This window comes from Quercus robur, chromosome 3, assembly GCF_932294415.1.
Source record: "Quercus robur chromosome 3, dhQueRobu3.1, whole genome shotgun sequence".
NCBI classification, from domain to species: Eukaryota; Viridiplantae; Streptophyta; class Magnoliopsida; order Fagales; family Fagaceae; genus Quercus; species Quercus robur.
The window spans coordinates 54,447,126-54,515,704 of NC_065536.1; the positions used below are offsets into that span (position 1 = coordinate 54,447,126).

At 36.4% G+C, this 68,579-nt stretch overlaps 3 protein-coding genes across 3 annotated transcripts; 1 reads left to right on the plus strand and 2 right to left on the minus strand.

Moving 5' to 3' along the window:
• Positions 1-5,764: 5,764 nt before the first annotated feature.
• On the minus strand, positions 5,765-9,391 carry LOC126719790 (uncharacterized). Its single transcript, XM_050422307.1, has 4 exons — positions 8,436-9,391; positions 7,877-8,302; positions 6,626-7,829; positions 5,765-6,448 (listed from the first exon to the last, which is right to left on the minus strand). The coding sequence occupies exons 1-4, from the start codon at positions 9,389-9,391 to the stop codon at positions 5,765-5,767; spliced, it is 3,270 nt and encodes a 1,089-aa protein (XP_050278264.1).
• Positions 9,392-31,884: 22,493 nt separating this feature from the next.
• Positions 31,885-35,336, minus strand: LOC126718399 (protein DMR6-LIKE OXYGENASE 1-like). Its single transcript, XM_050420553.1, has 3 exons — positions 34,733-35,336; positions 34,271-34,598; positions 31,885-32,535 (listed from the first exon to the last, which is right to left on the minus strand). The coding sequence occupies exons 1-3, from the start codon at positions 35,206-35,208 to the stop codon at positions 32,287-32,289; spliced, it is 1,053 nt and encodes a 350-aa protein (XP_050276510.1). The 5' UTR covers positions 35,209-35,336; the 3' UTR covers positions 31,885-32,286.
• Positions 35,337-52,239: 16,903 nt separating this feature from the next.
• On the plus strand, positions 52,240-52,779 carry LOC126719791 (uncharacterized). The gene has a single exon (XM_050422308.1). It carries the CDS (start codon positions 52,240-52,242, stop codon positions 52,777-52,779), a length of 540 nt encoding a protein of 179 aa, XP_050278265.1.
• Positions 52,780-68,579: the final 15,800 nt, after the last annotated feature.

Below are 68,579 nucleotides of genomic sequence, written 5' to 3' on the forward strand. Positions count from 1 at the left end.
GACCACCTGCCTTCAACGCTAAAATGATAAGGCCTTGTTTGGTTTAAAAAAAATGGTCACTCATCACTCATCACTCAGTATTCATCACTCATCACTCATCACTCATCACTCATCACTCATCACTCAAAATATCCCAATTTCCTACCCACCTGTTTGGCACATATTTTCAGTTTCTCATCACTCAATTTTTTCTACTTTTTGTGGGACCCATACTTGAGCACTATGTCATAAATTCTGTTAGCCTACCCGCCTTCCCCCTCACTCTCTTCATTTCATTCTCTTCCCCCTTCAGTCACCATTGCCCTGTTACTCTCACTGAAGCTATCCTCTTTCTCTTTCATTTCTCATGTACACACACATCAACAAGAACAATCCTATCCCAAACCTATGGCCAAACCATCATAAACATACAAACAAAAATGAATACAAACATAAACTCACAGGTACCCACAGATGTTCAAATCAAAACCCACAAATACCCAAATCAAAAATCACAAATACAGACCTTATGCCCAAATCAAATCCGAATCCAAACCACAAATCTGAACCCATAACAGCCACCCACATCTCAGATCTAAACCCACCACAGCCACACCACAAATCTGAACCACACACACACACACCCACACCCATGTCTCAAAAATCAAAACCCTATAACCACATCTCAAATCCGAACTCTGCACCCATAAGATAGAGCGAGAAATTTTTTTTTAATCGCCTGGGTATTGTTGTTCGCCTGGGTTTCGGTCTTCGCCTGGGTTTCAGTCATGAAAAAGAGTTTCTTCGCTCCGGAAGTTCGATCAACGAATGGAAATTTATGGGTTTTTGTTTCTGGGTATAAATTTATACATGTATGAAAATGGTGGAGTGGGTCTAAAGAAGAAAGAAAGAAAGAAAAAGAAAGAAGAAGAAGAACCAAAAAAAAAAAACATTGGAGTGGGTCTGAAGAAGAAGGAAAAAGAAAGAAGAAGAAGAACCAAAAAAAAAAAAACATTGGAGTGGGTTTGAAGAAGAAGGAAAAAGAAAGAAGAAGAAGAACCAAAAAAAAAAAACATCTGAAGAAGGAAAAAGAAAGAAAAAGAAGAACAAAAAAAAAACGTTGGAGTGGGTTTGAAGAAGAAGAACCAAAAAAAAAATCTTGAGAAGGAAAAAGAATGAAGAAGAAGAACCAAAAAAAAAAAAAAAAAATGTTGGAGTGGGTCTGAAGAAGAAGGAAAGAAAGAAGAAGAAGAAGAAGAAGAAGAAGAAAAAAAAAAACGTTGGAGTGGGTCTGAAGAAGAAAGAAAAAGAAAGAAGAAGAAGAAGAAAAAAAAAAAAAAAACGTTGGAGTGGGTCTGAAGAAGAAAGAAATATAAAGAAGAAGATGAGGGGGAAAAAAAAAAAGCCTTGGAGTAAGTCTGAAGAAGAAAGAAAGAAAGAAAAGGAAAGAAGAAGAAGAAGAATAAAGAAAGAAGGAGACAATGCCGTTGGTGATGTGACAATGCACTGGTTGAAGGCCCACTAAGATGGTTTATTTACTGGACTGCCACTGAATCATGGATGATGAGTTTTGAAAACAAGTGAAATGTGTTTTCATTTTCCCCCTTCATCACTCATTTTTTTGAGTAATAGAATCACCAAAATAGGATCACCAAACATGAGTGATGGAGTCCAAACAAAATATTTTCCATGGGCCCCACCAATTTTGGATGATGAGTGATGAAAACGGGATCATATCACTCAAAACCCACTGCATCCAAACAACCTCTAAGCAACTGTTTTTTTTTTTTTTTTTTTTTTGGAAATATGTGCGTACAATTTAACTCTATTTCTAAAAAATACATAAAAATATTATTTAATAGAGTATTAAATACATATTAACCATTGTACTTAAGATGTTTGTTAACAAAGTCAAAAAAGAAAAATTGTTTTTATTTGACATGCTTATCACATAGAACTTGATCATATTATGTATTTTTTCCGGTGGAAACTTTAATATGATTTGTTGTATATACTACCACTTATGTGTGTATTGAATTAAATAAAATAATCTTTTGTATGGCCTCAAAAGAATGGTGTTTGTTTGGTCAGTTATGCCTTTGAAGTTTTTATACCAACAAACCAATGTTCCTTTTGTGAAATCTCTTTGGAATTGGATCTGGAAACTCCAATGCCCCAAAAAATCTAAATTTTCATTTGGAAGTCCATGCGCACTCGGTTACCTACTCGTCAATATCTGGCTTTTTCTCACCCAGAAATCAATAACCAATACCCTAGGTGTAATACTCTTGAAACTACTATCCATATCTTAAGAGATTGCCCTTGGGCTAAGATGGTTTGGTGTCACTCTCTAGATGTGTTGCCCCTATCATTTTTTTCACCTACCACTTCAAACTTGGCTCTATACCATACTCTCATCCTTTGCCATCAACTTCCTTGGAAGATTTACTTCCCCTTCCTCTATTGGCGCTTATGGTTGGTTAGGAATGAGCGTACTTTTAACAGTCAATCTTGCTCCCAATATCGGCTTATACACAAAGTGGTTTAGTTCGCTACAAAATTTTTCTTTTTAGCTTGCCCTGCAAAGACTATTAAAATTGGAATCCCTAGGACTATTAAATGGAATGCTCCATAGAACCTTTTATAAAATTAAATACAGGTGGCAGTTCTTTAGGTAATCTTGGATTGGCTGGTGCATGCAGGTTGTTGCGCAATAGTTCAGGTTGCTTAGATTTCAAGTTTTTCATTACACATGGGTATTACTTCTAATAATATTGTTGAGTTGGGAGCAGTTTGCCAAGATCTCATTTTGGCATATACTTTGGTATTTAAATTTATTCATTTTGAAATTGATTCTATGATAGTTCTTTCCTGGTTAATCACTGATAAAGGTATCTCATCAGATACTATCCCACTACTATGTGATTGCAGGAACCTTATGGAGTGCGATTGGACCGTCTAGGTGTGCCACATATTTCGCGAAGCTAATGACTGCGTAGATGCTCTTGCAAAGAGGGGAAATCAACAACAGTGCCTTTTGGAAATCTATAATACTTGTCCTGCTTTTGTGTATGCGTCTTTTGTATGGGATATGGAACACCTTATGACTAGTATGTTGTGTCCCATAAAGGTTGTAATGTCTGTTGTTGTATGACATTATATATAATTAAATAATACTCCCCCCTTTTTTATTAAAAAAAAATTACAAATAATAAAAATAATAGTATCATACAATCTCTTTAAAAAGAAAAACACATACACATACACAAAAGATAGCATCAAATTAGCATATAAAATCCTCCTTTTTAAAGGAAAAAATCATAGGAAAAATCCAATCAATCTTCTATAATACATTAAAGATTACAACACTCATAGCTTACGTTGTTGAGACAGAATCTCTCTCTCTCTCTCTCACTTTCTACAATTTTTATTTTAGTACGTACGGGTTGGATTATGATTGTTGCTAGTTGCTACATACCTTAAAACATTTTCCCAGTTCTTTAGATTTTAACTTTCAATTATTTTTTTCTCTTCGTAAAATTTCTCCATTTTCTTTGTTCTGTTACTTTGCTTTCATTCTCTTTGTTCTTCATTGAAACCTCTAAAAAAAACCCATCATCACCAACAATGGGTAAGCCTGCCTATGACTAGAAAACCACTTAAGCGAACGCCATTATCAACCAAAGTCATCGTTTCCATCCATCGTTTGCTACTGAATCACTCATTGTAAATCAAATCTATAAGCCATCGCCGCTGATGTTTGTCAGAGAGAGAGAGAGAGAGAGATTTGAAAAAATAAATAAATTAGTGAGCTACATTACTTCTTGGGGGGTACTATAGCTTTCAGGAATATTTAATAACATATCATGTTTTGGCTAATAAAGCTAAATGCTTCGGTTTCATAGTAGTCTAATAGATTTAACAAAAATTCTTACTAGAAACCCAAATTTTCTATTTTAAGTAATTTATTATTCGTATACCATATATATGAGTATCTATTTGTTTCTCTTTATAGTTACGGTAAGTTTTTAGACCCCTAGAAAATACCGTGTTTAACCTAATTTATTAGCCAAACACTCCCTCCGTCTCACTTTGTTTGTCCTCTATTCCATTTTGGAATGTCCCAAAATATTGTCATGTTTTTAAAAATAAAAGTTATTAATTTACTAATGTTCCTATTATACTCCTATTTTATTAATAATTCAATTTTTTAATAAATTTATTTAAAGGTAGTTTTGGAAACTTATGCATTTTTAAAACGTAGATAAGACAATAAATGATATTCTCTTAAAAAGTTTGACTTTTTAAACAGGACAAACAAAGTGGGACGGAGGGAGTAATTATTTAGATCAAGGTTTTTTTTTTTTTTTTTTTTTTTTTTTTGAAAGCAATTATTTAGATCAAGGTTGAACATTCATCACACATAACATGCACAACAAAAAACTAAATAACACAGTTATCAAGGTGAAAAATCTTGGGGGGAATGATCCTAAGAGAACAATTCACTATATCAAATTGAGATTTACAGTAAAAAATATCAATCCATAGTAATTCTAACTACAGTTATCAAACTGAGCTCTAAACCCCTCAGACTTCTTTGATGTGGATTTGTTCCAACATGAACCTCCAATTCAAGTCTTGATCAATGTCTAAAACACTTCATAGACCCTAAGATCTACTCGTAGTCAAGTTTGTATTCTCAGTTTGCCAACATACAAAGTATTTAGTACCTAAACATTTATTTCTAAATATTTATAACCTAACAGTTATATATAAATATATATATATATATATATATAGACACATTATATATTATTTTTTCTCTCCAAAATAAATAAATTTTTATATTTTTTAATCTTTTCTTCCCACCTTTCCTTTCATAGCAACAATTTATAAATTATGGCCAACACACTCAAATACAAAATATAATGTAAGGAATTTTGTAAATCAATTGATACTTCATAGTATTTCAAACGACAACATTTTGGGTTCAAATTCTAGACTGCAACTATCACATTATCCAAAAAAGATAGAAAAAAAAGGTCTCACCAGCAAATTGGTTGAGTTGAGGAGAAAGTAAACCATGCTCTGGCACAAACCTCTACAAGGGTAGGCATTTTCATAACTCATATATAACCATGTGAGATCCACTTTATACAATAGCCAAAGCTAATTTGGAAAGAGCTACTCCCATGTTTCATGCTACTTATGGTGGCAAAGTAAGAATATTAGGTTTCCTGAATCGAATTCGATATCCTTTCATTCATGCCCTTAGATTTCCAATTAAGAGGAAATTTGTTCACATGTCTTTTTTTTTTTTTTTTTTTTTTGAGAATGAAGCTTGCTACTATTATTATTCAAAATTGGCTAAATCAGCCTGCAGAATATGGTGAATGTCTAGTGGTATATCTTCCATCCAGACAGTTAGATTTGGCTCTCTCAAAGCTCTTTTTGCCAATGCGTGTGTTACATTATTCCCTTGACGGTAAACATGAGAATATCTAACAAATTGGAGAGCATTTGACAAACATTTAACATCCTGGAGAATATGCCCATGTAAAGCTAGGGACGAACTTGGATCTTGGAGTTCCCTGCAAATTACTTCTGAATCGCCCTCCATTATCACTTTAGTTAGACCAAGTTCCAGCGCAAATTCAACGGCTTTCCTCGCAGCTAAGGCTTCGACCATGGCCACTGTTGTTGGAAGTGGTAGTTGTTGCAACATCGATGCCATTACAGCTCCATCTTCATTTCTGATCGCCATGCTAGTACCAGCCCTTACTTGCTAGACAGAAATGGCCCCATCATAGTTAACTTTGTACGTCCCTTGATCTGGTGGCTTCCATCTAACATGGTTCCTGTGTTGTAATGTCCCGACCGTTTGGTGCAGAAGTTGAAACTCGTGCTTCCTATCTTTTGACATGGCATGAATCTGATCAAGTGGGCACGCCGTTTCCTTGAGCCGAATTTGATTTCGCCTATTCCACACAGCCCAGCTCGTATAAGCCAACAGAGCTACGTCCAGCTCTTCTTCAAAAGCTCGTTTGAGGATATCTTTGATGCTTCGTCCTGTCATCTTGGAGAGCCACCGCCACTGAGGAGCTGCATTCCACATTACCTGCACATCAGAGCAAAAGAAAATAGAGTGAGAGCAATCTTCATCCCCTGTTCTGCAAATTTCGCATTGGCCCTTTGGAGTGATCCGTCTACGGCATAAATTCGCTTTCACTAGCAATGCTTCTCTGCTAGCTCTCCACAGAAAATTTTTGATCTTGCTTGGCACCTCCAAACCCCACAGTTTCTTCCAAAAAGCTGAATCATGATCTATTCTTTGGGGTTGTACAAAGTTCTCAAATAAAAACCGGTATCCCAATTTGACTGAGTAGTTGCCGGAAGGCGTAAACGGCCAAACCAGTACATCCGTTTGGTTTGTGGAGCTCAAGGGGATACTTTTAATTGCTTCTGCTTCCTGTGCATTGAAAACATGATCAATAACCTCATCCCTCCATCTCTTGGTCACTGGATTAATTAGCACCTCCACATTTGAGTTCTCTTGTCCAAAAAGAACCGGTGTTGTTATTTTGGTTGAAGGTTGAAGTGGCAATCAATTGTCCCCCCATATCTTTATCTGCTTCCCGTCTCCCACTCTCCAAAGAGCTCCTTTTCGAATGACGTCCCTTCCTTTAAGAATACTTTTCCATGCGTAAGAAGCCGAGGAAGAATCTTTTGCTTCTAGGATGGAACTTCTAGGAAAAAATCTAGCCTTGAAAACTTTGTAGAACAAGGAATTATCATCATGAAGGAGTCTCCAAGCTAACTTAGCAAGCATTGCCTCATTAAACATTGTCAAATCTTTAAATCCCATTCCCCCTTGATCTTTGTGTTGGCACATGTCTTCCCATCTAACCCAATGTATCTTCCTTCTATCTTCCCTTTGCCCCCACCAAAACTTCCTTATTAGGGTCTCGATCTCATGACACAAAGTGCTAGGGAGTTTAAAACAACTCATCGTGTAAGTGGGTATTACTTGGATAACTGATTTGATGAGTACTTCCCTACCCGCTTGTGACAAGAGCTTACCCTCCCAACCTTGTAATCTCTTCCAGACTTTTTGCTTCAATTGATCAAAACTTGCTCTTTTGTTCCTCCCTACCATAGCCGGCAAGCCCAAGTAATCTTCGTATTGCTTCAACTCACTAACTCCAAGAGCTTCCATAATCTGTCTTTGCACTGCATTTGGGGTAGACTTGCTAAAAAAGAGAGATGTTTTATCTCTATTTAATTTCTGCCCCGATACCTTTTCATAAGATGAAAGAATATCCATCACCTTTTCATATTCATGAATATTAGCCTTGCAAAACAAAAGACTATCGTCTGCAAAAAATAGGTGTGTTAGTTTAGGACCGTTACGGCAAATAGATACACCCTGAATATCACCTTTCTCCGTTGCTTTTTGAATCATTCGGTGTAGGCCCTCTGAGCATAGCAAGAATAAGTAGGGTGACAATGGATCACCTTGGCAGATACCCCGGCTTGGTTTAATTTCTCCACTAGGTTCCCCATTCACCAAGATGGAATAGGTGACTGTAGTGATACACTCCATGACTAGGCCTATCCACCGATCCTGAAACCCCATCTGAGACATTACCACTTTCAAGAAAGACCACTCAACTCGGTCATAAGCCTTGCTCATATCAAGTTTGAGAGCCATGAGGCCCGAATTTCTAGAGCTGTGATTTTTCATATAATGCAGTGTTTCAAAAGCAACTAGGATATTATCTGTGATTAAGCGCCCTTTAAGAAAAGCACTTTGATGCTCTGAGATAATATTGGGGAGAACTCTCTTTAACCTGTTAGCAAGAACTTTGGAAAAAATCTTATAAAGCACGTTACATACTCTGGATTTTTTTTCTTTGGAATCAAAGTGATGAATGTATGATTTAGAGAGTTTGGTATGGAACCTGAATTTAAAAAGCTAAGCACATCATGAATTACATCACCTCTTACCAATTCCCAAAAGTTCTGATAAAATAATGGCGGCATTCCATCCGGTCCCGGTGCTTTAAGTGGTGCCATTTGCTTCAAAGCCAACTCAACTTCCCATGCCTGAAAGTTTTCAATCAAATTCTCATTCATTTCAGCTGTGACAATCCGCGGTATGGAGTCCAAATCTGCCTCTGTAATTTCTGGATTGGAGGACGAGAATAGCTGTTGAAAATATGTCATGAACATGTCCGAAACTTCTTCTGGTTTTGTGCACCAGTTATTAGACTGATTTTTGATCCCAGTGATGAGGTTCTTGCGCCTTCTTTGAGTTGCCCGACTGTGGAAAAAACGGGTATTACGGTCACTATCTTTAAGGTACAAAGTACGCGACCTTTTTCGGCACATACGCTCTTCCTTATCCATAAGAGAATTTATCTCTTTTTTTAGCTCAACCAATTTGCCCGAATTACCTCCCTGGAGAACCCTTGTTTCTAACCGTGTCAACTCTCTCCTTTTTTTTTCTAATTTTTTTTTTAATATTGCCGAAACAATCCTTGCTCCACTTAGTTAGAGCCTTTCCACAATTTTCAACCTTTCTAATCACCCTAGTATTTCCTGCCTCTTCATAGCTGATATCCCAAACACCTTCCACCGTCTCACCGCACCACTTATCCCCTAACCACATTTCCTCAAATCTAAACAACCTCTTCCTCGGTGCACAATCCAAGTCTGACCGTTCAATCCAAAGAATCTTGTGGTCTGAAGTTGTACTGTCCACATGGTGAGTCTGGGTGCCTGGATACTTTGAAAACCATTCATAAGAAACCACTGCTCTGTCTAACCTCTCCCAAATTGAAGCTCCATTGTTGTAAATTTTGCTCCATGTAAAAGGAGAGCCCTTGAAACCAATGTCAATAAGTCCACACTCATCCAATATGTCATGGAAGAGTTGCATTTGTCCCGGTGGTCTTGTCCGTCCTCCAAGCTTCTTACTTTGCTTAAGGATCTCGTTGAAGTCCTCGGCACACAGCCAGGGCAGTGAGTTTTGGTGGTGTAAGCTGTGAAGTAAGTCCCAGGATTCATGCCGTTTATGTGTTTCCGGCTCGCCGTAGAACCCTGTAAAATGCCATGCTGCCTCTGTATCTTTATTTATGATTGCATCTATATGGTTCAAGGAAGAGGAGACTACATCAACCAACAAGTCATTCTTCCAATAAAGGACTAAACCTCCCCCTCTGTGGACCCGTTGAACAACAAATTTTTTGTCAAAACGAATCCGGTCTTTCACGTAATCAAGCCTAGCTTCGTCTGCCAGTGTTTTGGCTAGGAACACGACAACGGGAGCTTTTGCAGTCACTACCTCTGCGAGTTCTTGAACTGCTAGGTGGTTCCCAAGCCCCCTGCAATTCCAAGCGATGCAACTCATGGCGCTTGGCAGGGCTGGGAACCAGCCTCCGCCATTGTCAAGTAGTTTCCTTCGTCTTCGTGTGAGACTCCGAGCTTTTTGCATGGTGACTCACTTATATCAATGACCATATCAATTGGACATTTCGACCCAATCTGATTTCTGAGATAAAAGCCTTACCATAAGACTCACGGATCAGGCGTTTCCATTTTGGCTGGGATGGACTTTCAAAATTTTGGGGTGCGTGGCTGTAGTTGTTCACGTCATGTGGTGGGTTTGCATGGGACCTATGGCTTAGCTCATCACGTAATGGGGTCTCTGGCAGAGCTTGATTGGGTGCCAGCACATTCTTTAATTTTTCCATATTGAAAGATTGGGGGCTTACATGCAACGGCACTGCAATCTCGGTGTATCCCGAGTTTTGGGGTTCCTCATAAAATCCCAGCTCTGTGTCAATCTCCCTTATTTCCTCGTCTAAATCCCTGCCTTGATTTCCGTACTCTTGGACAACTGGAACAGAATTTTCTGATGCAGGGGCGTGATTATGGGAGTTCATATTTTTGGGATCCACAGAATCCTGCCCCGTATCAGATGTTTCCTTATTCGTCTGGACAGGTTGGTTTGACTTTGGGATCGTTCTTGCCACTGCTGGACCGGATTTCATCTCCCTCTGCCTTCGTGTAGACAAGTTCTCAGTCCTATCCTCGTAGTGCCCTGAAACCCGGACCGCTTTTTTCTTTGGCGGACCTGACTGCTCAGCTTTTATCCATGAACCAAATTGTCGGTCTTCCATCCTCAGTGTGCCTTTGCTTTGAATCCAGATGTCGCAGTCCCTGTCATTATGGTCAAAACAGCCACACCAATAACAAATATTAGGTAAACGTTCATACCTGAAATTCACCCATATTTTTCCACCATCCTCGAAGGTGACAATTCTTCCTCGGCAAAGTGGCTGGTACACGTCTAGTGTTACTCGTACTCTGATGTAATTGCCTCCCTCGCTGTCTGAAGTGCTATTTGATTGATCAACCTGACCTATTGCTTCACAGATCTCTTCAGCGACAGATTTGTTCCTATAACCAATTGGAATATTATGCACCTGAACCCAGAAGGATGCTTTGTCGAACTTCAGGTCTTCCAGAGGGGTTTGTCTCTCATATCTCTCTAGGATCACCAAGTATTTATCGAAACTCCAAGGTTCACTGGAGAGGATCCGATCCACATCTTCCTTGTCTTCAAATATGAATAAAACTTTGTGGGACCCTTCATTACTCACCGTGAAACCATTATCTGCCCTGCAAAGTGGCTTGAAAGTCCTTGCCACAGCCTCCATACTCAACGCCCATTTGGTGAAAAACTGGGCTGCTATTATACATTCCTTTGAGCATCTATCTTTTTTGAAACATACATCACCTCCCCCCTCCTTTTCGGACAGAGAGAGGCAATTCCACTGCCTTGCGAGATCTTCCATTGACAAAATAATAAAGAAAAAGAAAAAAGAATCGTCTTAAGAAAGAAGTAAAAAGGTGAGGAGGTAGCTATTTCCCAATCCTCGGAGAAAAGACCCACAAGCCCTATATGTGACACTGTCACGCAAGGGGAGAAAAAAACCTTACAAGAAGGTACAGCAATTCTACTGTCTAAGCGAAGAGGAGAACCCCTTTCTTAGAGACAGAGAAACCTGGTTGTTGTGATAGCCTACTGAACATAAATTGTTCACATGTCAAAGTTTATTATTATGAGTTTGAATTATTAGTCATATTATGTCAGTTGACATATTATCCGAAGAGTAAACATATTTTAGAATAGATTATGCATCTTATGAAAAAAGATAACAACAAAACATTTCAATATTGAAAAATAAAAGGGCATTGAGCACATATATAATTCAATTGTATGTTTTTTTCTTTGCCATACATCCAGAGAGGTTAGGATCTAAAAAAATTTATGTATTTGAAGATTATCATACTTTTATCTTGGTTTGTATATCATTTTATTGGTACTTTCATTATTTATTTTTATTTTTTGGAATTTGTCTTGTAATTTGAAATTTGTCACTTTTGGTACCTTGAGCAATAAAATTTTGGTTTTAATATTGCTATTATCTTAATGTCAAAAATAAATAAATTTAAAATGCATTTATTAGGAGATTATTTAATTAATAAAGGCTAATGGGTTAGTAAATTGAGAAACTGAAACGTTTTAAGTGGATGAACTGTTTCCCCCTCTACTGTGAGGTTGCTAAGACTAGGTGTAAAATTTCAAGTAACTAATTTTTTCTTATGGATACAACAATTATAGTGGACAAAGGTCATGCAATTTTGGAGACAAAATCACAAGCAACATTTCATAAAGAATTCGTAATATTCTAGACCCAAGTGTTTCTAAGACAAGAAAAGGAATTTTACATTGTCCCCATTTTGAAATTACCCTTACCATAAAAGGAAAGTGACACTCTGTATGTGGTCAACAATTAAAGTAACTTACCTTACAATAATGAATCAATGTAACAAATAAACTAATATTTGGAAAATGTTATTTAGCCAAAAATAAATAAAATGTAGAGATATTTTTTAAGTGGTTGTTGAACAATTGAGGACATATCAAAGGAGCTTTTGTGTTCTAATTTGTAGTAGATTTTTTCAAATTTTTTGACAACTTCAAATAACATGCCACCGAAGAGAGGCATTGAGTATTGCAACTATGATTGCTACAATTAAAATGAAGTTGGGGCAACTCAATCCAAAATTCTTAAACATCAAGTGTGAAACAATCAAATGGAGCAAAACTCACATGGAAAACTCATTACCCTCAACATATCAAGGTAGATTGTCACAAGTGTTGTGAATATATTTTTCAAATGCAAAAAGAACATATGTATTAAATTCTTATGCAAAAAAAAAAAAAAAAAAAAAAAAAAAAAAACTGGCTTTTTTTAGTTCACATTCAACTAAAATGAAGTGTGTTTATCTATTTATGTCACTAAACCCTAGTGCATTTTTAATGCAGGATGTAGAGGTTGAATGAGTCTTAAACATAAACATAAACATAGAATAATATTCTCCCAGCTTAGGAACCGTTTAATAGAATATTAGTATTATCCAAAAATGGAAGTACTAATTGAAGAAAATGGCATGGATTTCAAACACTTAATGATTGATTTACTTGAGCGAGCATTCGTTTATAATTTGTTGGAGGAATTGATAAAGAACACATTAATTCATATGTCAAGTTTCAAATTATGGTTAACAAAAATACTTGTAAGAATTAGAGAAAAACAAATACTATTGTTTTCATATATTGGTTTTAGAGGACTTAAATACCATCTTATTTTCTTTTGTAGTTCAATCTTTTAGGCTATTAATGATTTTTTTTTTTGGTAATTTGTGAATGCAGTTTAGGTCTGCATCTTGCTTGCTAAGTGAAAAGGATTGCAACACTATGGAAAAGGAACAACGAATTTGGTTCAACTTCGGGTGTCCAAGTCGGATAGGATTGGTTGCTATGTTCGTGTATGGGATTCTATTAGTATTTGATTTACCCAACATGCATACCTCTCCAACTGTCGTTAATTTTGAGGTCCACGCCTTCCTGCATCGTAGCTTCCAAGTTGGTCTAGTTGCAATGGCAGATTGGGCCACCAATTTAATGAAGCAAAAGGATATGTCTCCATATTTTGAAAATCTGTTGGTCTTGGTAGCATTCCTAATTTACAGTAAACCTTCTGGAGTTACCAGACTCGATAGGCAAAAAGTTGGATGAAGGGAAGAAGGCTCCCAACAAGTAGCTGGAACACACACACACACACACACACACACACATATATATATATATATATTGAAATAAAAAATATTCTATTTCTATATATATATATATATATAATTTTGTTTATATTGTAAGAATATTCTTGTTTGCCTCATAATTTGTTGATCAATATTCTTGTACACCATCTATAAAGGAATGATATAATATTCTTAAGCATTTTCTTATAATCTTATTCCAGTTATGGTAGCAATCTTGCCATTTAACTTAACCACATAAATTAGGAAGTCTTGATCATTACATCCTGTCATCCCCTATAAAAACATTATTCTATCTATTTCTTACAGCATTTTGGGGCAAAACCCCATCATTGAGGATGTAGTCCTAGAAAACTGATATACAATGTCAGTGAAAGATAATTGTAATGTTAAAAACATAAGTATTAAATTCTTATGCAAAAAAAAAAAAAAAAAAGGCATTTTTTAGTGCACACAACTAAAATGAAGTGTATCTATCTATTTATGTCACTAAACCCTAGTGCATTTTTTTTATGCAAGATGTAGAGGTTGAATGAGTCTTACCCATAAACATAAACATATAATAATATTCCCCCAGCCTAAGAACCGTTTAATAGAATATGAGTATTATCAAAAAATGAAAGCATTATAATTGAAGAAAATGGCATGAACTTCAAATACTTAATGATTGATTTACCTGAGCGAGCATTCGTTTATAATTTGTTGGAGGAATTGATAAAGAACAAATTAATTCATATGTCAAGTTTCAAATTATGGTTAGCAAAAATACTTGTAAGAATTAGAGAAAAACAAAATAAGGTATCATCAAGAATTAAACGTTGTTTGAAAGGTCTCATACTTACAGGATCACCATAAATTATCTTAAGAATTTTATTTTATTTCTCTCTTATGTTGTTCTTGTTTTCAACATACATATGCTTGGTTTGAAATCCCCACAAAAATGTGATTGATAGCCAAAGCTTAGGGTAATTAGAGTTCAATATTGCACTGTTTGGAGATTGGTATAGGAATCCTCTTTGATTTACTGTTCTATTTGCCACACTAGTCGAAGACCTAAAATAGATTTTAAAAACAAAAGGGAAAAATATTGCCCAGAACATCAGTCATTTCAAGCCATATATAGCTAATGGTTTGCTCTTCAGGAAACTTAGGGTGTCCTGCATACAGATACGCCTATGACATGCATTCTGCAATGTTGTATTTGTGAAAAAGTGTAAACAAAGACAAAGGAAGGCAAGATTTTTAATGTTGTTCAGCCTCAAAATTACATCCACATGCTCTCTACTATTTATGAGTTTGGTCCTTTATAAACATGAATTCTATTAACAAAATTTCAATATTATTGCAATTACATTGATACATATATACTAAATATGGAGCTTTGATGAATGTTGCATATATACATGATGGAAGTGATTTCCATAATTAACGTTTTGTGATAGCCATTGAAGAAAAAAAAATCTAAATAAACTGTGTTTTGATATTATTGATAAAAAAAAAAAAAGAGAGAGAGAGAGAGAATAATTACAATGGGGTGGCACTATTTCAATATTCTTATATATAAAGCAAAGCACGAAGAGAGAAAAAATCACTTACTAACCTATTCTAGAGTAGAGTAGATTTGGCTCAAAATTAGCCTATTTTTAGCTAATTCTACTCTACTATCCTTCACTCTACCTCCTTTCCTCCCTCAATCCAAATAGGTCCTAAGAGTCTATTTGGGAACAACTTATTTAGTTGAAATTAATTATTTATTATTATTATTATTATTATTATTATTATTATTTTGTTGAATGTACTATAGATAAAACTAAAAGTTAGCTGAAATAGTACAATAGGATCCATGAATAATATCAAAAAGTGCGATGAAACTCATAAATAGTAGCAAAAATAAGTTAAATAGTAAAAACAAACTGTTTTATTAGCCAATGCCAAATGCAATCTAAAGAAGAAAAGTATGTGATAACAAGTGCTTTATGGGAACATATTAAAGATTAATAAATATCCTATTATAAGTTGTAATACATGCTTTTAAAAAAAAATAAAATACACATTATTAATTTGTTGATTTATATATAGACATTTATCATAGTTGTGTATTTTTTTTTTTGGAATGTGTGTACAATTTAACTTTATTTTTAAAAAATACATAAAAATATTATTTAATATAGTATTGAATACATATTAAGTTATTAACTATTGTACTTAAGATGTTTGTTAACAAAGTCCAAAAAGAAAAAATGTTTTTATTTGACACGCTTATCACATATAGCTTGATCATATTATGTATTTTTTGCTGTGGGAACTTTGAAAGTTCAAATATGTGTATAAACACCCTTGAACGTTTAGACCCCCAAATTACAACTTAACCAATTCAAGCATTATTTCAAACAACTAGTGTGCGGAAAATTAACATAAGCTATAATATGGAATTGGAAAAACTATCTAAGCCAAATTAAAATCACAACCTACATCAGATAATAAAAGGCAAAGATAAAAGAGAAGGAAGATGCAAACACAAAGATAACACGCGATGTGTTATCGAAGAGGAAACCGAAGCCCTCGGCGTAAAACCTCTCCGCTGCCCTCCAAGTGGTAAACAATCCACTAGAAAATGTAGTTGGGATACATGAACAGCAATAGACCCTCCAAGCCTAATCTACCAAATGCACCTAAACCCTCCAAGCTTCTTGCTCCAACGAGGTTGCGCTGAACCTTTTTCTTTTCTAACTTCCCGGATTCCGCTACTAGACCGTAGTATCAACCAATGTAGATTGATTCCTTCCTAACTGCTTCCCAGAAATCCAAACAGCCCTCTCACAGTGATGAATATGGTGAGAACAAGGTTTGGTAAAATGCCTCTCAAGGATTTGACAATGGAGAGGAAGAGAGTTGAGGAATTTGAAGAGACTCTAATGTATAGATTGTGGGTGAATCAATCTTGTTTTTCTTTAGGGTTTCTCTCTTAAAATTCTCTCTTAAAGCTCTCTTTCATTTGTGGGTAAAAGGGGTATTTATACTGGAGTAAAAGAGGAATGTGAAACGTCAGGATTTAGAAAACAGGGGTGGCTCGCGGCTTGATCTCGCGACTTGACTGAGTTGCGAGATCCAGTCGCGAGATAACCGTATTTCCAGTTGTCCTGTAGTGCTCCAGCTAGCATGACTATTCACCTTCTGGCATGCTTGGCACGTGTGCTGCGTCTGGCGGCTTGAAGCCGCGAGCCACCTGCGAGAACAAGCCGCGAGTCTCTGTTTTCTTGCACACTCTTGAGCAATCAACACTCTATCTCACTCACTACCTTTACAACAAACTCACCTAAATACAGGGTTACTAAATGCTGAAATACAAGCAAATTTGGCACGGAATAAAGCCAATAACATGGTTGATTAAATTCAACCTTACAAACTTTGATACGACTTGTTGTACTATACTACGTATACCACTTATGTTATGTGTTTATTGAATTAAATTAAATAATTTCAAATAATAATAAAAATAATAGTATCATATAATCTCTTAAAAAAAAAAAACACACATGCACATACAGAAAAGATTACACATAGGAAAGGTAGCATACACATACACATACACATATACAAAAGATTACACATACACGTACACAAAAGATAGCATCAAATTAGCATATAAAATCCTCCTATGTAAAGGAAAAAATCATAGGAAAAAATTTAATCAATCTTCTATAATACATTAAAGATTACAACACTCACAGCTTACGTTGTTAAAACAGAATCTCTCTCTCTCTTTCTCTACAATTTTTATTTTAGTGTGGTTGATGAAACCTCTGACCATGCTTGAGTGTAATTTGGGAACCAAGTAGTACGTGCGGGTTGTATTATGATCGTTGCTAGTTGCTACATACCTTAAAACATTTTCCTAGTTCTTTAGATTTTAACTTCCAATTATTTTTTTCTCTCCATAACATTTCTCCATTTTCTTTGTTCTTTTACTTTGCTTTCATTCTGTTTGTTACTCATTGAAACCTCCAAAAAACCCATCATCACGAACAATGGGTAAGCCTGCCTATGACTAGAAATCCACTTAAAAGACCGCTATTATCAACCAAAGTCATCGTTTCTATCCATTGTATGCTATTGAATCACTCAATGTAAATCAAAATCTATAAGCCATCGCCATTGATGTTTCTCTGAGAGAGAGAGTGAGAGAGAGAGAGAGAGAGAGAGAGAGAGAGAGAGATTTGGAAAAAAAAAAAAGGAAAAAAAATTTAGTGAGCTACATTACTTCTAGGGGGTACTATTGCTTTTAGGAATATTTAATAACATATCATGTTTTGGCTAATAAAGCTAATTGCTTTGGTTTCACAATAGTCTAATAGATTTAACAAAAATTCTTACTAGAAACCCAAATTTTCTATTTTAAGTAACTTATTATTCATATACCATACACAAGAGTATCTGTTTGTTTCTTGTTGTAGTTATTTGTAAGTTTTTAGACCCCTAGAAAACATAATGTTTAACTTAATTTATTAGCCAAGTGGTTACTTAGGTTAATTATTCAGATATAGGTTAAACACACATAACATGCATAGTGGAAAACTAAATAACATATGATATGATGACCCAGGAAAACCAATGAAACAAATTAGTTTCAATGTAAAAAACCTAGGGAGAATGATCCCAAGAGAAACAATCCACTATATCAAATTGAGATTTACAATCAAGAATATCAATTCGTAGTAAATCTAACTACAGTTACCAAATTGAGTTTTAAACCCCTTAGATTTCTTTGATGTGGACTTGTTCCAACATGAATCTCTAGTTTACGTCTTGATCTTCAATACGCTTGATAGTTGAAACTTGCTACAACTTTACTCCACTGGTACTGGCAATATGTGTGTGATCTCTGGTAAATGCTTGAAGAAATTAGAAGGTACAATAACCTCATAGATCTCACAAGAGTAGCTCTTCAAGACTTGAAAAATGTGTTTTGGGGTTTTCCTTATATACATAGTAGGTTTGGACTGAAACTCTAAACATTTCACAAGCTGTTGGACCTTAAAACAAATTTAGCTGAGCGCGGTTCAATCAATCAAAGCATTCTCTCGATTGGTTGAGCTTGACAAATTTTCAATTCTGCTTTCTACAGTTTGTACGTTCTTGAATCTTGACTTGTATCATCTTGAGCAATGTTTAAAACACTTCATAGACCCTAAGATCTACTCCTAGACAAGTTTGTGTTCTCAGTTTGCCAACATACAAAGTATTTAGAACCTAACAGTTATATATATATATATATATATTATTCTTCTTTCCAAAATAAATAATTTTTTTAAAATATATTCTCCCAACCTTTCCTTCTACACCAACAATTCATAAATTATGGCCAACAAACTCAAATACAAAATATTATGTAAATAATCTTGTAAATCAATTGATATTTCTTAGTGTTTCAAACGATGACATTTTGGGTTCAAATTCCAGACCGCAACTATTGCATTATCTAAAAAAAGAAGAAGAAAAAAAAAAAAAGCATCACTAGTAAATTGGTTGAGTTGAAGAGAAAGTAAACTATGCTCTGTCACAAACCTCTACTAGGGTAGGCATAGTCATAACCATATGAGATCCACTTTGTACAAAAAAACAAAAGCTAATTTGGAAAGAGCTACTCCCATGTTTCATGCTACTTATGGTGGCGAAGTCATAATATCACTATATCAAGTTCCCTTAATTGAATTTGATATCCTTTCATCCATGCCCTTAGATTTCTAATTAAGAGGAAATTTGTTCACATGTCAAAGTTTATTACTTTGAGTTTGAATTGTTAGTCATTTTGTGACAGTTGATTTTAATTGATAAATTTACCTCATAAATATAAGTGTCCTGCTTTTCATTTATAAAAATGAAATAAAAGCAGCATCCAAAAAGTTTGTACGTTGGTAAATTTTAAAAGACAAAAACAAAAAAAAGATTGTTATGACCCAGAGATTGTTACAAGAATAGATTAGTACGGAGCATGGGCCAGAGGTTATGTAGGTCATCCTTATTAAGGGCCCAGTGGACTGCCTGTTCCGGAAAGAGAGACACACTCACGAGGATATCAAATATGCAGTACAGATAGATATTTGTGAGTAATACTGTTGTTAGAAAAATCAAAGTCTCGTACGCCGATGCCTTTGGTCCAAGTGTCCAACGGCAACTTCAGTTTGGTATATTCATTGGATCGAATTTTAGTATCTTCACTTTGGGAAATGATAGGGAATACTTTGCAGATACCACCGTTCTTTTGTTGTTGTTGTTGTTGTTGTTGTTGTTGTTGTTGAGGAAGAGAGATACCACCATTGAAACATTTTATTTCGTGGCATTTACCTCCCCTCTGCTATGTTTTTTGAGGTCTTGAAAATTCTGACTTTAAAACCTCATCCACCAATGCCTTTGGGCCTAAGGCAACTTCAATTTGGTATGGACTTCCATTTTTAGTATACGTAATTAAGGAAAAAGCGGGGAATAAATTTCATAGGGAAAAACAGATGCCGAAACTTTCTTAAGAAACTATTTTAAGAAATTTTTTATGAAAAAAAAATTATTTTAAGAAACTTTTTATGGAAAAAGAAAAAAATAATTGGTTTTTTCTTTTTTCTTTTTAATTTTTTAGCCTTTTTCCATGAAAGTGATATTAAAATTGTTTTAAAATGATCAATTGTCAAATGACCTAAGAGCATCCCTTAACTGAACTAATTACATATACCACCATTTAAACATGGAGTTACTAATGTTTTATTTTGTCACACTAACCACCCCGTGTTTTGTTTTATGAGGCTTTTCAACTAATCATAACTTTTGCTTAGGCCGTCTTATAAAAAGGTTTTCAACCTAGTGGTTTTTTATTATTATTTTTGGGTGCCTTTTTAAGCAAAATTTGATGATGTGACAAATGCTAACATCACATACAAAAAGAATTGGAGAAAGTTATTGTTCTACCCTAACAATTTTTATTCTCTTTTAACTCTCTTTCAATAGTCATTTACATTTCTATCTATTCACTTAAGTTATAAGGTACACCAATCTTGTTGGAAAATATGGCTAAATAAACAAGTTTTGATTCAACGATACAAACCCTAAAAAATTAGCAATGACAAAAATATATAGATAGAGTTGGAAGGATATCACAAACTATAGAATCACGCAAAATACGTTGTCTTTAGAGGTTGATTCATGCCACCCGGAGTAGAACTCGGTGTGAATGGTTTTCTTGGCCGACCAACCCCCCAAGATTAGACTATAGTGATTTCTTCAAGTTGATCACACACTTAAGTAAGAAGAACTAGGAACAACCTTAATTTGCCTTTCCTTAAAACTAAAAACTTAGAAGCTGAAATTTTGTGGAGATGAGTAGAAAATTTAGAGCTGAATAGAGGGAGAGTGACGGCAGTAAGAGGCTAGGAAACCTAAAGAGAAAGAAGTGAAATACAAGGGTTTTATATGACAACTAAAGGAAGACTAGTGGGCTAACTAAAAGGACTAGACCTCCAATGGTTACTGTATAGATTTAATGCCTAACGGGTTGTTCATTAAATGCCCAACGGGCTGCTCAGAGGCTCACCAACGGACATAACATAATCAAATTTGGGCTAAAAGAAAGAAACGAAAAAGTAAGGCCCAAGAAAGATATAACAAACCCAAGCACAAGCCCAAGCCCAAGCCAACACGTAGCCCATTGTATTCGAACTTACCACTTAAGATATGCAAAGGCTTATAAACTTATAACAAGGTTTATTCCTAACCAATGTGGGACACAAAGCAAAGGTTAAGTGTTTGAAACACACTTACTCCAACAATCCCCCACATGTTAGAAACACTAACTAGGAAAGGCAATAAACTCAAGAAGGCATGCATCAATATTGTACTCTAAGGTTTTAATCATACTTAGGATAAATAAGTAGGAGCTACTAGACAATGTTAGAGTTAGACTTTTTTAACCAAGCTATTAGATAACCAAACTTACCACCCACATACATTTCTTTACCAAGGTTGTTCCATAAGCGGGTTGGTGCCTTATACAGGCTATGCACCACTGGTTTCATGATAGCTTTAGAGACCTACCCAAGTCTCATAGGAAGCGGCACAACATCCACTCCCACATAGGTGGCATCCATCAAGAGTGTGTGCAGTACACCTCGTCCCAACTGGTAGGGACTATGGATCCATTAAGAGCTAGAGCTAAACCTCCAACAATCTGCAACTTAGCAATATCTCACACCATAGGGATGGACTCATCACTAATCTCCTCAATGAGATAGTGGAATACATAATAACTGACAGTGCCCATTTGGACCAAAAATGACCTCTACCCATTTAACCCCTTGTGTGGAATCACCCATCATAGAGGTTAGGCATTGGCCATAGTGTCACAATCCCATCAGTCCTACCCTCCTCGATGTCTCACTCACCAGCCTTCTTGCTAGTGGCTTAGTCAAAGTATCGACCAAATTCCTTTCTGACCTCATAAAGTCCAAAGACATTACACCATTATCAATGAGTTGTCTCACAATATTGTGCCTCAATCGGATATGTCGACTTTTCCCATTATAGATTTTGTTCTTAGCATGTGCTATGGCAGCTTGACAATCATAATGTATGCAAATAGAGGCAATAGAGTTAGTATACAATGGTATATCAATTAAAAAACTCCTAAGCCACTTAGCTTCAGACTCAGCCCTTTCTAAGGCTACTAACTCTGATTCCATGGTGGATCTCACCATGCAAGTCTGCTTGGATGACTTCCAAGAGACAGCCCCTCCAGCTAGAGTGAACACATATCCACTAGTGGGATTTACCTCAACTGTATCAGAGATTCAATTAGCATCACAATATCCTTCTAATATAGTAGGATAATCACAATATGACAAACCATAATCAAAAGTACCCTTTAAATATCTCAACAATCTAGATATTGCATCCCAATGTTCAATACTAGGATTATGAGTGTATCTACTCAATCTACCAACAACATATGCAATATCAGGGCGAGTACAGTTTGTCTAAAATATCAAATTACCAATGATTTGTGCATATTTATCTTGTGAAATACCATTATCACGATTTTTAAACAAGTGTACCTTTGAGTCAAAAGGAGTAAACATAGGTGACATATCAAAATGTTCAAACTTTTTAAGATTTTTGTCTACATAGTGAGATTGTAATAGTGTAATGTAATCATTATCCCTAAAGATCTTGATGCCCAAGATTATATTTGCCTCACCAAAATATTTCATACCAAAATTAGAGGCAAGAAAGCATTTAGCATCATGCACAACATCAAGGCGAGTTCCAAATATAAGCAAGTCATCAACATATAAACATAAAATAACACATTCATTATTAATAAACTTGCTATATATGCATTTATCGGCACCATTGATCACATACCCATGTGTAAGCATAACATTATCAAATTTTTCATGCCATTGTTTAGGTGCTTGTTTTAAACCACATAAAGATTTAACCACTTACAAACTTTATGTTCTTGTCCAAGAACTACATAACCCCCAGGTTGCTCCATATAAATCTCTTCTTCTAAACCACCATTTAGAAAATCAATTTTAACATCCATTTGATGTATTACAAGTTTGTAAATAGAAGTAATGACAAATAAAATTCTAATAGATGCAATTCTAGTAACTGGAGAATAAGTATCAAAATAATTCACATTATATTTTTGCTTATAGCCCTTGGCTACTAAGCGAGTTTTAAACTTATCAATTGTATAATCTGGTTTTAATTTCCTTTTAAACACCCATTTGCAACCAATAGTTTTAACTTTGGGTAGAAGCTCATCTAATTCCCAATTATGATTAGACATAATATATTCTAATTCATTATTAATTGCTTCCAACCAAAAAGGTGCACCTACGGATTTAATTGCATTATAGTAACTTATAGGTTCATCTTCAATGACATAGGCAAGGAAATTGTTACCGTAATCCTTTTCCTTCCTAGCTCGCTTGCTCCTTCTTATTTCTTGCACGTCATCAACAAAGTTATTAGAAATTTTAATAGAATCATGCAATACTTTTTCCTTATTTTTCAAAGGAAACACGTGCTCAAAGAATATGGCATTTTCGGATTCAATAATTGTGTATGATTCTAATATATCACTTTTGATGACAAGAAATCTATATCATGAACTATTAAAAACAAAACCAATTATACTAGAGAGTATACCGAAGTGTATCGTCATTTTTATATGACTCATGTGCACACTCTTAGGGGGAGTAATTCTACCTCGTGCACATTCATAGGGGGAGCAAGTCATAGGGGAGATGCATATACCAAGGGAGAGAAGACATTCTTTTATGAGAAAACCTTGTCTTACTTTATGCTTGTTTTCTCGTTGCTTTATGGTGCTTTGAGTTATGTTTAGTATCATCTATGCTTTGTTGCTCTCATCGCATCATGCTTATGTGTTGGACATGCATACATCTTTATGCTTTTGTGCTTTATTGGTTGCATGTTCGGATGATCATTTGCTTTGCTATATGATCATTGTAGTCATTCTCATATGACTATTTTGGTGTATGATCAAGTTGTTCATATGTTTCACAATATGTTTACTTGATCGCAATTCACTTGTTACATTATACTTGTCCTTTTATCACTTGATTTACCTTGAAGGTCTAATATGTTTTGTGCAAGTGTTTCAGGTTACAGGTATACATGTTCCAAGTTCATCACAGCTTCTAGATTTAGGTGTGAGTGAGTTTTGCCATTATTCCTAAACTCACGTTTAAGTCTAAAGTCTATTATAGGGTGTTTTGTCACAGAATAGCCAAAGGGGGAGATTGTAAAGTTGTGATTTACAACTATGTTTTATGTTGGCTTTATTCCATGACAAAAAATGTTGTAATTACTTTAATTTATATCATTGTATTTTGTGGGATTTTATTGTATTAGATTTAGTATTAAGTTAGTGAAGACTCAAGCTTAAATGAAGAATCAGTGGATTTCTCGAGAAGCTCGTGAGAAGCTAAGCCGTGAAAGAGCCATGTGAGGAGCACATGACTGGAACCTAAAGAGTCATGTCAGGCTGTCGTTTTCGCGAGTGTCTCCTGGGTAAGGCCTTCCCGCGATACAGTCGCGAAACATTTTGCTTAGAGGATTTTTAAGAGTGACTTTCCTACCTTTCACCTATACTATATATACATTCATTACCTACAAATGTAAAAGATGCCATTCAAAGAGAAAAACTCTAAATAGGTTTTCTACAACACACACACCCATCTTTTTGAGAGAGAACTACTCATCCTTAGTAAGAAATCATTGTAGCCTTTTCTCTATCCCTCTCCCATTGTCATACCTTGAGAGGAGATTTGTACCCAAATACAACCCACACATTTTCAGAGTGTAGAGAGTGTTTTTGGTGTTGTTGGGAAGTATTAGAAGAAGCCAAGGATGGCAGATGCAACATGGAGCTTGTTGCGGGATCCGGAGAGCTAGATAAGACACGGTTCCGAGAAGCCTTGTTAGAGTAGGAGCTTGGAGGGCTTAGGTACATCGAGTAGATTAGGCTTGGAAGGTCTCTTGCTAACCCATGTATCCCAACTAATTGTCTAATGGATCGATTACCTTTTGGAGGGCGGTGGAGAGATTTTTCGCCGAGTTCTTCGGTTTCCTCTTCGATAACACATCGGCGTGTTATCTGTGTTTGCATTCTTCTTCCCTACTCTTTTACATTTCATTTTACTGCTGTGATGATATGAATATGTGTTAAAGTAGCTTGTTTGTTTATCCGCTCGCATTTACACTTTTTTGCACTTAGAATTAAGTTAGTGTAAAATCTGTCGAGCCGTATCTTTTATTTGGGGGTCTAAACAGATCATGTGTTTTTAACACATTTTCGAGCTTTCACCAATAAACACACAATCACATGTTTTAAAACCAAGCTTTCTCCTTTTAGGCTCGGGTAGCATGACCTTAGCTAAGCACCCCTACACTTTGAGGTATTCCAAGTTAGGCTTACGCCCTTTCCAAAGTTCATAAGGAGTTTTACTGGTTTCTTATGAGATACGTTATTTTGAATATGACAAATCAAAAGAATGGCCTCCCTTCACATGTTGGAGGATAGCCCAGAACTAACAAGCACAACATTCATCATCTCTTTAAGAGTTCTATTTTTCCTTTCAGCTATTCCATTAGATTTCGGTAAATAAGGTGGAGCTACCTTATGTATTATGCCATTTGGTTTACAAAATTCCTTAAAAGGATTAGATTCATATTCACCACCTCTATCGGTTCTAAGTCTTTTAATCCTTCTATTCTTTTGGTTCTCAACTTCACTTTTATACTTTAAACATCTCCATAACTTCATCCTTGGTTCTTAGTAATAAAGTTTAGTGAATCTAGAGTGGTCATCAACAAATATCACATAAAATCTTTTACCACCTTTAGTCATGGTGTGTTCTAAATCACTCAAGTCACTATGTACCAATCCTAGAAGCTTGGTTTCTCTTGTTATTTTACAAGGTTTCTTGGTGATTTTAGTTTCGGCAAAAATTTCACATTTGTCCATATTAGCTTTACTTAGTTAGTTAATAATTCCACATTCTTTCATTTTTTTTATATAGCCAAGATTAACATGTCCAAGTCTACCATGCCAAACATCAATGGAATCAACTAAGTAAGCATAAGAAGATAAACTATTTTCATTAATAACTTGATCAACATTAAGTACAAAAAGACCTTCATCATCATAGCCCTTACCAATAAAGACTTTATTCTTAGTTAAAGTAACTATGCCACTATCAAATAAAACTTTAATACCGGCCTTACCTAGCAAATGTACCGAAATGAGATTGTGTTGAAAGTGAGGTACATGAAGGACATTATTAAGTGAAATAGTTTTACCGAAAGTTAGCTTCAAGAGTACCTTCCCTTTACCATTCACTGACACGGACCTATTGTCCCCAACATAGACGAATTCGGTGCCTTTTGCCATAGGAGTGTAGAAATTAAACTCCTCTTTGAATGCACCAATATGTCTTGTGCAAGCCAAGTCAACAACCTATCCCTTCACTTTTGTCACTAAGTGTGCCTTACGCACCACTGCCGTAATGATCTCTTCAGTTTGCACCACATTTTCCTTATTTGATGTAGAGCCTTTGTTGTTGCTCTTATTGTTGTTGAAGGTGCCTCTTACCCTACATGTTGCTTCATAATGACCTACTTTGCCACAAATAAAACAATTACCCTTTTTTTTTGGATTTGAGGATTTGGACCATTTTTATTTTGAAATTTTCCTTTTCCCTTGAAATCATGTTAATTATTATGTTGTGGAGGTCTAGAGGGTCCTCCCTCTACAGCCTTGGAAGTAAATTCCTTAGCTCTAGAAACCTTTTCCGACATCCTATTTGTTTATTCAATTTGAATATCAATGATAGTTTGTTGAAGATTCAAATAGGTTCATTGGTGGCTATATCGGTGTTTATACTCTTTCCAAGAGTCGGGCAACTTAAACACAAGGCCATAAGCCACAAACCTCTCGGGTAAAATTTCACCCTCTTTAGCTAGGTTGGATACTAATTTTTGAAAATCTTCAATTTGGCTAGAAACATTTTTTTCTTCAACCATTTGGAAGGACATAAATTTAGCCGTAGCAAACTTTTTAGCACCTTCATCCTTAAACCCATAACGACCATTAAGTTCATCCCGTAAATCTTTAGCACAAGTAAAATGACAATAATTATCAAACAACTTGTTAGATAAACCACACTTAATAGTATGAACACAAAATTTATTTGTTTTTTCTCACTTTGCTATATTTTTAGGATCATCTTCGGGTTTAGGCTCATAAAGAACCTGGCCAATTTCGGTAAATTCCAAGATGGGCAAAACCCTTTCTTTCCAAAGTTTAAAATTATTTCCATCAAAAGCCTCAAGCTTTGTAATTTCCAAAATGACCATAAGAGAATCAACAACTTGTTTCTTCATTTTTAAAACACAAATATCAACCTTTAAAATTGTTGGAAAATATGGCTAAATTAACAAGTTTTGATTCAACAATACAAACCCTAAAAAATTAGTTATGACAAAAATAAATAAATAGAGTTAAAAGGATCTTACAATCTATAGAATCATGCAAAATGCATTGTCTTTAAAGGTTGATTCGTGCCACTCGGAGTAGAACTCAGTATGAATGGTTCTCTTGGCCGAACAACGCCCCAAGATTAGACTATAGTAATTTCTTCAAGTTGATCACACACTCAAGCAAGAAGAACTAGGAACAACCTTAATTTGCCTTTCCTTAAAACAAAAAACTTAGAAGTTGAAATTTTGTGGAGATGAGTAGAAAATTTAGAGTTGAACAGAGGGAGAGTGACGGCAGCAAGAGGCTAGGAAAACTGAAGAGAAAGAAGTGAAATACAAGGGTTTTATATGCCAACTAAAGGAAGACTAGTGGGCTAACTAAAAGGACTAGACTCCAGTGGCTACTGTGCAGATTTGACGCCCAACGGGTAATTCATTAAATGCCCAACGGGCTACTCAGATGCTCACCGACGGACATAACAAAATCAAATTTGGGCTAAAAGATAGAGAGGAAAAAAGTGATGCCCAAGAAAAATAAAGCAAACCCAAGCCCAAGCCAACACGTAGTCCGTTGTATTCCAACTTACCACTTAAGATATGCAAAGGCTTATAAACTTATAACAAGGTTTATTCCTAACCAATGTGGGATACAAAACAAAGGTTAAGTGTTTGAAACACACTCACTCCAACAAATCTTGGATTTCATCTAGTACTCGAGAAATAAAGCAATTCATGAGAAGAAGATGCCCACAATTGAAGAATTGGAAATAGCCACCCAAAGAAAGTTCATTGATCAATGGGCTATAATGAGTCACAATAATATGAATCATCCTAGAGCTATTGACCGAAGCTGCCACTGATTGAATCCAAAAAAAGATGATATATATCAAAATTAATTATGATGTTGCTACTGGTCTTAATTGGTCCATCATTGCCTTGATAGCTAGAGATTGGAGAGGGAACTTGTTATTTGCCTTTACAGCAAGGGTGGACACTAGCTCCTTTGTCCAAGCTGAGGCTCAAGCCTTGAGATGGGCAATTGAGCTGGTGCATAACTTAATTTGGACAATGTCTGTATCGAAAGAGACTGCAAGACCTGCATTCAAGCTCAATCCTAAATTGATTAAGCCACCACTTAGAACATTGGCAACATTTTGGAGGAAACAGCTATAAATGCAAGCAAAATCCATTCTATTACTCTTAGATGGATTCCTAGAGAAGCAAACAAAGCCCCACATGTGCTTGGACGTTGATCTGTAGCCAATCATGTTTTTAGTTATTTTGATTTTTGTTCTGCTCCTCCTGTGCTTAAAGATGTTATACTGGACGAAGCCTTGTATGTATCTTCTTTGTTTGGTTGTTGAATAAAAGTTTTCTTCCCAAAAAAAAAAAAAAGACCAATCTTTTTCATTATCCTATTCCAGTGGTTTATTTTCTGGACTTTCCATGTCAAGAATTTTCATTAAGGGTGTGTTTGGATACCGTTTATAGCTGAAAATTGAAAACTTATTACTGAAAATACTGTAACAAAATAATTTTTAAAGGTGTAAATAGTGCCGTGGGACCCAATTTTAAAATTAGATTTACATTTTTCCGTACTTGCGGGTCTTGTGAACAGTATACGAGACTCAGCCAAAATACATAAACGCCAGCACAAACGCAAATGTTTGCCCCAAAAATTTCTCTTTCATAAGATATACTTTATTTATTTTTCAAATTTCACCCAAAAAATAAAAATATACATATGTTCACATTTATTCAGATGGAAAACTTTTTTTAGGGGGCTAAAGCCTAAAAATGACTTGTATACTTCTGTTTAGTAGCAAACTTGCAACTCTAAGAAGGTCATTAGGAATTATTAATTTTTTTTTAAAGATTATATTTATGATATTTTGTTAAGTATGTAACGTTCCTAAATATGTTTTTCAATTTATCGAGCTCATTTTTCTTATCCCCAGAAACTTTTTCCCCGTTAGCTTATGTTTAATTTCAATAGTAGTAAACACCAGAAAATGCAGAAACCGTTTTCCAGAAACAAATTCCATCGAAATCAATGAAGCTTTAAACTATTGGCTAAATGGTATCTTTTATAATGGTTGTGCCAGTGTTAGAGCAACCGCATCAGTGGGTCTAAAAGATTCCGTCTATTTTACACAAATACCTACTTTTTCTATTTTACATCATCACTTTTACAAAACACCCACATCAGTTTATCTATTATACACACATTTTTATTAAAATAATATTTTTTCTTACTTTTTTATTATTTCCCACCTATCCCCACCTAACCCCTCTTTTTTCTTTGAATACACCCCCTTTCCCTTCTTCTTGTTCTTATTCTTATCTCTATCTCCGCCACTTTTTCTTCTCTTTCTTTCTTTTTTTTTTTTTTTTTTTTTTTTTTTTTTTTTTTTTTTTTTTGAGAATCTTTTTCTTTCCTCTTCTTCTTTTACAATTTGGGTTTTATACTTTTATTATAAATGATGATTTTGGGTTGGGTTTGATTAAGGGCAGGGATTTTGGACAGAGAAAGCAAAAATTTTGGGTAGAGAAAATGGTGATTTTGGCATCTTCTTTAGCATCTTCTTCTTTCTTTCTTCTTCTTCTCCTTCTTCTTTTTTCAATTTCGGTTTGATTATTTATATGAATTTGTATATGGGTTTGATGAATTTGGATCTAGATTTAGAACGATTTTGATGATTTTGTGGTGTGTCCATGTTGTTGTGGTGGTGGTTGGCGGTACTGGGTTGCAGTGGTGGTGGTTGGCGGTACTGTGTTGCAGTGGTGGTGGTTAGCGGTGTGGGGTTGTTGTGATGGTCGGCTGCTTCTTCTTCTTCTTCTTGGCATTGAAGAGTGGGTGAGAGAGGGTTTGATAAGGCAAGAGAGAGGGGAGTGAAAAAAATATAAAAAAATATATAGAAGAGCTATAGTAACTGTGCAAATTTACACGGTTACTGTAGCTCATGAAAATTTTTAGAAGACTTTACACAATTTTACATGAGCTGATGTAGGAGGTTTTTTTGGCTAAAATGTGTAAAATGAAAGAGTTTTTGTATCATAGAAGACTATCCACCAACTAATGTGGATGCTCTCACATAGCTTTAGAAAAACAGTTTCTCAGAAGAGATGGAATCGCATTTAGAGTTATAGACAAAGGGGGTCGTGGCTCACACTGGCTCCTAAATATTTGTGTATAGTAGATTAAATTACGTACTATGCACAAAAGTTTATATATTTTAAATTATGAACTGACATGCCCCTATATGCCCCCTCCTAAAAATAGGGTTTTATAGTAGTTAATTAATACTGTTATCATATTGAAGATGTCAACTATTTTAAGAAGTGTTGTCAACTTGTTCACGATCACTAGTATCTCGAGGTGTCCTCACCCCTCCGTACTCTCTTTATGGAATTAATTTCAATAAAAGAAGAAAAAATCTTGAACAATTAATGTTATTATTGATTCAATTTTCTCGACAACAATTTGCTTAAATTTTGTGGTTGAAAAATATATCATTTTCTTTTCTTTTCTTTTCTTTTCTTTTCTCGTTTGTTGTTTTTGGATGAAGTATTTGATATTTTCAATGAAAATTTCAAATGATAGGGTTTAAACCCGTCATTTAGAGCCCGTTTGGTTTGTCATTTGAAAACACAGTGTTCAGTGTTTAAACACTGAACACTAGTGTTCAAAAACAAAAAAAATATGTTTGGTGTACCAGTTTTTTCCTTATTGTTTGGAAAACATTGTTTAAAAACTAATGTTATAAAACCCATTTTTTGAAATCAGCTCCGGATAGATTTTAAACAATAAACATTAGTGCTTAGTGGCAATTCTGTAATTATCTCAAACAACAAACACTAGTGCCGGTCAGCTTTTTCATACTTTGTCAGTTTTTTTTTAAATGTTTTGGCCGTCTCCTGCCCACCATGTTCTCTCTCCTAATTTAAAATATATTTATTTTGTACTTTGGTCAGCTTTTTTTATCATTCAAAACACACATACCAAACACATATTTTATATTTTTTGAACACTGAAAAATGTTATTTAAACCATGATACCAAACATATTTTTTTGTTTTATTCACACTAAAAATATGTTTTTCAACAACACTTTTTAAACCACAATTTTCACATCTTTTTAAACAACAATTTTTGAAAACTATAACCAAACGGGCCGGTGATTCCATGGTTTGGTTGGATAAAAATCTCACTTACCTAATTCAGTATAAATTTTATTTTATATTAATAGTAAATAATTAATTAATAAATCTAATAGAATGGGTTTCACTTGTCTAAGTAAAAGACTACTCTAGATAGCTACATTTGTTTTCTCCAACCATCAACCATTTACTTAGTTGGTATCGAATAAGAAATAAAATATTATTTGCTAGTCTAGTTTTGGGTTTCAACAACTTTTCTTGAGAAGTTTCTTGTATCTCTAAAATATACTATTTGTAAAAACTTGGACATGCTTAAATTAAGACTCAAATACATAAAAAGTAAGGTTTAACTTGGATATGCCAATATATAAAACTATAACCTTAAAAAAGAAGTTTACACTTTCTATTCATAACATAACATTATTTGAAAAAGACAACAAATAATGTTATGTTTCCCTACGACAATTATACATTTGAATTTAACTTGAGAACTAAATTTACTACGTCTAAGGAATTTTATATATGTATGGGTTTCAAATACCCTCCTTCCAACTTTCAAATTATTACAAAGAGAAAAAAAAAATACAAATAATTAGTAAATAAGTGTTCATCCAAACCCTCCCACAAAGGCCCAATCTAGAAAATTAGACGATTTTCATACTTATCAATATTAAAAAGTTCACCTTGAAAAATAACCCCTTATGGGCAGTTCCTTGCTCAAAGAAATTTGAGAATGGGTTGTGTCTTCTGTGCTTACTAGTTACTACAATAATTTTATTTATATATAAGGACATTGTATCGTAGAGGACATGTGAACCCATAGTCTTTATTATGAGTTTATGACCGATTAAAAAAAAAAAAAAAAGTCAGCTATAGAAGGTGAATCAATACCACGTTCCTAACGCTGCAACTCAAAAGCTTCCTTTACCCTTCTTCTCTTTCCTTCTTGCCTATAAAATTCTTCCATAAACTCCTTGTAACTATAGTTTCGATACTTTGGTGGGTGCTCCTCATCAATCAAATCCTCAATAGGACCTATCACAATGTCATTATTTGGTGCATAGAACATTGCCAATGATACTCGTGGCAACCACTTGTTGGTTACGGCCCTGTGATCTACACTCTTGTACCTTCCATTACTCAGAACCTGCATAAATAGAAAGCATGATCAGCTTAAAAAAAAAAAAAAAAGCAGAGAGAAAGAAAAAACTCGATGTATATATAATCCACTAACAAAATTTGGAAGGAGATAATATTCTTTTTGTAATCGGTTAATCCAGAAGTTAGAAATCCACACGTTTTGTTCGATTTGAAATTGAGTAGTACATTTTATTTTCAACAATTAAACTACATTAATAATAGTGACACCATCAGACAAAGCCACCTAATGATAAAGACAATTGACTAGTTGGTTATATCCATTCGGGAAAAAACACACGTGACAAGACTAATCCGCTATCCTTCGCAACGAATGATGTCATATATGCTATATAATTGAAGTTCTTCACCAAATATTTGCAACAATCTATAGCAAAGACTTTATTATTCATAATTCTTTCTTTATCATCTTATATTTTATGAGTCTAGCTATGATATTTAACTTACTTATAGCTTCTAATGAACACTCTTTTAAGCAAGAAAAAAAAAAAAAGATAATAAAAGACATGTGTCATCGAAGTTTTCCATGGGATAAAATTAGAAGTCAAGAAGATTTAAACCTAGTAAATCAGTGTTTTCTAGATAACAAATACTTATATCACTATTCTAAGCATAAATACTATATAAAACTAAAAATGTGTGAAGAAAATTTTTGGGATATTAAAATTTAGTCCCAAGAAAGTTTTTGGGATATTTGAGATATTAAAATGAAATATTTTAGGAATCATAAGATTTTGTTAGGGTTAACTAAGAGAGAATCGGTAAGAGGAATTTGCTAATTTCCAAAAAGAGAAGTCTAAGAACACAACAAAATGTCACAACATTTTCACAATACCTTTATCTTCAATTATGGTGAATTCTAGTTTGACTTTTTTATATTATTATTTTATATTTACCTATAAGGAACTTGCACCTCAGTAATCGTGAAAATATTGTGACAACAACAAAATGTCATAACATTTTCATAATACATATATATTTTCAACTGTGATAGGTTCTGGTATGATATTTTATTTTGATATACAAAGAACTTATACTTAACGGCTACAAAATTTGTTACTTTATTTTTTTATGGCGGTTGTGAAAATATTGTGACAATAACAAAATATCACAACATTTTCATAATACTTTTATTTTTAGTTGTGATTGGTTTCAATATCATATTTTATTGTTATATTTATTAAATTATGACCAATAAAAAATTAACATCTCAATAATTATGAAAACGTTATGACACTTAGTTGTATTAATAAAACATTGTATCAGTGAAGAAAAAAACTTAGATAGTTTCAAGTTCTTACAAAGGGTGTGGGCTCTATGGTGGGACACATGTGTGGGGCCTGCACTCTTTGTAAGAGTCCAAAGCACTGCTATGAACCTACCTAATAATTGCTTATATAAACACACACACACATATATATATATATATATATATATATATTTTTGATAATCTTTTATTGCCCCACTTGGTAACAAGCCTACGTTATTAGGCTCGGCTAAACACATAAATATTAAAAAATATATATAACCAAAGGAAAAAAAAAAGGGCACAAACCTAACTGGCGTATTTGAAAAGTGAAATAAAAGGCTAGCTCAAGCAAATTACAAATCTGGCCTGAAACAGTGAGTTTTTGCCTCATCTAACAGAATAGATTATTATAAGTCTTTTTTGCTGAAGAAATAATAATTTTCATGAAGTAAAAGTTGAAAAATAACGCGGCTACCTGAATTTGATCAGCGAGATTGACGACAAAAGAATGAGGCACAGGGTCAACAGGTACCCATTTCTCATCTTTGATCACTTGGAGGCCAGTTACCCCCTCTGACTGCAATAGTACAGTGAGTGCAACAATATCATTATGAGCAGGAATCCCCATTGTGAGCTCTGGGTCTGGACATGGTGGGTAGTAATTTGCTTGTGAATAAAGGGAAGCCCTCTCACCTATCTTCTTCTTTAAACAATCCTTCTCTAGACCAAGCCCTTGGGATATCAAGCTCAAAAGCCTATCCATCAAAGCTCCAATCTCCTTTGCATACTCAGCAAAAACTTCTCTGTAACAATCAAACAAAATATGCATGATTTAAAAGTGTTATTGAGCTAGTGTAATCAGTCAATCACAGGCTAAGTTTGGTATCCAAAAGAAGAAAAAAAAAAAAAAAAAGGATGCAAAGTGAGGTAGAGATACCGATACTGAGGAGGATTTGTGGGTAACAAATGAGTGAAATCTTCTATTGGATGCCAAGGGTGAGAGAAGGTCTCACTCCACATTATGACCTTTCCAAGGCCTTCATACTTTTGGTAATAATTGAACACTTTTACTTGCTTGGTATGATCTTTTGTAAGATATTGCGCCCTTTCCTCATGAGGCAATTGGAAGAACTCTGTCACCACAGCCAACACTTTTTGGCATAATTCTTTGGGGACTCCATGGTTGATAATCTGAAAGAAACCATATTCCTCACAAGCTTGTGATATCTTTGAAACTAAGGGGGATGACCCTTGACCCTCATCAATTTCATGATCATTTAAGTCGATTATAGGGATTGAATCCGAAGGAAATACCTTTGAGAGGATAGGCCTTTTGAATTCTGGAAGAATGAAATCAGGAGAGAGGGAGAGGGGTGTGTTATTGGCTAATTGAAAGGGTACTTTCATCTCCATGAAAAGATAAGAGAGGAGCTCTGGTTGAAGGAACAATGAGTTGATCAAGACTGACTTATATTATACTAAAAAAACGTGTTTTTGAGATCTCTGTGTGAACAGAAAGATAATGCGGACCAGAAGAAATTGATCTTGTTATTATAGTAATGATATGACTTCGGATAAAAGTTAATGAATAACATTAGACTTCCAATGTATTCAAAAAAAAAAAAAAAAAACATTAGACTTCCAATAGTAGAATCTTGGAATCGCGTGCTCATTAAAATATCATAAATAACGTTACTGTACAAAGGAGAGTTATCGTTTGGAATGTCATTCCATTGGCAGCACATGACATCTAAGTCCATGGTTTTTCATTTCAAGGAGTTCATCATTTTGGCACGATATTGGTAGTAAGGCCTTTGTTTCAAGTTTTTATCCTCTGTTTTATAAACTGCCGCTTGATCATGAAAATTTCGTCTTATTATCACGGACGAATCTAGGATTTCAAGTTAGGGAGGCCGGAGCATAAACAAAAAAATATTTTAGTTACTAAGTGGTTGATTTTCCCATAATCTATGGATCAAATAAGAATTACATGATAAGAATTACATATATTATCTCACAAAAGCACTAATTGTTGATACTGAGTAAAGGCGAAGGCTAGAATCTAGATATATGCATTATGCATTAATTATAAATTTAATATTTCTCAATTGATAGAGTTACTAGTTTTCAATTAAAATTTTATCTAATTTAAAAATATTACTTATAGCATTATGAATTAGCAATATGGGCAACGTCGCAGTTTTATTTTGTTACATCTGTGTGACATTTTTATTATATTATGTATTTGTTTTTGTCTCTTTATCTTTGTCACTCACCCACTACCCCCAATTTATAAGGCACTACTTTTCTTACCTTCACCTATTTTTGCACACAGTCGAAGTCCCAAATGTCGAACAAGATTATATCTTTACAAAATCTCTCTCTATAATTTAATTTTATTCAAAAATCACAACTCAACTTAGTTCACTGTCTTAGACACTGCAAAAACAAATAAAACAAAGACTTCCAAACACAATCATTTTCAATAATCCCAGCTAAGTAAAAAAAAAACCACAATCACATAACAGATTCACAAATCACAAACATTATAACACGTGTTTATTGGAGAGAGAAGAATCATATCAAAATAAATGTTAGGTTTTGAACTTGAAGGAGAGAGAAAAAAAAAAAACAAAACTTAGAGCAGATTGGATTCGGGATGGAAGCTAGAGGCAGTAGCGGCCGACGTCGTAGGCGTGCATGAACTCTGGGTCAATCACTAGGTAGATTGGCTAGTCTGTTGGGTTAGTGGCGAGCTTGGGTCATGGGCAGGACGACCGACTGGTGACGGCTGTGGTGGCAATGGCGTGGCAAACTCTCTTTTATAATTTCTTTGGTCTGTCTCTCAACTTTCTCTATTTTTTTTTACTAAATTTGGTTTAGGTTGTAACTGTGGTGTGGGTTAGGGGCAATTTGGATTTTTTTTTTGTCATCACTCATCACTCATCACTCCTTACTTAATTTTCGTTACTCATCACTCATCACCCATCATTTAAAATACCCCAATTTTCTATAGCCACCCGTTTGGCACACGGTTTTCACTTTTCATCACTCAAATATTTCAACTTTTTGTGGGACCCATACTTGAGCACAAAATCAGACCCTTCTGTTAGCCTACCTGCCTCACCCTCATTCCCCACCATTTTGTTCACTGCTCATTTCCCCTTCACCACTGTTCCTCTCCCAAAACACAAACACAAACCCGAACCCACCAATCTCTCAAAATGGTTGAAGCTTTTGTTCAATCACTTTCCATTTCCCAGTCCAAAAAAAATCAAACAGCGCCGATCTGTTTTCAATCACTTTCTGTTTCCATCACTCTTCGTTTTCAATCAGTCTCCGTTTCTTTCTCTCTTTTTTCCTTCAACCCTCAAAATCCACAACAACCACTTTGGTTCTGAGCTTGAAGCACAAACCCAGAAAATTCATTAGCATCCTTAAAGCACCTAGAAAACTCACAAACTCACAACAACCAATTTGTTGATTTTTTTAATGGGTTTGAGATGAAAAAAAAAAAAAAAAAGGAACTAAAGATGATAAAGGCGAAAAGGAAGAAAAAAGAAAGAACGAACTGAGATGAGAAAGGCGAAAAGGAAGGAAAAAAAGAAAGAAAGAAAGAACGAATTGAGCTGAAGAATAGAGAAAGAAGAGAGACAAAAATAAAGAAAAGTGGAGAAGAAAGAAAAAGAAAGAAAAAAAAAAAGAGGGAGTGACCGGTGGGAGAGAGAAGATATATCTGACTTGACACGACCGTGGGACCCTCAGTGTGTGTTTAATTACCAAAATGCCATTGGAAACTGAGTTTTGGAAACTGAAAACACCTAAAATGTGTTTTCAGTTTCCATAACTCATCACTTAAAAATCAGAGAATTCAATGATGGAAACAAAAACAGGAAACAAAATCTAAACGGACTTCTCAGCCATGGGTCCCACCATTTTTGAGTTATGAGTTATGGAAACAGAAAATCTAAACAGCCCCTTAATCACTTAATTGGGATTTTAAACTTTTTGGGTTTGGGCTGGGGGAGGCTAGAGGGGGCTTAATTTTTTGAAAAGAGAGGCCCAATCCTAAAAGTGTCAAAAGTATTGTAATCCTCCCTATTACAATACTTTTTGAATTTTATTAATAATAATCTAAGAAAGAATTCGACAAAAATCTGTATTTTATTATTAATAATATGATTTATCTCTGACGGCTACAAAACATATAAATACAGAGAACTTTGGATATACTCTAGCAGATCATTTATTTCCAACGGACATTTCTTCTTCGCATTTAACAGAGTTATCAGTTGGGAGTTTGAACGTTCAATTTGAAAACTTTGTTGGTTCAGTGTTTAACACAATTACAAGCCTTTGATCATTCTAATTCTCCATAACTTGCAATATGAGATCTTCAAATCAACTAAGTTAGAGGGTGTTTGGATTGGGAGTATCTCAAAATTCAAAAATCATGACTCAAAACTCAAAAATCATGACTCAAAACACATAACTCATCACTCATCACTCATATCTCAAAACTCTATCTCACTAAAAACCTAAAACCGAAAATTTTTGTTTAGCTCTAATATCTCAAAACCGTGCCCCATATCTCAGTACTCAACTTTTTCACTTTTTGGTGGAGCCCACAGCCTGCAAAGGTCAGAAGGGCAGTTTTCTCTCGTGCGTGTTCTCTTCTCTCTCCTTTCACCCAAAATACTGTTTTGTCTTCCTATCTCCACACACACAATGTTAGAACAAAGACCATGGTTTTTTTCCTTTTCCTTTTCCTTCTCTACACTTTTGCCTCCATGGAAGTCCACATTTCATCACATAGAAAGTCAATTATTTTACAAAACCCATCAGACACAAATTTCATTATTTTACAAAACCCATCAATGTTTAGAGAAATTGAAAAAAATATTGAAACACAAACAAAAGTAAAACAAAGCACCTGAACAAAAACTATGGAATACAAACATTGAAATTTAGAGGAATACAAAACAGAGCAAGAAGATCTTGTGGAGCTTTGGATTTTCATTAAGATTAAAACCCACATCCAAATGGGGTTTAGCATTAGCAAGAAGATCTGGTAGAAACCCATAATCCCTCTTCCTCTTGAGATTCAAAATTGGAATGTAGGGATCAGAATGGGATTGAGATTGGGGTTTAGAATTAGATGCAAAGTTTGATCTTCTTCTATAGGCGCCCCAAATGGGTTTGAAATTATACCCAAATTTGAACTTGGATAGGGAGTCGATGAATGGAATTCTGAGCAAAATTTTAAACACCAAAATTTCTTTTTTCTCCATCTCCAAAGAGAGAGAGAGAGAGAGAGAGAGAGAGAGAGAGAGAGAAAGAGAGAAAGAGAGAGAAAGGAAATTTGATTGACAAAGAGAAAGAAAGTAGAGACATAGAGGGAGAGAGGGTTTGTTAAATGAATTATGAGTGTTAGAATGAGATAGGAGAAATTGAGTGTGGGTAAGCAAAGCGTGAGAAGTAAGATGTCGGTGCCAGTGAGAATGAGCTTGTCGGTGGTGCTAGGTCTTCGCTAGGATGGGTTCTTCTCTCAATAGATGTTGTCAATAGAGTTTGATATAAAGGTTGAGATTATGAGATGAACTAAACCACTGGAGTTTGATATGAAGGCTGGGTCTTAGAAAAAGTCAAGGAAGTGATTTTATGTTGGTTCAGAGAGGTGGGTGAGATGAGTGAATGGGGAAGTTGGGTTATGAGTAATGTCAACTGAAGGAAGAGAGCAAAAAATGAGAGAAAAAGTAGTCTAAAACTCATTGCTTAAGCTAGGGAGAAGCCAAAAAGAGAGAGAGAGAGAGAGAGAGAGAGAGAGAGTTCTAACGGTTTGAAGGTGATGTGACTACAAACTACACCGGGTCCCACATAATTGAAGCTAATAACGAAAATGCCATTAAACTTAGTTTTTAAAAATTGAAAACACCAGTAAACCTGTTCTCAGTTTTCATTCTTATATCTCAAAATTTTGAGAAACAAGTTTTGGAAACAAAGAATGAAAACAAAGCCAAACAAATTTTCACTCAGTGGGGCCCACGAAATTTGAGTTTTAAGTTATCAATTTTGAGTTATATAACTCAAAACAGCCTAATCCAAACACCCTCTTAGTTTCTCGTTATGATATATGTAGATACCCATTTTGCAATCAAAAGAATATTTTAATTTGTCTAAGTGTAGGGGCATGACTACTGATGATGCCTGAAATCGTCAGTATGTTGTTCATCCAATGGAGCCAACGTCTTCTATGTGTGCCTGCAAAACAGAAGAGAGATTTTGGTGAAGAAAACATCAGTGGGGTGTTTCCTTAAAACCCTTCATTGATAAATTCAAAATGACAACTGATAATAAAGTAATCAGAGCTTCTTTTGGGTTTTTCAAGTGTTTTTTTGTGTGTACCTTTCCTTTATTTGTTTGATTCCTTTTATAGAAGCTGGACCTTGTAACTTGCTTTCATTATATCATTAATTGGGCTTTACTGCCTTTGTAACGCATCAGGTGATTAAATAGGTCACCTTTAATGACTGTCGGTTACAAAACCTGCTGGAGGTTCTGTTAGTTACTAGTGCGCATAAATTAGCATTAATGTTCATTTATGGTTGTTTGGATGAATCATATCCCGATACATCAGTTGCCACCTCATTCCAAAACTGTTTGTCCAAAAGGAGACAATTTGTAGGAATGAATTTCATTCATCCGTGTCTCTTCGGATTCCGTTCTTGTCACATTTATGAGGTGCAACTTTTTTGGTCGAATTTTTGCCACATGTCATGCTCTGATTGGTTGTTTGAGCATTGGGAATTTGCAATCTTCTTGCATCCTGATTTTTTGTTTGCCTCCTTTAAACTTCCCTTTCTCTTTCTTTCCTTACTCATTTGCTTGGTTTTTAATTCCGAGCACTGTACTCCTTGAGTTCCAGGTGAGTTCCTTCTTCTTCTTAATCATTAATGGTTGATTATTCTCTTGTCTAGCTTGAATCCCTTTCAATTTCTTTTTTTTTTTACTCAGCTATGCTTTTTTCTTCAAACTTCTAATAGGAGAAAACCTCAAGTGGGTGTATATGTTACTTGAGAAACTCCTTTGAGGGAATTTTTTGTTGTAGTTGTATCCTTTAGTTCACTTTTTAGTTGGTTTCGCTCAAAAAAGAGAGTAATGTTTGAGGATAGGGTGAGGTCTAGAGATTTAGAAACTGGTTTATCCTCTAGTGTAAAAACCATTACCCAAGAGATGGATATCCCTTTGTCTCTACTTCTAACATTTCAGGCTTGGAAAGAAAAGCGTGGGTATTTGAGGAAGGATTATGAAAAAACAAGAGATAGGATTGTTGATAAGTACCAGTTTCCCCTTTTAGCTTTAATTAGGTTTCCCAAGGTAGACGAAAGGGTTTGTACCTTTCTTCCCAAGGAAGTATGCTTCTACGAATCATATTTCTAGAGTGGGTTTAGTTTTCCTGGCCACCCATTCTATAGAGAAGTTATTTCTCGACTGAAAATTTTTCTGGGATAACTCATTCTGAATGCTTAGAGGACGATGGTGTGTTGTATGGTGATTTGGTCTACAGTGAATGACAAAGATTTTATTAAGGTGGATGAGTTTTTCTATTTGTATCATTTGATGGAGTCAAACTAAGGGTTATTGGGTGTTTAGGCCTTGGGAAAGAAAGCTAAAAATTGTTTTGGAGTCTCCTTCCTCTTATTAAGATTGGAAACAACGTTTTTTCTTTGTCTCGGGTAAAGGTTGGGAAACTCTTCCAAATGAGAACCTGGACGAAGATCCCAGGTTTCTTCGTTAATAGGGGACCTCGGTCTCTGGTGCGCCTTTCTATGCTCCCCTCTTTTGCTTCTTTTGTATCATGCTTGTGACAATTTGGTTATACATTTTATTTTATCTTATTTTATTTTTTTATAGTGAAAACTCGTCCTCATTTGAAGAGTTGCTACAAAGATCGTCTAAAACGGGTTTTAGAGTATGTTGATGAGGTGAAAGATTTTGACGATCTGATTAGTCCCAATAGCTTGTCCCTTCACTTTCTTAGACCAGAGCCTTCTGGTGGTGTTTTGCAGCGTCTCGAGACGAACAAAAGGAGTTAGTCTATGTTCCTTTTTTTTTTTTTTTTTAAGCGTATGTGTGGTGTTTGTTCTCTGATGTTTGTCGTCATGTAGGGATGACTACTAGGTTTAACAAAGCTAGGTATGCGGAGCTTAAGCAAAAGGAAGGTGAAGAGGCCCAACCTGGATGCAGTCTTCAGAGTAAGAGGCGCCGTTTAAAGAAAGGTGGTGATTTAGAGAAACCTCCTATTCCTTTCGCTGTTCATAAAGTTTTTGAAGTTCTTCCGTCCTCTCCAACAGTGTCTGTTGAAGAACTCATGCCTTCTCTTCGATCTTTCAAAGGCCAAGATAAGGGGAAGTCCGTCTTTGACTTTTGGAATGACCTTGGTTTGGCCGTGGCTAGGGCTCATGACGTAATCTCAATAGACGAGTTGGGGCATTTTTCGTCTATTGAATCCCATGACTTGGTTACCCAGCATCTCCAAAAAAATGTTCAAGGTCATTTTTAAGAACCACTTCTTTCTTGTTCATATTGATTCCTCTTTTTTATTTTTTTTTATTTTTATTTTTATAAAAAAGAAACCTTCTTTCTTCCGGATTTTGGTGGAGTCTATGTATCTGACGACTAATTACCTGGACATGGAAGAAAAATTGGCTTTGGTGCAAACTAGGATTAAGAACCTTTCTGCTGAGAACGCTTCTTTAAAGGAGAGTGTGAAGAAAATGGTTGTGGAAAATGTTGAAATGGGGAAGCAGATGAAGACGGCCCAAGCTTGACTTGATTATAGAGAAAACCTTAAGTGATCAGAAGGACGATCATTTGGAGAAGGTGAAGAAAGAGGTGGAAGAGGCTATAAAGAACTTTAAAGCGTTTGGTGAATATTCAGACAGGATGATGGTGGAGTATGCTGATGGTTTCGAGCTTCTTCAGAAGTATCTCATCAAACACCATCTTGACTTAAATTTCGCTTCGTTGGACATTGAGGAGATTGAAAAGAAGATGGTGGCTACGAAGGCTGTGTTGGTTAGTGCAGTTGCTGTGAATATTGTAGTGGAGGTCAGAAGTATTGAGGGCGATGCTGGAAGTACTGTTCCCGTTACTAGTGATGCCAATGTGGAGTAGGCATATATTTTTATCTTCTTAGGTTCACATGTGTTTTGAGCGAAGAAAAAACTTTTCCTGTTTTTTGGGCTCGGATGTTTTGGGCATAAGACAATATTTTTATTTTTCCTTTCTTTTCAGCCCGTATGTTTTGGGCGTAAGACACTATTGTTGCCTCCCACTGTTTCTAAGACTTTGTTGTCATTAGATGTTCTCCTTTTGCGTACGACATCTATTTCTTACCTGAACCTTGTGAAATTTCGGTAATATATTTGCTCCGTCTATAATTGCTATGTACTTTAGGAAAATTCTTTTTGTGGAAAGTTCCATGTTGGACGATCGTTGCGGTTGCTGCGTATTGCAGGATAATTGTCCCTTTATTTTGCAATTGCTACACATGGCAGGGCAATTAGTCTTTAGTTTGCGATTGTTGCACGTAGTAAGGCAATTCATCTTACATGTGCAATTGTTGCGTGTAGCAGAGCAATTCACAATTTGTCTTTTGTTTGCGTGATCATTATGCAACAGGACGATCAACGCGTTATCAAGACAAATGACTTAATTTAGTTGGAAGAGAAATTTTAGAATCTTTTTATTCAGGGTCTCTCATTTGGAAAAGACCTTTATTCTTTGAATGAAATACAAAAAACGGAAATAAAACTCAAAGGTGGGAAAAACAAGGAAATGCTTATTGGTAGTATTTCCTTAGATGTTCAACAATCCATGGGCGAGGTAGATCTATCCCATCCATGTTTGTCAAACGATAACTTCCTTCTTGCGTGTAGCTTTTGACTCTGTAGGGTTTTTCTCAGTTTGGGCCCAATTTTCCCTGTGTTGGGTCCTTGGTAGCTTGGGAGACTTTTCTTAGAACTAAGTCACCCTCTTCAAATTTTCTAGCTTTCACTTTGCTATTGTAATATCCTGCAACTTGATTCCAATACCTGGCCATTCTTGTACAGGCTTTTTCCCTTAACTCATCAAGCAAATCAAGATTGACTTTTAGTTCTTCGTCATTCCTTGATTCGTCAAACGTTGTGGCTTTGAAAGTGGTGAGTCCAACTTCTACTAGTATGACGACTTTGGTCCTGAATGTCAAGTTGAAAGGAGTTTCACTTGTTGGAGTTTTCACTGTTGTTCTATACACCTACCGAACACTGGGTAGGTCGTCTACCCAAGCTCCCTTTGCCCCCTAAAGCCAAGCTTTGATTATCATAAGCAAAGTACAGTTTGTCACTTCTACCTACCCATTGGACTGGGGGTGCCCTGGTGACGAATAGTGGTTCTTGATCCCTAGCCCCCTGCAAAAACTTCAGAAAGAAGAGCTGTCAAATTGAAGCCCGTTGTTTAAGATAATTACTTTCAAGACCTGAACCTGTAGACTATATTCTTCCAGATGAAGTTTTGCACATTCTTATCTGTAATCCTTGTTAGGGGTTCTGCTTCCACCCACTTAGTAAAATAATCTATGGCAACTAGCAAGAATTTCATCTGTCTTTTCCCAATTGAGAGTGGTCCAACTATGTCGATCCCCCATTGAGCGAAGGGCCAAGGAGAAGTTATGGGTATAAGTTCTTCTGCCAGTATCTTACTTAGATTGGAAAATCATTGACACTTGTCACATGCTTGGACGAATGCAAAGGCATCCTTCTTCATCATTGACACTTGTCACACTCAGTATTTTTGAAGCGAGTGATCATGCCCCTGAATAATCACCATAAATTCCTACATGGACTTCTTGAAGTGCGTAGTTTGCTTCATCTTCTATTAGGCACCTTAAGTAAGGGAGCATGAACCCTCATTTATACAACACTTCATTGATCAAAACAAATCTTAAGGCACTTAGGCACAACTTCCTTGCTTCCTTGTGATCTGTTGGAAGATCTCCACTTTTAAGATAGTTGTGGATGGGAGTCATCCAATTTTATAGGGTTTGGACGAGAAACACTTCAACTTTGTTAGTTCTTGATTCTGTCTGTATTTCGATACGAACACCCTTTGCCTGATTGAATTTGCTTGATGAAGCCAATTTTGATAGATGATCAGCTTGGTCATTTTGCGCCCTTGGGATCTATATAAAAATTCACCTTTTCAAAATGATTAGTCAAGTGGAGCATCATTTGCAAATAACACTGCATTCTTTCTTGAACAGCTTCATACTCTCCATTCACTTGTCTTGTCACCAATTGTGAGTTGCTGTATACATTCAACTTCTGTGCCCCCATGGTTTTTGCCAATTTTAACCCGGTTAGAAGAGCTTCATATTCGGCCTCGTTGTTGGTAGTTTGGGATTGAAGTCGAATAGCTTATTGGATAACATCCTTCTCCGATGTCTTAAGAAACACTCCTACTCCTCTAGCTTCTTTGTTGGACGATCCATCCACCTTAACCATCTAGAACACTTCGTCGATCTCATTCTCCTCCCTTGAAGTGAATTCTGCAACAAAATTGGCCAATACTTGAGCCTTGATTGCCGTCCAAGGATGATATTTGATATCAAACTCCCCCAATTGTACTACCCACAAAATCATTCGTCCAGCTGCATCTGGCCTATTTATTGCTTTCTTCATGGGTTGATCGGTCAGCACAATTATCATGTGTGCTTGGAAGTAGGGTTGCAACTTTCGTGATGCTACGATTAAGGCGAAGACCATTTTCTCAATGCTAGGATACTGTGCTTCTACCCCCTTAAAGGCTTGGCTGGTGTAATAGGCAGGCTTCTGTACTCCATCTTCCTCCTGTATTAGAGTTGAACTAACTGTAGTCTGTGACACAACCAAATACAAAATTAAATCCTTTCCTATCTTCGAGAGGCTTAAAAGAGGTGGGGTCATCAAGTATTGCTTTAGGCTTTCAAAGGCTATAGTACATTCATTTGTCCATTCGAATTTTTTCTTAAGAAGCTTAAAAAATGGGAAACATTTATTTGTAGATCGAGAGACAAACTTGTTGAGGGTAGCTATATGCCTGCTCAAACGTTGGACTTCCTTCACATTCATTGGGAGTGACATTTCAATCATCGCCCTTATTTTGTTTGGATTCGCTTTGATACCCCTCTATAATACCATAAAGCCAAGAAATTTCCCAGATGGTACAGCAAAAACGCACTTGGACAGATTTAGCTTCATGTTGTATTTTCGAAGAGTATCAAAAGTTTCTTCTAGATCTGTTAAGTGGTCCATTGTTTGCTGGCTCTTGACCAGCATGTCACCTACGTATGCCTCCATATTTCATCCAACTTGATTATGGAACATGCGATTAAACAATCTTTGGTATGTAGCCCTACGTTTTTTAGTCTGAAGGGCAATACCTTGTAGCAGTAAAGGCCTTGACTGGTAATGAATGCTGTCTTTTCCTGATCTTTTTCGTCCATCATGATCTGATTGTAACCAGAAAATGCATCCATAAAGCTAAGGAGTTCATGTCCGACGGTTGAATCTACCTATTGGTCGATTCATGGTAGAGGAAAACTGTCTTTTGGGCAGGCTTTATTCAGACCAGTAGAATCTACACACATCCTCCATTTCCCGTTTGATTTCTTGACCATGACCACATTTGCTAACCATTCCAGGTAATAAACCTCTTGGATGAAATCGACAGACAATAGTTTATCTACCTCTTCCATGACAACCTTATTGCACTTTGGAGCAAAAACTCGTCGTTTCTATTGGACTGCTTTTTGCCTTGGATCTACTGATAAGCGATGTACTGTCACTTCTTTATCTATGCTAGGCATGTCTTCGTGGCTCCAGGCAAAGATATCCTGGTTATCCTTTAAGAACTGCGTTACATTCATCTTCATTTCTGGTTCTAACCCGACCCCTATCTTTGTGGTTCTGGTTTGATCTGCTTCGACTAACTATATTTCTTCCAACTCTTCTGCATGGTTCTTTTCTGGCTTTGCTTCCTCGACTATCCAGGTATGATTTTCCTTTGTAGCCAAGGCTGCTTGGTAACATTCCCGAGCTAGAACCTGGTCTCCCTAAACCTCTTTGACTCTGTTCTCCGTAGGAAACTTCATCTTCAAGTAATAGGTGGAAGTCGATGCTTTGAATTTGTTTAGTGCTGGTTGTCCAATGATTACATTGTAGGACGAAGGACAGTCCACAACAAGAAAATCGATATCCTTCTTCACTTGATTTGGGAACGTTCTTGTAACCACAGTTAGTGTAACGATTCCTTTCGGGTATACCTTTTCTCCGGAGAAACTTACCAAAGGTGAGTGGAATGGATGAAGTCTCTCTTTACCGATTTTATTTGTTGGAAAGCTGATAAATACATTATGTCTGCTGAACTACGATTGTCAATTAGAACCTGACGAATATTGAAAATTTCAATTTTCAACATGATCACTAATGGATCGTCATGTGGTTGTTTTACTCCCCATGAATCCTTTCTTGAGAAGGTGACATCTAGTTTGTCTGATTTGGCATTCTTTGTCCAAACAAGTTTTGTATGTATTTTGTTCACTTGCCTTGTGTATGCCCTTCTGAGTGACTTGGACGAACCTCCAACCACTAATCCCCCAACTATAGTTCGAATCTCTCCTGCTACTCCTTGCTGCTTCTCTTTTTCTCGTGCTTGTGGGAGACTTCTTTCTTCATCTTGAGGTTGACTCCTACCTTTGTCTTTCCGGAACCCATAATGCTGACCACTTCACCCTACAAACCTCTTTAGTTTTCCTTGCTGAATCAAGTTTTCGACTTGATTCTTCAAATCATGACACTCGTTCGTATCATGCCCATAATCCTTATGGAAATGGCAATACTTACTCTTATTTCTCACCTTTGGATTACTTCTCATTGGCTTGGGCCACCTCAAAATGGGGTCATTTTTTACCTGCATTAAAATTTTGCTTGGAGGCATTACTAGTGGGGTGAATTTTGGAAAACGCCCTCTGTTATCCTTTGGCAGGCTGTGTGTGAGTTTGCCCTCTTTCTACGGTTTGGACGATCTTCACTTTCCTTCTCCTTCCTTGGCCTTTTTATGATTTCTTTAGCAGCCAGGACATCCTCTACATTCATGTACTTTTGTGCTTTTAACAATAGATCAGCCATAGTCGTTGACGGGTTCTTAGTTATCAAAAACAGGAAGTCCTCTGACCTTAATCCTGCTTGAAAGGTTGTAAGCAACACCTGATCTTCTGCTTCGTCTTCTTGCAGGACTTCTTTGTTAAATCTTGTCACATACATTCTCAAGGATTCTCCTGCTTCTTGTCTCACACTTAATAAGTGCGAAGTGGGTCGTTTGTACTTTTGTTTGCAGATGAAATGACGGACGAACCCACCTCCTAGTTCGTCGAAACTCCTAATTGTTGAAGAGGGAATTTTGCTAAACCAGACTCTAGTTGGCCCCTTCAAAGTGGTTGGAAAAGCTCTACACATAATTTCATTCGGGGTTTTCTGCAAGTTCATTAGGCTTTTGAAGGACTCGATGTGGTCAAGTGGGTCCTTCGATCCATTGAATGAATTGAGCTAGGGGAGCCTAAACTTCTGTGGCAGTGGTAAATATAGCATAGTTGTGGTAAATGGTGATGCAGTTTGTTTAATCATTCAGTCTAGGTTTCTCTCTCCTTTCCCCTTTACTGCCTTATTCAATTTGTCCATCCATTTCTTCAAGCTTTGGAATTCTTCTTCCATCCTACTTGGAAGCTCAGTCTTGTTGGAATTATCTCTCCCCTGATTGTCCCCTTCATTATTGCTTCATTGTTCCCTGTTCTCTATCCTGGGTGGGGTATTGTCGTTTCTCAGCCTCAGCTCCTCATTTTGCCGGGTCAGCTTGTCCATAATTGCAACAAGGGCTCAAATCTGCTCTTTCATTTGGTTTGAAGAATTGGGAACTGTTGGAAAGACGAAAAACTTCATAGCAGGTTAGGACACCGGTTTCAAGTGTGTCTTCCTCGTAGAAGGCGCCAAACTAATGATGCCTGAAATCGTCAGTATGCTGTTCGTCCAATGGAGCCAACGTCTTCTATGTGTGCCTACAAAATAGAAGAGAGATTTTGGTGGAGAAATCACCAGTGGGGTGTTTCCTTAAAACCCTCTGATGAGAAAGTCAGAATGATAGCTGATAATAAAGTAATTAGAGCTTCTTTTGGGTTTTTCAAGTGTTTTTTTGTGCGTACCTTTCCTTTATTTATCTGATTTATTTTATAGGAGTTGAACCTTGTAACTAGCTTTCATAATATCATTAATTGTGCTTTGCTGCCTTTGGAACACATCAGGTGATTAAATAGGTCACCTTTAATAACCATTGGTTACAAAACCTGTTGGAGATTCTGTCAGTTACTAGTGCACATAAATTAGCATTAGGGGAAATTGCACTTTACCCACCTGTGGTTTGGCCTATTTTAACAATGCCCACCCATGGTTTAAAAGTTGTTACTAATCCACCTAAGGTGGGCTCCGTTAGACCCCCGTTACCCACCTCTGCCCTTTACGTTAGAAAATCTCATTTACTATATAAGCCAAAATTATAACACAATTAGAACCCTAAAAAAGGACTGAGCTCTCTCCCTCTCTCTACCTTTGAACCCTAAAAAATCTCCAAACCCATAATCCCTTTCTCTCTTTACTTTGATTGCCAAAGCTTAATCGCCGAACACTTGCAAGCAAGGAGGAGGTGTGCTGAAGCTAAAGCTTGGGTTTTCCTTTATATCAGGTATGAAATGAGTTTCTAGGGTTTACCATTATTGTGTTTATTCTTTTTCAATGTGTAACGATTGATGAAGGTGATTCGGATTAAAGTTTTTCTGTCATAAAATTATTGGTTTGCCATTATTGGGTTTTGTTCTTTTATAGTTGGCATTGATGACTGTAGTCCCTAGGAATATTTTGGTTAGATGCATCTTTAGGTTGTCTGTGGTCCTATGGAGACAAATTGTTTAGTTGGTTGTGTTTCTTGTCTCCGACCCCACGTTACTTGGTGTTTGTTGTGCAACTGAAATTATTTTGCTTTTGTCATTGTTGCTCTCTATGCGTGTGTTGGTTATGTATTTAATTACTGTTGTTTGTGCATGTGTTTTAACTCTTGTAGATGGCTGCTGAAATTTGTTTTGATTTTACCATTCACCATAGTGGGAATTTTGAGTGGAACCCTAGTTTAGAGTATGTAGGTGGTGAGGTATCTACAATGGCTAATGTTGATCTAGATCTACTAAGTCATTTTGAGATACAAGACATTTGTGCTGAGGCTGGGGGACCCATTAACAGTAGGATTTATTATTTAATACCTGGTGGTGACTTAGAGCAAGGGTTAAGGTTAATTAATTCAGATGATGATGTGACCTACATGTGTGAACTACATGCTGAATGGCCAACAAATGAAATCACACTTTATGTAGAACCTGAAGTTGAACCAATTGCTATTAAAGAACCTATAGTTGAACCAGATCAACCAGTTACAGTAGACCAGTCATGGGAAATGAATGATGAAGATGATGATACTAATTGTGAGGAGGTGACCAATAATGTTATATCATCTGTGGTTGACCAAAATGACGTTAGTGCAGAACCTGTTGAGGGTTTAAGGGATAGTAGTGTTGGTGGAGCTGTGCATGTGGATGACCATGCTACCTATGGACAAATTGTTGGTAGTGATCAAGCTATTCATGTGGATGAACCTGATTGTCTAGATGAAGGGTATGAAGGACCAGATTATCCTGATGACATATTTGGTGCTCAGAACAATGAGGTGCCCAATATGAGAGAGCATGAAAGAGATACTGAAAATGTAAATGAGGGAGATGGTGTGAGAGAGCCAGTTACAGATAATGGGGAGAGATTAGAAGCTGCTACCAATGATCAAGCTGTTGCAAGTGATTAAACTAGTGATAATAATGATTGGGCTAAAAAAGCTCTTGATGATGATGACACTAGGAGCATAAATAGTTCAGAGGATGAGGATGAAAGGGTGAGATGTCCAAAGTTTAATGAAAAGACTGGCATGAGTAACCTAGAGTTATGCAAGGGTATGAAGTTCCAAAATGGGAAGGTGTTTAGGGCTGCCCTGAGGGAATATGCATTGAGGAAGCCTGTGGACATTAAGTTCAAGCTTAATGAGAAGACCAAAGTTTCTATCCACTGCAAGTATAAATGTGGTTGGAGGGTATATGCATCACAAATTGTAGGGGAGTTAACCTTCTAGATAAAGACTATGGTTCCAACTTGTACATGTGGGAGGACATTCAAGCATAGCCCGGTCACTTCTACATATGTGGCTAGGAAATACTTGGATGATTTCAACAAAAACCCTGATTGGGCAGTTTCTGGTGTGAAGCATCGAGTTATGCAGGATGTGTATGTGGACTTGAGCATAAATCAAGTGTACAGAGCTAAGAGGAAAGTTAGAGAGTTTATACTAGGTGATGAGAGGTTGCAGTATGGGAAGCTTAGGGACTATGCAGAGATGATAAGAGTAACTGATGTGGGGAGTAAGGTGATTCTGCAAACTGAGATTACTGAGCCTAACACACAATCCAAGTTCAAGAGGATTTATGTGAGATACAATGCACAGAAAGTTGGATTCTTGGGGGGGGGGGGTGTAGGCCACTTGTAGGATTAGATGGTTGCTGCTTGAAGGGCAAGTTTGGTGGACATATATTATCAGCAACTGCAAGGGATGGGAATGACAATATTTTCCCTGTTGCATTAGGTGTAGTTGAGCAAGAAAATAAGGATTCTTGGGTGTGGTTTTTACAGACATTTGCAGATGATATTGGGAGGCCAGATGAGCTGAATCTGGTGTTCATTTCTGATAGGCAGAAGGTAATACAACAATTCACTTGTTTTTTGATACTGTTGTTTGTTCTTAATCATTAATTTCTGCTTTTTGAAAGTTTTGTTTTTTTTCTTAGGCAGATGGTGTTCATTTTTATTCATTGGATGTTTTTTGATTGTATTTATGATAACCAGGGATTGAAACTTGCCATGGAGATGTTGTTTCCAATAGTTGAACATAGATTTTGTGTGAAGCATATTTACAACAACTTTAAGTTAAAGTTCAAGGGTTTAGAATTGAAGGCTGCATTATGGAGGTGTGCTACAGCAACAACAGTTAGGGAGTTTGAGAAGAGAATGCAAGATATGAAGGAATTGGATAAAGAAGCATGGGAGTATCTAGCAGACATCCATCCAACCAACCCAATGGACCAAGCCACATTTCACTCCAAGGGCCATCTCTGATTGTTATGTGAACAATCTTAGTGAGTCATTTAATTCTATGATACTAGAAGCTAGGGATAAGCCTATCATTGCCATGCTAGAGTGGATTAGGGTTAGGTTGATGACTAGAATGTACAATAAGAGGTCTGGGATTGAAAAATTCACTAGTGACATATGTCCAAACATAGTGCAGAAGCTTGAACAGTTGAAAGTTGATTTTAAGTCATTTTCTGCTATTCCATCAGGATGCTATATATATGAGGTTGATAATGAGTATGAGAGGCATGTGGTTAACCTTACAAGAAAGTGTTATACTTGTAGAGTTTGGGATTTGACAGGAATCCCATGTAAGCATGGTGTTGCAGCAATCTATAAGAACCTGGAGAGGCCTGAGGATTATGTGCATGCATGCTTTAGAAAGGATGCCTATGTGGTTGCATATAAGGAGATGATTACCCCACTGCCTGGCCAAGATGAATGGGCTGAAACCAACCTTCCTGACCAAGTTGCTCCAATTGTGTACAAGCCTGCAGGCAGGCCAACAATGAAAAGGAAGAAAGATGCAGATGAGCCAAACAACCCATACAAAGTTTCTAGGTCATATGAACCTATAAAATGTGGGTTTTGCCATCAGGAGGGTCATAATTCAAGGAGGCGAAGGCTAGAATAACTGGTGAGACACCATGGCAAAGGAGGCAGAGACTTGAGAGGCAAAAAAAATTTGTAAGTAAAGCAAAAATGTGTTCACTAAGAAAATTTATATTACAAATCTATTTTTGATGCAAGGCAATTCTATTTGTAGGGACAAGGAACAAGTAGCCAAGCAGCTAGTTAGCCAACTAGCTAGCCAGTCAGCCACCTAGGCAACCACCAAGGAAGTTTGCAAGGCAACCACCCTGGTTTGCCAACGAGGCAGGCAGGTAGGCAGCCAACCAGCCAGCTAGCTACCTAAGCAACCACCGTTGAGGTTTGCAAGGCAGCGAACCACTCAGGTAGCTAACCAAGCAACCAATGAGCAAGCAAGGCAGTCAGCAAGATTAGCAAACAAGAAGGCCAACCAGGCAACCACCATTCAAGCAAGGCAGCCACCCAGATTTGCAAACAAGGCAGCCAACCAGCAAGCAAGGCACCCACCTAGACTAGTAAACAAGAAGACCAAGCAAACAACCAGTCAACCAACAAGTGGGGTAGCTAGTCATTCAACAAGAAAGCCAACCACCCATCAAGCAAGTTAACCAGCAACAAAAGTAGCCACTGAGGCAACCAACTAAAACACTGGATTAGATCTTGATATGGAGTTTCTATGTATTTTGCAACCTCGAAGGGGGTTGGGAGCAGTCATCTGTTCTCATATGGGAGAGGAGGTGGAATAAGAGCTGAGACATCTGGTGCAATGTTCTCAACAGGCAGGAGCAAAGGCAAGGACAAGGTCTTTGAGAAATGAAGATTGGAGAGTGTGGAAGCAGAGACTTTACTTTACTTTTTTTTTTTTGTTATTGTGCTTGTTTGATAGTGGTATGTCACCACTTTTTTGTTTTTTTTGCTATTGTGCAGAACTTTATACTGTAAAGTTATTTTGTTATTATTTTAGTGGGGATAAAACCACCTATTATGTAGATGAAATTTGATAGTGTTTAGCCATTAATGTTAGGTGGAGTCCACTTGTTTTTGAACAATGCTTATTATATATAGTATTGAATGGTACTCTTGGTTAGATGAAATTTGGCAGTGTTTAGCCATTAATGTTAGATGAAATTTGGGAATTTTTGAACAATGCTTATTAATATATATGTATGGAATGGTCTTACTTGAAAACATACTTCTTTATGTTTCTTCAATTGATGTAAACAGAATCTTGTGGGGTGCATGTCCTTACCTACCCAATTGATGTACAACATACACAATCTTTATAAAGAAGAACAGGTTGCATACCCTATTCAAATTACAAGAACACATTACATAAATAACACATTACAAAAGGCAGCATGCTTTATTCAAATTACAAGATCACATTACATAAAGAACACATTACACAAACAAGGTAGCATTACATAAACAAGAACAAATTACATAAAGAACACATCACATAAAGAACAAATTGCATACTCTATTCAAATACATGGAATACACTTGTCAAAAGTGGTAGTACCCAAAACTATACAATAACTACAACAACTTGCCTTCAAGGCAGACACAATGCCTTTGTTCCAAATTCTCCCATCCTACCAGAAAACACATAAAAAATAGCAAAAAACCCCCATGACACAACAAGTGCAAATTTGTACTTTTGTAACTTCTCTTTAGCTATCCTCTCTCTCACCCTAGCTTTTTCTTCCCTTCGCTTGGCTTTGTTTTCCCTCTCAATAGCTGTTGTTTCCCTATCGATAGCCTCCTTTTCCTTTTCCTTTGCAACTCTTGCTTGATTCTTGTACATGCTAAATCTTGCAAGGACAATGGGTGCAACTTCGGATCCACGCTTACATGTCTTGCCATCCAACCACCTAAAGTATTTACAAGTAGGTTCATCATCCTACAAAAAAAATCAAATTGGGGTTATTCATAAAGCCAACAAAACTAGAAAACCAACAAAACCAGAAAAAAAAAAAAATGAAAACCAACTATTACTCACCACATCATAGTAACTGCACCCATAAAACCTTCTCCCAAAATTGTTCAAGGTCAGAGTAGTCCGTAGCCGGCAACTGTCAGCAGAGCATGAATGGTGACTGAAACCCGAGTAATAACTTGAAGAAGACATGTTCGGGGATTAAGCTTAGGCAATCGGAGTACAGAGGGAAATGGGTTTGGGGGTTTTTTAGGGATCTTGATATAGCGGAAATGGGTTTGGCGATTTTTGAGGGTTCGAAGGTAGAGAGAGGCAGAGAGCTCAGTCCTTTTTTAGGGTTCTAATTGTGTTCTAATTTTGGATTATATAGTAAATGAGATTTTCTAATGGAAAGGGCAGAGGTGGGTAACGGGGGTCTAACGGAGCCCACCTCAGGTGGGTTAAGTGACAACTTTTAAACTATGGGTGGGCATTGTTAAAACGGGTCAAACCATAGGTGGGTAAAGTGCAATTTCCCTTTAGCATTAATATTCGTTTATGGCTATTTGGACGAATCGTATCCCGATTCATCAACTATAATTTTACAAGACCAAGTGCAAAATGATCATTTCATGAAGCTAAAAGGATCGAGAAATGTCCTATAAAATGATTAAAATCATAGAGGTAATTTATCATACCAAAATTAGAGCTCTAATTAGGTAGACAATAGAAGATCAAATTTGAATAGTGGAGAAACATTTATATATATATATATATATATATTTATATATTAGTTTGAATGCACATGGTGAAACAAAGAAATGGGATGCTTAATGTCTCTAAAAAGAAATTATGAATTTTGTTTTAAGAACGTGTCTCATAGTACAACATGTGATCGCTCAAAGTACAAGGGTTTTGACCATGCAAGATGCCAAGATCTCACTTTGGTATATATTAAAGCAACCAACATTTTATATTTGAGTTCAGTATCCTCTTAGGATTGGGAGTCTATGCAAATAGTAGTTGTAAGGTCTATTTGTTCAGGTGAAAATAGTTAGTTGAACAATAAATCTTACAATGGTCCAATTCAGTGTATCTTACGTACTTAAGACACACCAGCATATCAATAAGAAGTCTTCACTTTCATGATTAAAATAGTTCATCAGGATTGATATATTATAATCTTCACAAATGAATTGCCTAATTTCATCATTGATTATGAACTAGGGTTTACCAATTTATAAAAAACTTGTGATTTAGATTTTTTTTATACGAATTTCATTCTCATACCTAAATTACATCTCATAGCCTACAATATAATATCCAGATATTCATGCAAAAAGTAATCTAAAAATAATAATTTTCTATAATTATTTATGTTAGGTTCTAAGATTTTAGGAACTAATGTATTAGAATTTCAATTTGTATTATGTTGGCAAACCATGATCAAAACATAGAGTCTAGGTTTAGGCTTGCTCAAAGTATGTTTATTTGTAAAATTGAAATCGAGTGATTGCAGAATTTATTGGACTAAATTTGCAAGGCTCGATCGATCGAAAATTAGACTCGATCGATCGAACCACGTGCAAATTTATTTTTCTGCAGAGTTCCAATTCAATCCAAACTCTACTTAAACGTATTGGGTTTCAAGTAAAACACTCCTATATATAAAGGAAACCCTAAAACGTTATTTTAAAGTTTTTTTTAAGAGAGATTAGAGTGCCTCTTGTGCCTCTTTGGCATTTTAGGGTTTTGTACCCAAAAGTTCTCTAAGGTTGCTCCTTATGCTGTGTGTGTGAATCTTTTGTGAGATCAAGAGGTGTTTGCCTTCACACATACTTAGGGTTTCCAAGATTCAAGATTATGTCAAGAACTTAGTGATCGATTCAGTTGCTGCATTCAAGAAGCTTAAAGATACACAAGCTGGTGTGCTTGTACTTGTTGGGAATCCAAGAAAGAAGTAGTCCGTGGACTCAGAGCTATCATGGGGTCATGGTAATAAGTTTTCTACTCGAGGTAGCAATAGAATGTTAATGGTCTAAGTTCTATTGTACAAACTTCAATTCTTTCATAGTGGATTTGCTTTTTTACTTTGAGAATAGCTAGGTTAAATCCTCCTCAGGTTTTTTATCGGTTTTTTTTCCTGGTGTTGTGTTCTTTATTTTTCGCACTTTACAATAATATGATATATGTGTGTTAACTTAGACTTGATAATTTGACTAAGTAATCACTTGGCTAATTACCTAGGTTAATCTGGTTGTGTTTTAAAGGGTCTAAAAACGTGCAATTTATAAGATAATGGCATATAATTTAGGGCAATAGTCCTAACAGCATTGTATTGTAGATGACATGTAAACCTAAAGTGATTATTATGAGTTTATGACCACTAAAAAAAAGGCACCTATTCAAGGCAGATGAAGACCACATTCCTAATGCTGCAACTCAAAAGCTTCCTCTACCCTTCTCCTCGTTCCTTGTTGCCTGTATAATTTATCCATAAGCTCCTTGTAACTAATGTTTTGAATCTTTTGATACATTGGTGGGTGTCCCTCATTTATTAAATCCTCAATTGGACCAATCCCAGTGTCGTTATTTGGTGTATAGAACATTGGTAATGAAAGTCGTGGCAACTACTTGTTGGTTACAGCCCAGTGAACCACACCCTTCCATTACTCAAAACCTATACCAAGTGAAAATACGACCATAAAATGTCCACAATATTCGTGTTCAATCTTCTAGCCACCCGCCCATAAAGAGAAAACCTTACTCTCTCTCTCTCTCTCTAGTGTTCTCCTTTGTTCTAGAGTTCAATCACTGTCAAACCCTAAGTTTGTTATGCTGACATTAGTAGTTGCTCAACGTTCTTGTTCCTATATAACAAGAAGCCTTCAAAGTATGTGAAAAGTTATGGAATTTTTGGGGTATGATTCGGCATTGGCGGAAGCGCATTCACATCAATAAAATAAAAATACACAAAAGAAAACAAAATTTTGTGGTTCCACCAATTCTTATTCTTTCGCTCAACAACAGACAAAAGACAAGATTGATGAGATTGCCTACTCCCTCAAAGGAGGAGATTAAGAAAAAAAATTGTAGTTCCACCAATTCTTATTCTTTCGCTAAACAACAGAAAAAGGACAAGATTGATGAGATTGACTACTCCTTCAAAGGAAGAGATTAGCAGAAATTGTAGTTCTTTCAAGAATTTTTTATTATTACTTTTACAGTTTTTTTAATGTATAAAATTCATAAATATCTAAAACGACAAATTTTTTAGGCATTTAACATTAGTTTTTTAATAGGTAGTGTAAGTTTCGTGATCCATACCCCTTTTTAGATGACATATCGGTATGTCAGTTCCTTCTCATGAAGGTGGGATGTGCAGTACTTAACCTCCCTAAAAGTGGTTTTAGTCTTAAACCAATGTGATAGGCCAAAAACGAATTGACCCCTTATGATAAATTAACCAATTAATTTAGCCAAGTGAATTAATTAAGTTAATTAACATGCAAACGTGTGGTAGCGCAAAAAAAATCACCAAATAACTAAATATGCAGTGGAAAATAAATGACATGGTGATTTGTTTGCGAATGGGGAAAACCTAACGGCAAAAACCCCATCGAGTGATTTTTAGGTCACCACTCCTGAAATTCCACTATTATCACAACAAGCGGTTACAAGTAAAGGAATCCCAGTACCTTATATCAACTTACAGTTGAACCCTTACCCCAATACCCAATTGGATTTGTTTTGTAGTGACAATTTCCCTTTTCGATGCACGGCTCCCAAGTACGTGACTGACCAATTTGCGGATCCCAGTACGCGACTTCAATCACCAACTAGAGAAGGTTGTTGGCTGCAAAATTCTTCAGTTCATCCCAACGATGAAGATCAAGAAGATGCTTGGTCACAAAACCTTACGGTGCACATACACAACAACTTTTTCACAAGAATGATGAACTAGGGCAAAACTTTGTCTCTGGTTATAAATTGCTTGAACAAACTTTGCTCAACACTTGTGCAACTTGCATATCCTTTGACGACCCTTAAAATAATCCTTTTATATGTCTAGGGTTAGAAGAAAAGAAGGTCCAAATACATAATCACGGATTAGAGTCAAAACAAAACTGGAATTCTTTTTTTCATAAAACTCGACAGATAGTTGTCTGTTGAGGTGCTGTCGAGAAGCTGTTGAGCTTTAATGAACAGCACTTCTTCAGCTTAAATCTTGGACAAACTTGCATGTCTTCAACACAGTTTCTTGAAGTATTAAACACATCCTAGATCTACCCAAATACAAGTAAAGTGTGTTTTGTCAAAGGATAAGCCAATTACATAAAAGAGTGACATATGTTACTAACAAGTGAATCTCATATGTCTTAACAATCTCTCCCTTTGGCAATCCGTGACAAAACCACAACAAACAAATGAAAAAAATGAGAGAAGTCATAAATCACTAAACTCATATTCACTTGTTGAATACAATGAAATCTATCCTAACACAAACTTTTGAAAAACTTTGCAAGAAGAAAGTTTATGGCAAGTAGACTTTGACAACCTGTATTTCTGAAACACTTTTAAATAAAACTCATCAAGGCATCTTTGTGTGAAACAGAGATAATAGATTGCGTACACGTAATAAGAAGCGTGTGCATAAAGAGAGAAAAGAAATAACACATGTAAGGGTAGGTGAAAGAAACATACACAACATATATAAAGAAGATAAGTACAATGTATGTCAAAATGGTCACAAGACCCTTGTACAAGAATAAATGTATCTAAAATAGAGAAAAGAAAAAAAAATACATGTAATCCTCACTACATCCCTCAGATATCAACACTCCCCCTGACAAAATGTCCTATACTAACTCTCCCCCTAAGAAGGACTACTCTCATATCCAAAACTACTCCCCTTTTTTGTTACGAGTGACAAAGGGTAAGAGTGTCAAGTAGACATCTCATCGGTAGAGCTAGCATCTCCATCATCATCCGAAGCATCATCATCATCATCATCCTCAGACTCAGAAGCCACTGGAGGCGGTGATGGAGGAGAAGCCTTAGGAGCAAAACCACCCATGGTTGCCTGTCACCGTGCAATACGACTGACATGAATGTTTACCTAATACAACTCCGTAGAGAGTGTATCAAGGCGAGCATCCATGCGCTGCAGCTGTGCCATGATGTCTCCTAGAGTCACATCACCCGAAGAAGAAAAGGGAATGGATGTGGATGGAGTAGAATGAGACGGAGCAGAACGGGAGGGAGGAGCTGCTGAATCCGACTGCTGAGATCGAAACTACGCCTCGCTACGTTTAACGGTAGTGTAGTCTATGGCACACATGACAGGAAAATGGTCGGAAGAGGGAAAAGGAACAAAAAAATGGCATAGAATCCACGTGATAGCCGAAGGGAAAATGAGCTTATCACGGGTAGTCGTATCCCTATACACATCTAAGATAGAAAGAATGAAATGTGAAGGAAAATCTATAGTGAGGTGCTCTAGTAAAGAAAGCAAAAATCGAGCATGAGGCTCTGTGATAGAGTTATAGTGAGAGAGTGGGTGCAAAACAAAAGTCATCACCATGTTCATGAATCTAGGACCTTTAGCAAAAGGCCGACATGGTGTGAACTAACGATCACCCCAATTTACGGTACGCTCATAGAAAGCGGAAATCATCTCGTCTTTGGACACAGTCTGTAGACGCTCACAATCGGGATAGTCAGGATGCTCTACCCTCGGAACATGAAGCACATCCGCAACAAGCTGCGGTGTGACTACAATGCGAGTACCACTAATGCGAGTAGAAAAGAGAGGTACTGAAAAATCGAAACCATGCATGTTGGAGTAAAACTCCTGTATCAGAATGGTCGGACAAGTGATCGGGACGTCACACAGTGACTCCCATCCCCGACTGTGAATGATAGTGGAAAGGTCAGTGTCGGCGAAGTCCGCCCAAATGACTCGGCGTTCCAAATGAACATCTCCTTGAGCAAAGTTCTCCGAGAAGTCCTTTTGAGTATCCTCATCATGGAACCAAACATGTGAAGGAGTAGGATCAGAAGAAGACGATGTCCTAGAACGCAAAGGGTTCTGGGACGGAGCTAACTTATGCCTAGGTGCCATAGACACAACTAACGTAAACAGAAGAAGGGGGGGGGGAGGGAGAGAAAGAAAGACAATCAAAAAAGCTAAAAAGCAGTTCAAATATAACAAGTATATTGAAAAGAAAGCACGTATGCATGAACATGTGATATGCAAAAGAAATTGCATCATGGGCTCAGCCTAATCCAATCCTACCAGCACACAATCAATTGCACACATTTAAAATGCATGATAATACTGTTATTATGCTAATGTGATGCAATGCATGAGATTTTAAACTCATTTAAGCAAAACCTCGCCCAAAATTTCAACAAACACTCATTAATTTCGAAAAACCCCAAAATTTTTCAAAATCCCCAAAAACTTAGGTTTTAGAGAATGAAATGCATGAAAATGAGGGATTAGAGACATACCAAGTGAGGAAAAACTTGATTAAGCTCGAGAATCCCTTGGCAAAGAGGTTAAGAGTGATTAAGAAAGGTTTGGGAGGTGAAAAGATAGAAGTATCAAGAGAGAGATCGAGAGAAATGAGGTTCAGATCGCACGAGGAAGTAAAAATAGAACCTTAGTAAAGCTTGACAGATGAGGTGTCGAGCAAGGTGTCGAGGATTTTGCCTTAGACAGATATAGGTGTCGAGCAAGTGTCGAGGTACAAAAACATTAGACACAAGAGATGAGGCTCGATCAATCCACCAGGTGTCGAGAAGCTATCGAGGATCCAGGAACTTTCTCGTTCGATCCACCAGCTGACGAGGATCTATCGAGATTGCGATAAGAAAAGACCTTAAGAGCTCGACAAATAGCCAGGTGTTGAGGAGGTGTTGAGATTGCTTAAAAAAGTTTTTCAAGAAGGGAAAAACACAGATATGAATGCAATTAAGCATGCAACTCAACCAAGGATCTAATCAACATTTTAAGTTCTCAAAATCATCTCTCAACAAAAATTTTAAGCACAATGATCCCACACACACACACACACACTAAACAAGTCTAACCAATTTTATATTTCAAAAACAAATCAAGACAGTTGAGTGAGCATACATTAACACATGTAAAACCTTGTGATGGCCAAATCACATTGTACCTGCACATGTATCAAAAGTAGCAAAGAATATTGCATGTTATGTGTGAAAAACATCGCAAGATTGCATAAGTGTATACATGTTATGATGATTTAAGATATGAGAAAATCACTTTAACTCATACAATCGTAACTATTTGATGGGAACCATCACCTTCGAAGTACATCCTATAACTCCCACATCTCCTAGAATACATGCTTGCAATTATATTTAAAGCATTTTGATCTTTTTGCTTTTCATTTTCTTTGCATATTTTATTTAAGCAAATCATGCATGAGCATATAAGAGAGAGAGAGAAGAAATACCCAATGATGGTAATCATTTGACATTCCAATTTTGCTATGCTGAAACACACAAATGTCATTGACACTGCACTTTTGCTATGCCAAAGCATACAGGTGTCATATTATGATTGGCGGGCAACAGTGGTGAGATGGTTATTTATGCCTTTCTCTTGGGATTTTCTAGTCATTCCCATCAAAAAGAGTGATACGAGTGTTAAGTACAAGAGATAACTTAATCTTACTCATTACAAACAAGAGCCACAAAGCTCACTTGCTTAGTTGTGAATAGAGATGCTCATCTAAGCTACAAGAGATACAAAGTTTAGAAAATTTTGTTTTAATGGCCATCTAAAGTACACAAGTACCAATGTACACATAACACACTATTTTTGTATTTTTATGATTTTTCATTTTTTTTTTTAATTTTTATATTAAAAACAAAATAATCAAAACTGAAAACAAACAAAAACAAGTTAATCAATGCAAAGTATAAAAACTAGATTGACTCAAAACTTGAAAGCAAAACACACAAGTAATGCACACATAAAAACAAGAAAAGATAGAGAGAAAAGTGATAGAATCACTTGTAGCCCTTTTCCTTCCACACCTCAAAAGAACCTTTCCTTTGATTAAACCCTTGAACTGGCAGTGAGGGGGAATAATTAAAACCGTTCAAGTTGGAAAGGAACATGAGGGCTTTGAGAAGATCTCCAAGGGAAGCAAGAGAGGATTGAAGCTGATTCTGGCTTCCAGATGCTATCATGCCGTTGCTCTGTTGAGTGGCAAGCCACTTATAGCAATTTGGTCGAGTATGACCGGCAACTCCACAATGATGATAGAGATGCTGCTTCTTTTGTTTAGGCTTTTAAGAGTTAGTTTTCTTAGTCCTGTGATTCTTAACTTCCTTCTTATCTTGCTTAGGGGGTGCTCTTAAGATAGATTTTCCCTTGTCTAAGTTCTCACTAGCTAAAACAGTTTTAACATTATTGTTCTCAATTTCAACATTATTGTTAGGAGGAACAAAAACAGTAGTACTAGTAGAAGCAGTATTAGAGGAAGAGAAACCATACCCTAAACCTGTTCGATCAGAAGCAGATTTTTGAAGACTGATCATCTCATTAAGCTTTGCACTTGAAGTCCTCTACAATTGAGCTCTAACTTGAAACAGCTCCACTTCAAGCTTCTTGGTCTTCTTAGCCAAGAAATTGTTCTCGTACTTCAATGCTCCAATAGTCTGATTAGCCTCATCAAACTTTGTGGACAACTTTTCACGATCAAGTTCCACATCACTAAGCTTCTTGGTGGTCAGCCTGTAAAGTTTCTCATGTTTCTCAGAAAGCTTGTATAATTTCTCATAGGCTGTATGAATATCATCTTAAACTTGGACTCCACCAATTCCTTTTCTTCAACCACATCTTCAACAATCCCATCAGTAGGATTAACAGTGGCAGTGAGGGCATTCAAGATTCCGTCATCCTCATTGTCGGAATCATCCTCAAGCTTGGTGTCGCTCAAGGTAGCAGCAAGTGCCTTACTCTTCCCAATGCTCTTGAGATATGTAGGACACTCTTGTTTCATGTAACCGAAGCCTTGACACCTAAAGCACTTAGGTCCTGCGGGAATAGTGTATTAACCGCCATCCCTTGCATCCTTCTTCCCTTTGTCTTGGATCTTGAATTGAGAAGAACTAGATTGCCTACGGTCCTTGTCAAAGCCCTTTCCATTGGCATTCTTCATAAACTTCTTGAACTGCCTGGTGATGTATGACTACATCTTAGAATCTTCATCATTTGAAGACTCATTTGTCTCACTGCTCTTGGCCTTCAGTGCCATGCTCTTGCCTTTACTGGTATTGCCAATCCTAGTCAACCCTAGCTCGTAGGTTTGCAGATTTCCAACCAACTCTGTCAAAGGAATTTTGTCAATGTCCTTTGATTCCTCGATTGCCGTAATCTTAGCATGGAATCTCTCAAGTAAAGATCTGAGCACCTTTCTCACAATCTTGGGTTCAGGAATGGTTTCCCTAAGATTGAAAGCTGAGTTCATTATGTCTTTGAGCTTGGCATAGAACTCATCGAACGACTCATCCTCCTCTATCTTAATCTCTTCAAAGCTTGTAGTGAGCTTCTGAAGCTTTGAATCCCTAATAGCTTTTGTTCCCTCATAGGTTGTCTGGAGGATGGTCCATGATTCCTTAGCAGTTTCAGTGGAGGATATCTTCTTGAACTCCTCATTGGTGACCGCACTGAATAAGGCATTCAACGCTCTACTATTGAAGTTTTCCGCCTTGATCTTAGCATCATCCCAGTCGGCCGACGCTTCCTTCGACTTGGTCCAGCCTATCTCAACAGCTTCCCGCACTTTCTCATCTAAAGACTGCAAGAAAGCTCTTATGCGTACTTTCCAATATGCATAGTTAGTGCCATTAAATAAAGAAGGTATGATTAACGACTATCCTCTATCCATGACAAACAGGGGTCAAAAGATCAACACAACAAAGATTAAACCCTAATCAGAGTGTGCCTGCTCTGATACCACTTGATAGGCCAAAAACGAATTGACCCATTGTGATAAATTAACCAATTAATTTAGCCAAGTGAATTAATTAAGTTAATTAACATGCAAACTCATGGTAGCACAAACAAATCACTAAATAACTAAATATGCAGCATAAAATAAATGACACGGTGATTTGTTTACGAATGGGGAAAACCTAACGACAAAAACCCAACTGGGTGATTTTCAGGTCACCACCCCCAAAATTCCACTATTATCACAACAAGCGGTTACAAGTAGAGGAATCCCAGTATCTTATACCAACCTACAGTTGAACCTTTACCTCAATACCTAATTGGACTTGTTCTGTAGTGACAATTTCCCTTTTCGATGCATGGCTCCCAAGTACGTGACTAACCAATGCGCGGATCCCAGTATGTGACTTCAATCACCAACTAGAGAAGGTTGTTGGCTGCAAAGTTCTTTAGTTCATCCCAATGATGAGGATCAAGAAGATGCTTGGTCACAAAACCCTACGATGTACATTCACAACAACTTCTTCACAAGAATGATGAACTAGGGCAAAACTTTGTCTCTGGTTACAAATTACTTGAACAAACTTTGCTCAACACTTGTGTAACTTGCATACCTTTTGATGGCCCTTAAAATAATCTTTTTATATGTCTAGTGTTAGAAGAAAAGAAGGCATAAACACATAATCAAGGATTAGAGTTAAAACAGAACTGGAATTTTGTTTTTCATAAAGCTCGATAGATAGTTGTCTATCGAGGTGCTGTCGAGCTTTAATGAACAACACTTCTTCAGCTTGAATCTTGGACAGACTTGCATGTCGTCAACACTTGATCTTGAAACACAGTTTCTTGAAGTATTAAACACATCTTAGATCTAGTACGTTTTGACAAAGGATAAGCTAATTACATAAAATAGTGACATATGTTCCTAACAAGTAAATCACATATGTCCTAACACAATGTGGGTTTGGGAGTATGTGGTACCTCTTAAGAAGAAGCAAAGGAGTTGACACTTAGTTATAGGTCTAGGAACTGAAGAAATGACTCCATGAAGGTCTTCCTACCAGACAAGATTTAGAGTTAGGGTATAGGATGGGAAGAGGTTAGGCACCCCAAGCCCGCCCAGCTGTAGCTGACCTTCATATATTGTTGCTTGATTTCAACATGAGGTAAATTTATCCTAGAGGTTCAAATGTGTGCATTTGCATCTAGACCTAGGTGTAGTCTACGGGTCATGTGAGACAATTTATGGAAAGCGATATAGACATGCAAGCATGTATGCATATAAGGAGTCATGGAAGGATTATCTAATTCATGGCAATGAACTCGAAGAAATGAAACATGGCATGGGAAACAACATGGTGAGACAACAGTAAGGTATTTAATGTGTGTGCATGTGTATACCCAATCATGCATGTCCACAAGCACATGCATGTAGGTACCAAACAAAGTTGTGAGTCTTGCTCCAGATGGTGCTTAAGTCTTATGAGAAGCGGTCATTAATTTGAAGTTAAGTCTTCATTAATTGATATGTGTTTTCCTTTTATTAGACTTTGAGTTGTCTTTATTTAACATTAAGAGCTTTAAGACTTTTAAGGCTTAACAACGATTTGACTAATTAGGGTTTAATTGACTTGAATTCTGATGTTGCCATTTAAATTCATACCAATTACCTTAATTATATGAAGATTTTGTTTATTATACTTTTCTTGTATTTGAATAGCCTATTATCCTCAAAAGAATTGAATACTAATTAGCTATTGACTTTGAGTTTAGAAAGTATTTAAGCCTTTTAAAGTTTGAATGTTTCCTCACATGTTTCTAAGACTTTTGGTTGCCTTATTAATTTTGAATTAGAATTAAAGAATATACGAGAGAGAAGGGAGAAAAAGAACTAAGGTTTTGAAATGTATAAGGAAAAAAGAAGAAGAGTATTTGATATTTTGCAATTAATATCACACAAGGAAAGAAACAAAGATAGTCAGAAATATGTATTAAAAATGGATTAAAAAAAGGATAGATAATAAAACATGACATTAAAGATAGATAAAACAAAAAAAAAGGAAGGAAATCTGGTTATGGTCCAAATTGGCATACGCCATAAGAAAGGTGTGTATGCACTCTTCTATCGGAGTACGCACTTGAGATTCAAAGAATATTTCTAGAAAAATTGATCAAAACAATAATTCTTGCCGTCTAAAAGCTGTGTACGCCAGGATATGGACGCGTATGCATCTCATCCTATGCGTACATTGTTAGGATTAGTGCCCTTAAATCCTATTGTAAGATGCTATGTATGTTATTATGTATGACATTATATATGACTTAATGTTGTGATTAATAAAGTTTCTTTATTATTATCTAAATAATGGTAATGTGAATATTCGGACATTATCATATAGTCCATGAGATGCATAGTATATGATTTATGTGATTTGGTCACAGAAGATATAGATCACAAGTTCTTTGTAAACTTAGAATTTTGGTTCATAGTCGGTGATGAAATTGGGCGTATCATCTGCGAAGACTATAACATATCAACTAAGATAATTTGTCTTGATCATGGAAGTGGAAACTTCTAGTTGATATGTTTTAAGAGTTAAGACATATTGAACTGGACCACTGTGAGATTTATTATTCTCCTAACGACTGTCAAATGAATAATAAATCTCACGACTTCTATTTGCATGAACTCTTAATCCTGAGAGAATAATGGACCTGATAATGAGGTGTAGGTTACTTTGATATATTAGGAGTGAGATCTAAAGTTACGATCAAAACCTCAATATGTTGGGTAACCACATATAGTGTTGATGGAACATATATTCTTAAGATGAAATTCATAGTCTCTTAACGGAGATATAAAATATTCCCTTAAAATAAGTTTAATGGGTTCAATTATTTAGAGAGTTAGGCCTAACCATTTTAGTAAGAAATTACTAAAGTATATATTTATTGTAAGGTTGAATTTATTCAACCATCTAATTGGCTTTATTCCGTGCCAAATTTGCTTGTAATTCAGCATTTAGTAACCCTGTATTTAGGTGGGATTGTTGTAAGGGTAGTGAGTGAGATAGTGTGAAGATTGCTCAAGAGTGTGCAAGAAAACAGAGTGTCGCGGCTGGGACTCGCGGCTGGACTCGCGGCTTCAACCCGCCAGAAGATGCACACGTGCCAAGCATGCTGGAAGATGAACAGTCATGCTAGCTGGAGCACTACAGGACAAAACAGGACAACTGGCCATACGGTTAACTCGCGACTGGAACTCGCGACTTAGTCAAGCCGCGAGGTCAAGCCGCGAGCCACCCCTGTTTTGGAAAAACCTGACGTTTCGCATTCCACTCCTCTTCAGTATAAATACCCTTTTAACCCACGATTGAAAGAGAGCTTCCAGAGAGAATTTTGAGAGAGAAACCCTAAAGAAAAACCAGATTGTTTCACCCACAATCTCTACCTTAGAGTCTCATCAAATTCCCTCACTCTCTTCCTCTCCATTGTCAAATCCTTGAGAGGCCTTTATACCAAACCTGGTTCTCACCATTATCATCCCTGTGAGACAGTCGTTTGGAGTTCTGGGAAGCAGTTAGGAAGGAGCCAATATTCATTGGTTGATGCTACGGTGTAGTAGCGGAATCCGGAAAGCTAGAAACGAAAAAGGTTCGGCGCAACCTCGTTGGAGCAAGAAGCTTGGAGGGCTTAGGTGCATTGGGTAGATTAGGCTTGGAGGGTCTATTGCTGTCCTTGTATCCCAACTGTATTTTCTAGTGGATTGATTACCGCTTGGAGGGCGGCGGAGAGGTTTTTCGCCGAGGTCTTCGGTTTCCTCTTCGATAACATATCTGGTGTTATTGCTGTGTTTGCATCTTCCTTCCTCTCTATCTCTGTCTTTACATTATCTGCTGTGGTTTATTTTGTTAAGACTTAGATA

Excerpts from the sequence above, each read along its gene's own strand:
- LOC126718399 (XM_050420553.1), bottom strand. The coding sequence starts at position 35,208 with ATGGAGATGAAAGTACCCTTTCAATTAGCCAATAACACACCCCTCTCC. Across the intron at positions 34,599-34,732 it reads ACAAATCCTCCTCAGTATCG|AGAAGTTTTTGCTGAGTATG; the intron begins GTATCTCTACCT and ends TGATTGTTACAG. Across the intron at positions 32,536-34,270 it reads ATCTCGCTGATCAAATTCAG|GTTCTGAGTAATGGAAGGTA; the intron begins GTAGCCGCGTTA and ends CTATTTATGCAG.
- LOC126719791 (XM_050422308.1), top strand. The coding sequence starts at position 52,240 with ATGTACAATAAGAGGTCTGGGATTGAAAAATTCACTAGTGACATATGT.
- LOC126719790 (XM_050422307.1), bottom strand. The coding sequence starts at position 9,391 with ATGAGTTGCATCGCTTGGAATTGCAGGGGGCTTGGGAACCACCTAGCA. Across the intron at positions 8,303-8,435 it reads AACAAGGGTTCTCCAGGGAG|TCGGGCAACTCAAAGAAGGC; the intron begins GTAATTCGGGCA and ends TTTTTTCCACAG. Across the intron at positions 7,830-7,876 it reads CCAAAGAAAAAAAATCCAGA|GTTAAAGAGAGTTCTCCCCA; the intron begins GTATGTAACGTG and ends TCTTGCTAACAG.